The sequence below is a fragment of the Leptonotus elevatus genome, chromosome 2 (assembly GCF_054856555.1).
Source record: "Leptonotus elevatus isolate MCC_2025b chromosome 2, RoL_Lele_1.0, whole genome shotgun sequence".
NCBI lineage: Eukaryota > Metazoa > Chordata > Actinopteri > Syngnathiformes > Syngnathidae > Leptonotus > Leptonotus elevatus.
Window position 1 is genome coordinate 361,712 of NC_141240.1, and position 72,089 is coordinate 433,800.

The window sequence follows — 72,089 nt, forward strand, 5'->3', positions numbered from 1 at the left end:
CTGAAGTGTACAATCGGGCTGAAAATGCATTTAAAGCAATAAAAAGTTCATTTTGGCTCTCACACCTTAACTAAATGTTGTAGATTCAAACTTTTTGCTGTCATTAGTGTATTTTAGCAAAATGAAGATGATTCAAGTATTAATTTCATTGTGCTTTTGCTCATTTTGAAGATTTTGACATTTTCACCTGAAGTGTACAATTAGGGGCTGAAAACGCGTTTAAAGCAATAAAAAGTTCATTTTGGCTCTCACACCTTAACTAAATGTTGTAGACTAAAACTTTTTGCTGTCATTAGTGTATTTTAGCAACTTGAAGATGATTCCAGCATTAATTTCATTGTGCTTTTGCTCATTTTGAAGATGTTGACAGTTTCACCTGAAGTGTACTATCGGGCTGAAAATGCATTTAAAGCAATACAAAGTTCATTTTGGCTCTCACACCTTAACTAAATGTTGTAGACTTAAACTTTTTGCTGTCATTAGTGTATTTTAGCAACTTGAAGATGATTCCAGCATTAATTTCATTGTGCTTTTGCTCATTTTGAAGATTTTGACATTTTCACCTGAAGTGTACAATCGGGCTGAAATTGCATTTAAAGCAATAAAAAGTTCATTTTGGCTCTCACACCTTAACTAAATGTTGTAGATTCAAACTTTTTGCTGTCATTAGTGTATTTTAGCAAAATGAAGATGATTCAAGCATTAATTTCATTGTGCTTTTGCTCATTTTGAAGATTTTGACATTTTCACCTGAAGTGTACAATTAGGGGCTGAAAACGCGTTTAAAGCAATAAAAAGTTCATTTTGGCTCTCACACCTTAACTAAATGTTGTAGACTCAAACTTTTTGCTGTCATTAGTGTATGTTAGCAAAATGAAGATGATTCAAGCATTAATTTCATTGTGCTTTTGCTCATTTTGAAGATTTTGACATTTTCACCTGAAGTGTACAATCGGGCTGAAAATGCATTTAAAGCAATAAAAAGTTCATTTTGGCTCTCACACCTTAACTAAATGTTGTAGATTCAAACTTTTTGCTGTCATTAGTGTATTTTAGCAAAATGAAGATGATTCAAGTATTAATTTCATTGTGCTTTTGCTCATTTTGAAGATTTTGACATTTTCACCTGAAGTGTACAATTAGGGGCTGAAAACGCGTTTAAAGCAATAAAAAGTTCATTTTGGCTCTCACACCTTAACTAAATGTTGTAGACTCAAACTTTTTGCTGTCATTAGTATATTTTAGCAAAATGAAGATGATTCAAGCATTAATTTTATTGTGCTTTTGCTCATTTTGAAGATTTTGACATTTTCACCTGAAGTGTACAATCGGGCTGAAAATGCATTTAAAGCCATAAAAAGTTCATTTTGGCTCTCACACCTTAACTAAATGTTGTAGACTCAAACTTTTTGCTGTCATTAGTGTATGTTAGCAAAATGAAGATGATTCAAGCATTAATTTCATTGTGCTTTTGCTCATTTTGAAGATTTTGACATTTTCACCTGAAGTGTACAATCAGGCTGAAAATGCATTTAAAGCCATAAAAAGTTCATTTTGGCTCTCACACCTTAACTAAATGTTGTAGACTCAAACTTTTTGCTGTCATTAGTGTATTTTAGCAAAATGAAGATGATTCAAGCATTAATTTCATTGTGCTTTTGCTCATTTTGAAGATTTTGACATTTTCACCTGAAGTGTACAATCAGGCTGAAAATGCATTTAAAGCCATAAAAAGTTCATTTTGGCTCTCACACCTTAACTAAATGTTGTAGACTCAAACTTTTTGCTGTCATTAGTGTATGTTATTAAAATGAAGATGATTCAAGCATTAATTTCATTGTGCTTTTGCTCATTTTGAAGATTTTGACATTTTCACCTGAAGTGTACAATCAGGCTGAAAATGCATTTAAAGCCATAAAAAGTTCATTTTGGCTCTCACACCTTAACTAAATGTTGTAGACTCAAACTTTTTGCTGTCATTAGTGTATTTTAGAAAAATGAAGATGATTCAAGCATTAATTTCATTGTGCTTTTGCTCATTTTGAAGATTTTGACATTTTCACCTGAAGTGTACAATCGGGCTGAAAATGCATTTAAAGCCATAAAAAGTTCATTTTGGCTCTCACACCTTAACTAAATGTTGTAGACTCAAACTTTTTGCTGTCATTAGTGTATGTTAGCAAAATGAAGATGATTCAAGCATTAATTTCATTGTGCTTTTGCTCATTTTGAAGATTTTGACATTTTCACCTGAAGTGTACAATTGGGCTGAAATTGCATTTAAAGCAATAAAAAGTTCATTTTGGCTCTCACACCTTAACTAAATGTTGTAGATTCAAACTTTTTGCTGTCATTAGTGTATTTTAGCAAAATGAAGATGATTCAAGCATTAATTTCATTGTGCTTTTGCTCATTTTGAAGATTTTGACATTTTCACCTGAAGTGTACAATCGGGCTGAAAATGCATTTAAAGCCATAAAAAGTTCATTTTGGCTCTCACACCTTAACTAAATGTTGTAGACTCAAACTTTTTGCTGTAATTAGTGTATGTTAGCAAAATGAAGATGATTCAAGCATTAATTTCATTGTGCTTTTGCTCATTTTGAAGATTTTGACATTTTCACCTGAAGTGTACAATCAGGCTGAAAATGCATTTAAAGCCATAAAAAGTTCGTTTTGGCTCTCACACCTTAACTAAATGTTGTAGACTCAAACTTTTTGCTGTCATTAGTGTATTTTAGCAAAATGAAGATGATTCAAGCATTAATTTCATTGTGCTTTTGCTCATTTTGAAGATTTTGACATTTTCACCTGAAGTGTACAATTAGGGGATGAAAACGCGTTTAAAGCAATAAAAAAATCATTTTGGCTCTCACACCTTAACTAAATGTTGTAGACTCAAACTTTTTGCTGTCATTAGTATATTTTAGGAAAATGAAGATGATTCAAGCATTAATTTTATTGTGCTTTTGCTCATTTTGAAGATTTTGACATTTTCACCTGAAGTGTACAATCGGGCTGAAAATGCATTTAAAGCAATAAAAAGTTCATTTTGGCTCTCACACCTTAACTAAATGTTGTAGACTCAAACTTTTTGCTGTCATTAGTGTATTTTAGCAAAATGAAGATGATTCAAGCATTAATTTCATTGTGCTTTTGCTCATTTTGAAGATTTTGACATTTTCACCTGAAGTGTACAATTAGGGGCTGAAAACGCGTTTAAAGCAATAAAAAGTTCATTTTGGCTCTCACACCTCAACTAAATGTTGTAGACTCAAACTTTGTGCTGTCATTAGTGTATTTTAGCAACTTGAAGATGATTCCAGCATTAATTTCATTGTGCTTTTGCTCATTTTGAAGATTTTGACAGTTTCGCCTGAAGTGTACAATCAGGTGCTGAAAACGCGTTTACAGCAATACAAAGTTCATTTTGGCTCTCACACCTTAACTAAATGTTGTAGACTCAAACTTTTTGCTGTCATTAGTGTATTTTAGCAACTTGAAGATGATTCCAGCATTAATTTAATTGTGCTTTTGCTCATTTTGAAGATTTTGACAGTTTCACCTGAAGTGTACTATCGGGCTGAAAATGCATTTAAAGCAATACAAAGTTTTATTTTGGCTCTCACACCTTAACTAAATGTTATAGACTCAAACTTGTTGCTGTCATTAGTGTATTTTAGCAACTTGAAGATGTTTCCAGCATTAATTTCATTGTGCTTTTGCTCATTTTGAAGAATTTGACAGTTTCACCTGAAGTGTACATTCGGGCTGAAAATGCATTTAAAGCAATACAACGTTCATTTTGGCTCTCACACCTTAACTAAATGTTGTAGACTCAAACTTTTTGCTGTCATTAGTGTATTTTAGCAACTTGAAGATGATTCCAGCCTTAATTTCATTGTGCTTTTGCTCATTTTGAAGATTTTGACAGTTTCACCTGAAGTGTACATTCGGGCTGAAAGTGCTTTTAAAGCAATACAAAGTTCATTTTGGCTCTCACACCTTAACTAAATGTTGTACACTCAAACTTTTTACTGTCATTAGTGTATTTTAGCAACTTGAAGATGATTCCAGCATTAATTTCATTGTGCTTTTGCTCATTTTGAAGATTTTGACAGTTTCACCTGAAGTGTACAATCAGGGGCTGAAAACGCGTTTACAGCAATACAAAGTTAATTTAGAATCTCACACCTTAACTAAATGTTGTAGACTCAAACTTGTTGCTGTCATTAGTGTATTTTAGCAACTTGAAGATGATTCCAGCATTAATTTCATTGTGCTTTTGCTCATTTTGAAGATTTTGACAGTTTCACCTGAATTGTACAATCAAGGGCTGAAAACGCGTTTAAAGCAATGAAAAGTTCATTTAGGCTCTCACACCTTAACTAAATGTTGTAGACTCAAACTTTTTGCTGTCATTAGTGTATTTTAGCAACTTGAAGATGATTCCAGCATTCATTTCATTGTGCTTTTGCTCATTTTGAAGATTTTGACAGTTTCACCTGAAGTGTACAATCGGGCTGAAATTGCATTTAAAGCAATAAAAAGTTCATTTTGGCTCTCACACCTTAACTAAATGTTGTAGATTCAAACTTTTTGCTGTCATTAGTGTATTTTAGCAAAATGAAGATGATTCAAGCATTAATTTCATTGTGCTTTTGCTCATTTTGAAGATTTTGACATTTTCACCTGAAGTGTACAATTAGGGGCTGAAAACGCGTTTAAAGCAATAAAAAGTTCATTTTGGCTCTCACACCTTAACTAAATGTTGTAGACTCAAACTTTTTGCTGTCATTAGTGTATGTTAGCAAAATGAAGATGATTCAAGCATTAATTTCATTGTGCTTTTGCTCATTTTGAAGATTTTGACATTTTCACCTGAAGTGTACAATCGGGCTGAAAATGCATTTAAAGCAATAAAAAGTTCATTTTGGCTCTCACACCTTAACTAAATGTTGTAGATTCAAACGTTTTGCTGTCATTAGTGTATTTTAGCAAAATGAAGATGATTCAAGTATTAATTTCATTGTGCTTTTGCTCATTTTGAAGATTTTGACATTTTCACCTGAAGTGTACAATTAGGGGCTGAAAACGCGTTTAAAGCAATAAAAAGTTCATTTTGGCTCTCACACCTTAACCAAATGTTGTAGACTCAAACTTTTTGCTGTCATTAGTATATTTTAGCAAAATGAAGATGATTCAAGCATTAATTTTATTGTGCTTTTGCTCATTTTGAAGATTTTGACATTTTCACCTGAAGTGTACAATCGGGCTGAAAATGCATTTAAAGCCATAAAAAGTTCATTTTGGCTCTCACACCTTAACTAAATGTTGTAGACTCAAACTTTTTGCTGTCATTAGTGTATGTTAGCAAAATGAAGATGATTCAAGCATTAATTTCATTGTGCTTTTGCTCATTTTGAAGATTTTGACATTTTCACCTGAAGTGTACAATCAGGCTGAAAATGCATTTAAAGCCATAAAAAGTTCATTTTGGCTCTCACACCTTAACTAAATGTTGTAGACTCAAACTTTTTGCTGTCATTAGTGTATTTTAGCAAAATGAAGATGATTCAAGCATTAATTTCATTGTGCTTTTGCTCATTTTGAAGATTTTGACATTTTCACCTGAAGTGTACAATCAGGCTGAAAATGCATTTAAAGCCATAAAAAGTTCATTTTGGCTCTCACACCTTAACTAAATGTTGTAGACTCAAACTTTTTGCTGTCATTAGTGTATGTTAGCAAAATGAAGATGATTCAAGCATTAATTTCATTGTGCTTTTGCTCATTTTGAAGATTTTGACATTTTCACCTGAAGTGTACAATCAGGCTGAAAATGCATTTAAAGCCATAAAAAGTTCATTTTGGCTCTCACACCTTAACTAAATGTTGTAGACTCAAACTTTTTGCTGTCATTAGTGTATTTTAGAAAAATGAAGATGATTCAAGCATTAATTTCATTGTGCTTTTGCTCATTTTGAAGATTTTGACATTTTCACCTGAAGTGTACAATCGGGCTGAAAATGCATTTAAAGCCATAAAAAGTTCATTTTGGCTCTCACACCTTAACTAAATGTTGTAGACTCAAACTTTTTGCTGTCATTAGTGTATGTTAGCAAAATGAAGATGATTCAAGCATTAATTTCATTGTGCTTTTGCTCATTTTGAAGATTTTGACATTTTCACCTGAAGTGTACAATTGGGCTGAAATTGCATTTAAAGCAATAAAAAGTTCATTTTGGCTCTCACACCTTAACTAAATGTTGTAGATTCAAACTTTTTGCTGTCATTAGTGTATTTTAGCAAAATGAAGATGATTCAAGCATTAATTTCATTGTGCTTTTGCTCATTTTGAAGATTTTGACATTTTCACCTGAAGTGTACAATCGGGCTGAAAATGCATTTAAAGCCATAAAAAGTTCATTTTGGCTCTCACACCTTAACTAAATGTTGTAGACTCAAACTTTTTGCTGTAATTAGTGTATGTTAGCAAAATGAAGATGATTCAAGCATTAATTTCATTGTGCTTTTGCTCATTTTGAAGATTTTGACATTTTCACCTGAAGTGTACAATCAGGCTGAAAATGCATTTAAAGCCATAAAAAGTTCGTTTTGGCTCTCACACCTTAACTAAATGTTGTAGACTCAAACTTTTTGCTGTCATTAGTGTATTTTAGCAAAATGAAGATGATTCAAGCATTAATTTCATTGTGCTTTTGCTCATTTTGAAGATTTTGACATTTTCACCTGAAGTGTACAATTAGGGGATGAAAACGCGTTTAAAGCAATAAAAAAATCATTTTGGCTCTCACACCTTAACTAAATGTTGTAGACTCAAACTTTTTGCTGTCATTAGTATATTTTAGGAAAATGAAGATGATTCAAGCATTAATTTTATTGTGCTTTTGCTCATTTTGAAGATTTTGACATTTTCACCTGAAGTGTACAATCGGGCTGAAAATGCATTTAAAGCAATAAAAAGTTCATTTTGGCTCTCACACCTTAACTAAATGTTGTAGACTCAAACTTTTTGCTGTCATTAGTGTATTTTAGCAAAATGAAGATGATTCAAGCATTAATTTCATTGTGCTTTTGCTCATTTTGAAGATTTTGACATTTTCACCTGAAGTGTACAATTAGGGGCTGAAAACGCGTTTAAAGCAATAAAAAGTTCATTTTGGCTCTCACACCTCAACTAAATGTTGTAGACTCAAACTTTGTGCTGTCATTAGTGTATTTTAGCAACTTGAAGATGATTCCAGCATTAATTTCATTGTGCTTTTGCTCATTTTGAAGATTTTGACAGTTTCGCCTGAAGTGTACAATCAGGTGCTGAAAACGCGTTTACAGCAATACAAAGTTCATTTTGGCTCTCACACCTTAACTAAATGTTGTAGACTCAAACTTTTTGCTGTCATTAGTGTATTTTAGCAACTTGAAGATGATTCCAGCATTAATTTAATTGTGCTTTTGCTCATTTTGAAGATTTTGACAGTTTCACCTGAAGTGTACTATCGGGCTGAAAATGCATTTAAAGCAATACAAAGTTTTATTTTGGCTTTCACACCTTAACTAAATGTTATAGACTCAAACTTGTTGCTGTCATTAGTGTATTTTAGCAACTTGAAGATGTTTCCAGCATTAATTTCATTGTGCTTTTGCTCATTTTGAAGAATTTGACAGTTTCACCTGAAGTGTACATTCGGGCTGAAAATGCATTTACAGCAATACAAAGTTCATTTTGGCTCTCACACCTTAACTAAATGTTGTAGACTAAAACTTATTGCTGTCATTAGTGTATTTTAGCAACTTGAAGATGATTCCAGCATTAATTTCATTGTGCTTTTGCTCATTTTGAAGATGTTGACAGTTTCACCTGAAGTGTACTATCGGGCTGAAAATGCATTTAAAGCAATACAAAGTTCATTTTGGCTCTCACACCTTAACTAAATGTTGTAGACTTAAACTTTTTGCTGTCATTAGTGTATTTTAGCAACTTGAAGATGATTCCAGCATTAATTTCATTGTGCTTTTGCTCATTTTGAAGATTTTGACATTTTCACCTGAAGTGTACAATCGGGCTGAAATTGCATTTAAAGCAATAAAAAGTTCATTTTGGCTCTCACACCTTAACTAAATGTTGTAGATTCAAACTTTTTGCTGTCATTAGTGTATTTTAGCAAAATGAAGATGATTCAAGCATTAATTTCATTGTGCTTTTGCTCATTTTGAAGATTTTGACATTTTCACCTGAAGTGTACAATTAGGGGCTGAAAACGCGTTTAAAGCAATAAAAAGTTCATTTTGGCTCTCACACCTTAACTAAATGTTGTAGACTCAAACTTTTTGCTGTCATTAGTGTATGTTAGCAAAATGAAGATGATTCAAGCATTAATTTCATTGTGCTTTTGCTCATTTTGAAGATTTTGACATTTTCACCTGAAGTGTACAATCGGGCTGAAAATGCATTTAAAGCAATAAAAAGTTCATTTTGGCTCTCACACCTTAACTAAATGTTGTAGATTCAAACTTTTTGCTGTCATTAGTGTATTTTAGCAAAATGAAGATGATTCAAGTATTAATTTCATTGTGCTTTTGCTCATTTTGAAGATTTTGACATTTTCACCTGAAGTGTACAATTAGGGGCTGAAAACGCGTTTAAAGCAATAAAAAGTTCATTTTGGCTCTCACACCTTAACTAAATGTTGTAGACTCAAACTTTTTGCTGTCATTAGTATATTTTAGCAAAATGAAGATGATTCAAGCATTAATTTTATTGTGCTTTTGCTCATTTTGAAGATTTTGACATTTTCACCTGAAGTGTACAATCGGGCTGAAAATGCATTTAAAGCCATAAAAAGTTCATTTTGGCTCTCACACCTTAACTAAATGTTGTAGACTCAAACTTTTTGCTGTCATTAGTGTATGTTAGCAAAATGAAGATGATTCAAGCATTAATTTCATTGTGCTTTTGCTCATTTTGAAGATTTTGACATTTTCACCTGAAGTGTACAATCAGGCTGAAAATGCATTTAAAGCCATAAAAAGTTCATTTTGGCTCTCACACCTTAACTAAATGTTGTAGACTCAAACTTTTTGCTGTCATTAGTGTATTTTAGCAAAATGAAGATGATTCAAGCATTAATTTCATTGTGCTTTTGCTCATTTTGAAGATTTTGACATTTTCACCTGAAGTGTACAATCAGGCTGAAAATGCATTTAAAGCCATAAAAAGTTCATTTTGGCTCTCACACCTTAACTAAATGTTGTAGACTCAAACTTTTTGCTGTCATTAGTGTATGTTATTAAAATGAAGATGATTCAAGCATTAATTTCATTGTGCTTTTGCTCATTTTGAAGATTTTGACATTTTCACCTGAAGTGTACAATCAGGCTGAAAATGCATTTAAAGCCATAAAAAGTTCATTTTGGCTCTCACACCTTAACTAAATGTTGTAGACTCAAACTTTTTGCTGTCATTAGTGTATTTTAGAAAAATGAAGATGATTCAAGCATTAATTTCATTGTGCTTTTGCTCATTTTGAAGATTTTGACATTTTCACCTGAAGTGTACAATCGGGCTGAAAATGCATTTAAAGCCATAAAAAGTTCATTTTGGCTCTCACACCTTAACTAAATGTTGTAGACTCAAACTTTTTGCTGTCATTAGTGTATGTTAGCAAAATGAAGATGATTCAAGCATTAATTTCATTGTGCTTTTGCTCATTTTGAAGATTTTGACATTTTCACCTGAAGTGTACAATTGGGCTGAAATTGCATTTAAAGCAATAAAAAGTTCATTTTGGCTCTCACACCTTAACTAAATGTTGTAGATTCAAACTTTTTGCTGTCATTAGTGTATTTTAGCAAAATGAAGATGATTCAAGCATTAATTTCATTGTGCTTTTGCTCATTTTGAAGATTTTGACATTTTCACCTGAAGTGTACAATCGGGCTGAAAATGCATTTAAAGCCATAAAAAGTTCATTTTGGCTCTCACACCTTAACTAAATGTTGTAGACTCAAACTTTTTGCTGTAATTAGTGTATGTTAGCAAAATGAAGATGATTCAAGCATTAATTTCATTGTGCTTTTGCTCATTTTGAAGATTTTGACATTTTCACCTGAAGTGTACAATCAGGCTGAAAATGCATTTAAAGCCATAAAAAGTTCGTTTTGGCTCTCACACCTTAACTAAATGTTGTAGACTCAAACTTTTTGCTGTCATTAGTGTATTTTAGCAAAATGAAGATGATTCAAGCATTAATTTCATTGTGCTTTTGCTCATTTTGAAGATTTTGACATTTTCACCTGAAGTGTACAATTAGGGGATGAAAACGCGTTTAAAGCAATAAAAAAATCATTTTGGCTCTCACACCTTAACTAAATGTTGTAGACTCAAACTTTTTGCTGTCATTAGTATATTTTAGGAAAATGAAGATGATTCAAGCATTAATTTTATTGTGCTTTTGCTCATTTTGAAGATTTTGACATTTTCACCTGAAGTGTACAATCGGGCTGAAAATGCATTTAAAGCAATAAAAAGTTCATTTTGGCTCTCACACCTTAACTAAATGTTGTAGACTCAAACTTTTTGCTGTCATTAGTGTATTTTAGCAAAATGAAGATGATTCAAGCATTAATTTCATTGTGCTTTTGCTCATTTTGAAGATTTTGACATTTTCACCTGAAGTGTACAATTAGGGGCTGAAAACGCGTTTAAAGCAATAAAAAGTTCATTTTGGCTCTCACACCTCAACTAAATGTTGTAGACTCAAACTTTGTGCTGTCATTAGTGTATTTTAGCAACTTGAAGATGATTCCAGCATTAATTTCATTGTGCTTTTGCTCATTTTGAAGATTTTGACAGTTTCGCCTGAAGTGTACAATCAGGTGCTGAAAACGCGTTTACAGCAATACAAAGTTCATTTTGGCTCTCACACCTTAACTAAATGTTGTAGACTCAAACTTTTTGCTGTCATTAGTGTATTTTAGCAACTTGAAGATGATTCCAGCATTAATTTAATTGTGCTTTTGCTCATTTTGAAGATTTTGACAGTTTCACCTGAAGTGTACTATCGGGCTGAAAATGCATTTAAAGCAATACAAAGTTTTATTTTGGCTCTCACACCTTAACTAAATGTTATAGACTCAAACTTGTTGCTGTCATTAGTGTATTTTAGCAACTTGAAGATGTTTCCAGCATTAATTTCATTGTGCTTTTGCTCATTTTGAAGAATTTGACAGTTTCACCTGAAGTGTACATTCGGGCTGAAAATGCATTTAAAGCAATACAACGTTCATTTTGGCTCTCACACCTTAACTAAATGTTGTAGACTCAAACTTTTTGCTGTCATTAGTGTATTTTAGCAACTTGAAGATGATTCCAGCCTTAATTTCATTGTGCTTTTGCTCATTTTGAAGATTTTGACAGTTTCACCTGAAGTGTACATTCGGGCTGAAAGTGCTTTTAAAGCAATACAAAGTTCATTTTGGCTCTCACACCTTAACTAAATGTTGTACACTCAAACTTTTTACTGTCATTAGTGTATTTTAGCAACTTGAAGATGATTCCAGCATTAATTTCATTGTGCTTTTGCTCATTTTGAAGATTTTGACAGTTTCACCTGAAGTGTACAATCAGGGGCTGAAAACGCGTTTACAGCAATACAAAGTTAATTTAGAATCTCACACCTTAACTAAATGTTGTAGACTCAAACTTGTTGCTGTCATTAGTGTATTTTAGCAACTTGAAGATGATTCCAGCATTAATTTCATTGTGCTTTTGCTCATTTTGAAGATTTTGACAGTTTCACCTGAATTGTACAATCAAGGGCTGAAAACGCGTTTAAAGCAATGAAAAGTTCATTTAGGCTCTCACACCTTAACTAAATGTTGTAGACTCAAACTTTTTGCTGTCATTAGTGTATTTTAGCAACTTGAAGATGATTCCAGCATTCATTTCATTGTGCTTTTGCTCATTTTGAAGATTTTGACAGTTTCACCTGAAGTGTACAATCGGGCTGAAATTGCATTTAAAGCAATAAAAAGTTCATTTTGGCTCTCACACCTTAACTAAATGTTGTAGATTCAAACTTTTTGCTGTCATTAGTGTATTTTAGCAAAATGAAGATGATTCAAGCATTAATTTCATTGTGCTTTTGCTCATTTTGAAGATTTTGACATTTTCACCTGAAGTGTACAATTAGGGGCTGAAAACGCGTTTAAAGCAATAAAAAGTTCATTTTGGCTCTCACACCTTAACTAAATGTTGTAGACTCAAACTTTTTGCTGTCATTAGTGTATGTTAGCAAAATGAAGATGATTCAAGCATTAATTTCATTGTGCTTTTGCTCATTTTGAAGATTTTGACATTTTCACCTGAAGTGTACAATCGGGCTGAAAATGCATTTAAAGCAATAAAAAGTTCATTTTGGCTCTCACACCTTAACTAAATGTTGTAGATTCAAACTTTTTGCTGTCATTAGTGTATTTTAGCAAAATGAAGATGATTCAAGTATTAATTTCATTGTGCTTTTGCTCATTTTGAAGATTTTGACATTTTCACCTGAAGTGTACAATTAGGGGCTGAAAACGCGTTTAAAGCAATAAAAAGTTCATTTTGGCTCTCACACCTTAACCAAATGTTGTAGACTCAAACTTTTTGCTGTCATTAGTATATTTTAGCAAAATGAAGATGATTCAAGCATTAATTTTATTGTGCTTTTGCTCATTTTGAAGATTTTGACATTTTCACCTGAAGTGTACAATCGGGCTGAAAATGCATTTAAAGCCATAAAAAGTTCATTTTGGCTCTCACACCTTAACTAAATGTTGTAGACTCAAACTTTTTGCTGTCATTAGTGTATGTTAGCAAAATGAAGATGATTCAAGCATTAATTTCATTGTGCTTTTGCTCATTTTGAAGATTTTGACATTTTCACCTGAAGTGTACAATCAGGCTGAAAATGCATTTAAAGCCATAAAAAGTTCATTTTGGCTCTCACACCTTAACTAAATGTTGTAGACTCAAACTTTTTGCTGTCATTAGTGTATTTTAGCAAAATGAAGATGATTCAAGCATTAATTTCATTGTGCTTTTGCTCATTTTGAAGATTTTGACATTTTCACCTGAAGTGTACAATCAGGCTGAAAATGCATTTAAAGCCATAAAAAGTTCATTTTGGCTCTCACACCTTAACTAAATGTTGTAGACTCAAACTTTTTGCTGTCATTAGTGTATGTTAGCAAAATGAAGATGATTCAAGCATTAATTTCATTGTGCTTTTGCTCATTTTGAAGATTTTGACATTTTCACCTGAAGTGTACAATCAGGCTGAAAATGCATTTAAAGCCATAAAAAGTTCATTTTGGCTCTCACACCTTAACTAAATGTTGTAGACTCAAACTTTTTGCTGTCATTAGTGTATTTTAGAAAAATGAAGATGATTCAAGCATTAATTTCATTGTGCTTTTGCTCATTTTGAAGATTTTGACATTTTCACCTGAAGTGTACAATCGGGCTGAAAATGCATTTAAAGCCATAAAAAGTTCATTTTGGCTCTCACACCTTAACTAAATGTTGTAGACTCAAACTTTTTGCTGTCATTAGTGTATGTTAGCAAAATGAAGATGATTCAAGCATTAATTTCATTGTGCTTTTGCTCATTTTGAAGATTTTGACATTTTCACCTGAAGTGTACAATCGGGCTGAAATTGCATTTAAAGCAATAAAAAGTTCATTTTGGCTCTCACACCTTAACTAAATGTTGTAGATTCAAACTTTTTGCTGTCATTAGTGTATTTTAGCAAAATGAAGATGATTCAAGCATTAATTTCATTGTGCTTTTGCTCATTTTGAAGATTTTGACATTTTCACCTGAAGTGTACAATCGGGCTGAAAATGCATTTAAAGCCATAAAAAGTTCATTTTGGCTCTCACACCTTAACTAAATGTTGTAGACTCAAACTTTTTGCTGTAATTAGTGTATGTTAGCAAAATGAAGATGATTCAAGCATTAATTTCATTGTGCTTTTGCTCATTTTGAAGATTTTGACATTTTCACCTGAAGTGTACAATCAGGCTGAAAATGCATTTAAAGCCATAAAAAGTTCGTTTTGGCTCTCACACCTTAACTAAATGTTGTAGACTCAAACTTTTTGCTGTCATTAGTGTATTTTAGCAAAATGAAGATGATTCAAGCATTAATTTCATTGTGCTTTTGCTCATTTTGAAGATTTTGACATTTTCACCTGAAGTGTACAATTAGGGGATGAAAACGCGTTTAAAGCAATAAAAAGTTCATTTTGGCTCTCACACCTTAACTAAATGTTGTAGACTCAAACTTTTTGCTGTCATTAGTATATTTTAGCAAAATGAAGATGATTCAAGCATTAATTTTATTGTGCTTTTGCTCATTTTGAAGATTTTGACATTTTCACCTGAAGTGTACAATCGGGCTGAAAATGCATTTAAAGCCATAAAAAGTTCATTTTGGCTCTCACACCTTAACTAAATGTTGTAGACTCAAACTTTTTGCTGTCATTAGTGTATTTTAGCAAAATGAAGATGATTCAAGCATTAATTTCATTGTGCTTTTGCTCATTTTGAAGATTTTGACATTTTCACCTGAAGTGTACAATTAGGGGCTGAAAACGCGTTTAAAGCAATAAAAAGTTCATTTTGGCTCTCACACCTCAACTAAATGTTGTAGACTCAAACTTTGTGCTGTCATTAGTGTATTTTAGCAACTTGAAGATGATTCCAGCATTAATTTCATTGTGCTTTTGCTCATTTTGAAGATTTTGACAGTTTCGCCTGAAGTGTACAATCAGGTGCTGAAAACGCGTTTACAGCAATACAAAGTTCATTTTGGCTCTCACACCTTAACTAAATGTTGTAGACTCAAACTTTTTGCTGTCATTAGTGTATTTTAGCAACTTGAAGATGTTTCCAGCATTAATTCCATTGTGCTTTTGCTCATTTTGAAGAATTTGACAGTTTCACCTGAAGTGTACATTCGGGCTGAAAATGCATTTAAAGCAATACAACGTTCATTTTGGCTCTCACACCTTAACTAAATGTTGTAGACTCAAACTTTTTGCTGTCATTAGTGTATTTTAGCAACTTGAAGATGATTCCAGCCTTAATTTCATTGTGCTTTTGCTCATTTTGAAGATTTTGACAGTTTCACCTGAAGTGTACATTCGGGCTGAAAGTGCTTTTAAAGCAATACAAAGTTCATTTTGGCTCTCACACCTTAACTAAATGTTGTAGACTCAAACTTTTTGCTGTCATTAGTGTATTTTAGCAACTTGAAGATGATTCCAGCATAAATTTCATTGTGCTTTTGCTCAATTTGAAGATTTTGACAGTTTCACCTGAAGTGTCCAATCGGGCTGAAAATGCATTTAAAGCAATACAAAGTTCATTTTGGCTCTCACACCTTAACTAAATGTTGTAGACTCAAACTTTTTGCTGTCATTAGTGTATTTTAGCAACTTGAAGATGATTCCAGCATTCATTTCATTGTGCTTTTGCTCATTTTGAAGATTTTGACAGTTTCACCTGAAGTGTACAATCAGGTGCTGAAAACGCGTTTACAGCAATACAAAGTTCATTTTGGCTCTCACACCTTAACTAAATGTTGTAGACTCAAACTTTTTGCTGTCATTAGTGTATTTTAGCAACTTGAAGATGATTCCAACATTAATTTCATTGTACTTTTGCTCATTTTTAAGATTTTGACAGTTTCACCTGAAGTGTACAATCGGGCTGAAAATGCATTTAAAGCAATACAAAGTTCATTTAGGCTCTCACACCTTAACTAAATGTTGTAGACTCAAACTCGTTGCTGTCATTAGTGTATTTTAGCAACTTGAAGATGATTCCAGCATTAATTTCATTGTGCTTTTGCTCATTTTGAAGATTTTGACAGTTTTACCTGAAGTGTACAATCGGGCTGAAAATGCATTTAAAGCAATACAAAGTTCATTTAGGCTCTCACACCTCAAAAAATGTTGTAGACTCAAACTTTTTGCTGTCATTAGTGTATTTTAGCAACTTGAAGATGATTCCAACATTAATTTCATTGTGCTTTTGCTCATTTTGAAGATTTTGACAGTTTCACCTGAAGTGTACAATCGGGCTGAAAATGAATTTTAAAGCAATACAAAGTTCATTTTGGCTCTCACACCTTAACTAAATGTTGTAGACTCAAACTTTTTGCTGTCATTAGTGTATTTTAGCAACTTGAAGATAATTCCAGCATTCATTTCATTGTGCTTTTGCTCATTTTGAAGATTTTGACAGTTTCACCTGAAGTGTACAATCAGGTGCTGAAAACGCGTTTACAGCAATACAAAGTTCATTTTGGCTCTCACACCTTAACTAAATGTTGTAGACTAAAACTTGTTGCTGTCATTAGTGTATTTTAGCAACTTGAAGATGATTCCAGCATTAATTTCATTGTGCTTTTGCTCATTTTGAAGATTTTAACAGTTTCACCTGAAGTGTACTATCGGGCTGAAAATGCATTTAAAGCAATACAAAGTTAATTTTGGCTCTCACACCTTAACTAAATGTTGTAGACTTAAACTTTTTACTGTCATTAGTGTATTTTAGCAACTTGAAGATGATTCCAGCATTAATTTCATTGTGCTTTTGCTCATTTTGAAGATTTTGACAGTTTCACCTGAAGTGTCCAATCGGGCTGAAAATGCATTTAAAGCAATACAAAGTTCATTTTGGCTCTCACACCTTAACTAAATGTTGTAGACTCAAACTTTTTGCTGTCATTAGTGTATTTTAGCAACTTGAAGATGATTCCAGCATTAATTTCATTGTGCTTTTGCTCATTTTGAAGATTTTGACAGTTTCACCTGAAGTGTACAATCAGGTGCTGAAAACGCGTTTACAGCAATACAAAGTTAATTTTGGCTCTCACACCTTAACTAAATGTTGTAGACTCAAACTTTTTGCTGTCATTAGTGTATTTTAGCAACTTGAAGATGATTCCAGCATTAATTTCATTGTGCTTTTGCTCAATTTGAAGATTTTGACAGTTTCACCTGAAGTGTACAATCGGTCTGAAAATGAATTTTAAAGCAATACAAAGTTCATTTTGGCTCTCACACCTTAACTAAATATTGTAGACTCAAACTTTTTGCTGTCATTAGTGTATTTTAGCAACTTGAAGATGATTCCAGCATTCATTTCATTGTGCTTTTGCTCATTTTGAAGATTTTGACAGTTTCACCTGAAGTGTACAATCAGGTGCTGAAAACGCGTTTACAGCAATACAAAGTTCATTTTGGCTCTCACACCTTAACTAAATGTTGTAGACTAAAACTTTTTGCTGTCATTAGTGTATTTTAGCAACTTGAAGATGATTCCAGCATTAATTTCATTGTGCTTTTGCTCATTTTGAAGATTTTGACAGTTTCACCTGAAGTGTACTATCGGGCTGAAAATGCATTTAAAGCAATACAAAGTTCATTTTGGCTCTCACACCTTAACTAAATGTTGTAGACTTAAACTTTTTACTGTCATTAGTGTATTTTAGCAACTTGAAGATGATTCCAGCATTAATTTCATTGTGCTTTTGCTCATTTTGAAGATTTTGACAGTTTCACCTGAAGTGTCCAATCGGGCTGAATATGCATTTAAAGCAATACAAAGTTCATTTTGGCTCTCACACCTTAAATAAATGTTGTAGACTCAAACTTTTTGCTGTCATTAGTGTATTTTAGCAACTTGAAGATGATTCCAGCATTAATTTCATTGTGCTTTTGCTCATTTTGAAGATTTTGACAGTTTCACCTGAAGTGTACAATCAGGTGCTGAAAACGCGTTTAAAACAATACAAAGTTCATTTTGGCTCTCACACCTTAACTAAATGTTGTAGACTCAAACTTTTTGCTGTCATTAGTGTATTTTAGCAACTTGAAGATGATTCCAGCATTAATTTCATTGTGCTTTTGCTCAATTTGAAGATTTTGACAGTTTCACCTGAAGTGTACAATCAAGGGCTGAAAACGCGTTTAAAGCAATAAAAAGTTAATTTAGGCTCTCACAACTTAACTAAATGTTGTAGACTAAAACTTGTTGCTGTCATTAGTGTATTTTAGCAACTTGAAGATGATTCCAGCATTAATTTCATTGTGCTTTTGCTCATTTTGAAGATTTTGACAGTTTCACCTGAAGTGTACTATCGGGCTGAAAATGCATTTAAAGCAATACAAAGTTAATTTTGGCTCTCACACCTTAACTAAATGTTGTAGACTTAAACTTTTTACTGTCATTAGTGTATTTTAGCAACTTGAAGATGATTCCAGCATTAATTTCATTGTGCTTTTGCTCATTTTGAAGATTTTGACAGTTTCACCTGAAGTGTCCAATCGGGCTGAAAATGCATTTAAAGCAATACAAAGTTCATTTTGGCTCTCACACCTTAACTAAATGTTGTAGACTCAAACTTTTTGCTGTCATTAGTGTATTTTAGCAACTTGAAGATGATTCCAGCATTAATTTCATTGTGCTTTTGCTCATTTTGAAGATTTTGACAGTTTCACCTGAAGTGTCCAATCGGGCTGAAAATGCATTTAAAGCAATACAAAGTTCATTTTGGCTCTCACACCTTAACTAAATGTTGTAGACTCAAACTTTTTGCTGTCATTAGTGTATTTTAGCAACTTGAAGATGATTCCAGCATTCATTTCATTGTGCTTTTGCTCATTTTGAAGATTTTGACAGTTTCACCTGAAGTGTACAATCAGGTGCTGAAAACGCGTTTACAGCAATACAAAGTTCATTTTGGCTCTCACACCTTAACTAAATGTTGTAGACTCAAACTTTTTGCTGTCATTAGTGTATTTTAGCAACTTGAAGATGATTCCAACATTAATTTCATTGTACTTTTGCTCATTTTTAAGATTTTGACAGTTTCACCTGAAGTGTACAATCGGGCTGAAAATGCATTTAAAGCAATACAAAGTTCATTTAGGCTCTCACACCTTAACTAAATGTTGTAGACTCAAACTCGTTGCTGTCATTAGTGTATTTTAGCAACTTGAAGATGATTCCAGCATTAATTTCATTGTGCTTTTGCTCATTTTGAAGATTTTGACAGTTTTACCTGAAGTGTACAATCGGGCTGAAAATGCATTTAAAGCAATACAAAGTTCATTTAGGCTCTCACACCTCAAAAAATGTTGTAGACTCAAACTTTTTGCTGTCATTAGTGTATTTTAGCAACTTGAAGATGATTCCAACATTAATTTCATTGTGCTTTTGCTCATTTTGAAGATTTTGACAGTTTCACCTGAAGTGTACAATCGGGCTGAAAATGAATTTTAAAGCAATACAAAGTTCATTTTGGCTCTCACACCTTAACTAAATGTTGTAGACTCAAACTTTTTGCTGTCATTAGTGTATTTTAGCAACTTGAAGATAATTCCAGCATTCATTTCATTGTGCTTTTGCTCATTTTGAAGATTTTGACAGTTTCACCTGAAGTGTACAATCAGGTGCTGAAAACGCGTTTACAGCAATACAAAGTTCATTTTGGCTCTCACACCTTAACTAAATGTTGTAGACTAAAACTTGTTGCTGTCATTAGTGTATTTTAGCAACTTGAAGATGATTCCAGCATTAATTTCATTGTGCTTTTGCTCATTTTGAAGATTTTAACAGTTTCACCTGAAGTGTACTATCGGGCTGAAAATGCATTTAAAGCAATACAAAGTTAATTTTGGCTCTCACACCTTAACTAAATGTTGTAGACTTAAACTTTTTACTGTCATTAGTGTATTTTAGCAACTTGAAGATGATTCCAGCATTAATTTCATTGTGCTTTTGCTCATTTTGAAGATTTTGACAGTTTCACCTGAAGTGTCCAATCGGGCTGAAAATGCATTTAAAGCAATACAAAGTTCATTTTGGCTCTCACACCTTAACTAAATGTTGTAGACTCAAACTTTTTGCTGTCATTAGTGTATTTTAGCAACTTGAAGATGATTCCAGCATTAATTTCATTGTGCTTTTGCTCATTTTGAAGATTTTGACAGTTTCACCTGAAGTGTACAATCAGGTGCTGAAAACGCGTTTACAGCAATACAAAGTTAATTTTGGCTCTCACACCTTAACTAAATGTTGTAGACTCAAACTTTTTGCTGTCATTAGTGTATTTTAGCAACTTGAAGATGATTCCAGCATTAATTTCATTGTGCTTTTGCTCAATTTGAAGATTTTGACAGTTTCACCTGAAGTGTACAATCGGTCTGAAAATGAATTTTAAAGCAATACAAAGTTCATTTTGGCTCTCACACCTTAACTAAATATTGTAGACTCAAACTTTTTGCTGTCATTAGTGTATTTTAGCAACTTGAAGATGATTCCAGCATTCATTTCATTGTGCTTTTGCTCATTTTGAAGATTTTGACAGTTTCACCTGAAGTGTACAATCAGGTGCTGAAAACGCGTTTACAGCAATACAAAGTTCATTTTGGCTCTCACACCTTAACTAAATGTTGTAGACTAAAACTTTTTGCTGTCATTAGTGTATTTTAGCAACTTGAAGATGATTCCAGCATTAATTTCATTGTGCTTTTGCTCATTTTGAAGATTTTGACAGTTTCACCTGAAGTGTACTATCGGGCTGAAAATGCATTTAAAGCAATACAAAGTTCATTTTGGCTCTCACACCTTAACTAAATGTTGTAGACTTAAACTTTTTACTGTCATTAGTGTATTTTAGCAACTTGAAGATGATTCCAGCATTAATTTCATTGTGCTTTTGCTCATTTTGAAGATTTTGACAGTTTCACCTGAAGTGTCCAATCGGGCTGAATATGCATTTAAAGCAATACAAAGTTCATTTTGGCTCTCACACCTTAAATAAATGTTGTAGACTCAAACTTTTTGCTGTCATTAGTGTATTTTAGCAACTTGAAGATGATTCCAGCATTAATTTCATTGTGCTTTTGCTCATTTTGAAGATTTTGACAGTTTCACCTGAAGTGTACAATCAGGTGCTGAAAACGCGTTTAAAACAATACAAAGTTCATTTTGGCTCTCACACCTTAACTAAATGTTGTAGACTCAAACTTTTTGCTGTCATTAGTGTATTTTAGCAACTTGAAGATGATTCCAGCATTAATTTCATTGTGCTTTTGCTCAATTTGAAGATTTTGACAGTTTCACCTGAAGTGTACAATCAAGGGCTGAAAACGCGTTTAAAGCAATAAAAAGTTAATTTAGGCTCTCACAACTTAACTAAATGTTGTAGACTAAAACTTGTTGCTGTCATTAGTGTATTTTAGCAACTTGAAGATGATTCCAGCATTAATTTCATTGTGCTTTTGCTCATTTTGAAGATTTTGACAGTTTCACCTGAAGTGTACTATCGGGCTGAAAATGCATTTAAAGCAATACAAAGTTAATTTTGGCTCTCACACCTTAACTAAATGTTGTAGACTTAAACTTTTTACTGTCATTAGTGTATTTTAGCAACTTGAAGATGATTCCAGCATTAATTTCATTGTGCTTTTGCTCATTTTGAAGATTTTGACAGTTTCACCTGAAGTGTCCAATCGGGCTGAAAATGCATTTAAAGCAATACAAAGTTCATTTTGGCTCTCACACCTTAACTAAATGTTGTAGACTCAAACTTTTTGCTGTCATTAGTGTATTTTAGCAACTTGAAGATGATTCCAGCATTAATTTCATTGTGCTTTTGCTCATTTTGAAGATTTTGACAGTTTCACCTGAAGTGTACAATCAGGTGCTGAAAACGCGTTTACAGCAATACAAAGTTCATTTTGGCTCTCACACCTTAACTAAATGTTGTAGACTCAAACTTTTTGCTGTCATTAGTGTATTTTAGCAACTTGAAGATGATTCCAGCATTAATTTCATTGTGCTTTTGCTCATTTTGAAGATTTTGACAGTTTCACCTGAAGTGTACAATCAGGTGCTGAAAACGCGTTTACAGCAATACAAAGTTCATTTTGGCTCTCACACCTTAACTAAATGTTGTAGACTCAAACTTTTTGCTGTCATTAGTGTATTTTAGCAACTTGAAGATGATTCCAGCATTAATTTCATTGTGCTTTTGCTCAATTTGAAGATTTTGACAGTTTCACCTGAAGTGTACAATCAAGGGCTGAAAACGCGTTTAAAGCAATAAAAAGTTAATTTAGGCTCTCACAACTTAACTAAATGTTGTAGACTCAAACTTTTTGCTGTCATTAGTGTATTTTAGCAACTTGAAGATGATTCCAACATTAATTTCATTGTGCTTTTGCTCATTTTTAAGATTTTGACAGTTTCACCTGAAGTGTACAATCGGGCTGAAAATGCATTTAAAGCAATACAAAGTTCATTTAGGCTCTCACACCTCAACTAAATGTTGTAGACTCAAACTTGTTGCTGTCATTAGTGTATTTTAGCAACTTGAAGATGATTCCAACATTAATTTCATTGTGCTTTTGCTCATTTTGAAGATTTTGACAGTTTCACCTGAAGTGTACAATCGGGCTGAAAATGCATTTAAAGCAATACAAAGTTCATTTTGGCTCTCACACCTTAACTAAATATTGTAGACTCAAACTTTTTGCTGTCATTAGTGTATTTTAGCAACTTGAAGATGATTCCAGCATTAATTTCATTGTGCTTTTGCTCATTTTGAAGATTTTGACAGTTTCGCCTGAAGTGTACAATCAGGTGCTGAAAACGCGTTTACAGCAATACAAAGTTCATTTTGGCTCTCACACTTTAACTAAATGTTGTAGACTCAAACTTTTTGCTGTCATTAGTGTATTTTAGCAACTTGAAGATAATTCCAGCATTCATTTCATTGTGCTTTTGCTCATTTTGAAGATTTTGACAGTTTCACCTGAAGTGTACAATCAGGTGCTGAAAACGCGTTTACAGCAATACAAAGTTCATTTTGGCTCTCACACCTTAACTAAATGTTGTAGACTAAAACTTGTTGCTGTCATTAGTGTATTTTAGCAACTTGAAGATGATTCCAGCATTAATTTCATTGTGCTTTTGCTCATTTTGAAGATTTTGACAGTTTCACCTGAAGTGTACTATCGGGCTGAAAATGCATTTAAAGCAATACAAAGTTAATTTTGGCTCTCACACCTTAACTAAATGTTGTAGACTTAAACTTTTTACTGTCATTAGTGTATTTTAGCAACTTGAAGATGATTCCAGCATTAATTTCATTGTGCTTTTGCTCATTTTGAAGATTTTGACAGTTTCACCTGAAGTGTCCAATCAGGTGCTGAAAACGCGTTTACAGCAATACAAAGTTCATTTTGGCTCTCACACCTTAACTAAATGTTGTAGACTCAAACTTTTTGCTGTCATTAGTGTATTTTAGCAACTTGAAGATGATTCCAGCATTAATTTCATTGTGCTTTTGCTCAATTTGAAGATTTTGACAGTTTCACCTGAAGTGTCCAATCGGGCTGAAAATGCATTTAAAGCAATACAAAGTTCATTTTGGCTCTCACACCTTAACTAAATGTTGTAGACTCAAACTTTTTGCTGTCATTAGTGTATTTTAGCAACTTGAAGATGATTCCAGCATTCATTTCATTGTGTTTTTGCTCATTTTGAAGATTTTGACAGTTTCACCTGAAGTGTACAATCAGGTGCTGAAAACGCGTTTACAGCAATACAAAGTTCATTTTGGCTCTCACACCTTAACTAAATGTTGTAGACTCAAACTTTTTGCTGTCATTAGTGTATTTTAGCAACTTGAAGATGATTCCAGCATTAATTTCATTGTGCTTTTGCTCAATTTGAAGATTTTGACAGTTTCACCTGAAGTGTACAATCAAGGGCTGAAAACGCGTTTAAAGCAATAAAAAGTTCATTTAGGCTCTCACAACTTAACTAAATGTTGTAGACTCAACCTTTTTGCTGTCATTAGTGTATTTTAGCAACTTGAAGATGATTCCAACATTAATTTCATTGTGCTTTTGCTCATTTTGAAGATTTTGACAGTTTCACCTGAAGTGTACAATCAGGTGCTGAAAACGCGTTTACAGCAATACAAAGTCCATTTTGGCTCTCACACCTTAACTAAATGTTGTAGACTCAAACTTTTTGCTGTCATTAGTGTATTTTAGCAACTTGAAGATGATTCAAGCATTAATTTCATTGTGCTTTTGCTCATTTTGAAGATTTTGACATTTTCACCTGAAGTGTACAATTAGGGGCTGAAAACGCGTTTAAAGCAATAAAAAGTTCATTTTGGCTCTCACACCTTAACTAAATGTTGTAGACTCAAACTTTTTGCTGTCATTAGTATATTTTAGCAAAATGAAGATGATTCAAGCATTAATTTTATTGTGCTTTTGCTCATTTTGAAGATTTTGACATTTTCACCTGAAGTGTACAATCGGGCTGAAAATGCATTTAAAGCCATAAAAAGTTCATTTTGGCTCTCACACCTTAACTAAATGTTGTAGACTCAAACTTTTTGCTGTCATTAGTGTATGTTAGCAAAATGAAGATGATTCAAGCATTAATTTCATTGTGCTTTTGCTCATTTTGAAGATTTTGACAGTTTCACCTGAAGTGTACAATCAGGTGCTGAAAACGCGTTTACAGCAATACAAAGTTCATTTTGGCTCTCACACCTTAACTAAATGTTGTAGACTAAAACTTGTTGCTGTCATTAGTGTATTTTAGCAACTTGAAGATGATTCCAGCATTAATTTCATTGTGCTTTTGCTCATTTTGAAGATTTTGACAGTTTCACCTGAAGTGAACTATCGGGCTGAAAATGCATTTAAAGCAATACAAAGTTAATTTTGACTCTCACACCTTAACTAAATGTTGTAGACTTAAACTTTTTACTGTCATTAGTGTATTTTAGCAACTTGAAGATGATTCCAGCATTAATTTCATTGTGCTTTTGCTCATTTTGAAGATTTTGACAGTTTCACCTGAAGTGTCCAATCGGGCTGAAAATGCATTTAAAGCAATACAAAGTTCATTTTGGCTCTCACACCTTAACTAAATGTTGTAGACTCAAACTTTTTGCTGTCATTAGTGTATGTTAGCAAAATGAAGATGATTCAAGCATTAATTTCATTGTGCTTTTGCTCATTTTGAAGATTTTGACAGTTTCACCTGAAGTGTACATTCGGGCTGAAAGGGGTTTTTAAGCAATACAAAGTTCATTTTGGCTCTCACACCTTAACTAAATGTTGTACACTCAAACTTTTTACTGTCATTAGTGTATTTTAGCAACTTGAAGATGATTCCAGCATTAATTTCATTGTGCTTTTGCTCATTTTGAAGATTTTGACAGTTTCACCTGAAGTGTACAATCAGGGGCTGAAAACGCGTTTACAGCAATACAAAGTTAATTTAGAATCTCACACCTTAACTAAATGTTGTAGACTCAAACTTGTTGCTGTCATTAGTGTATTTTAGCAACTTGAAGATGATTCCAGCATTAATTTCATTGTGCTTTTGCTCATTTTGAAGATTTTGACAGTTTCACCTGAATTGTACAATCAAGGGCTGAAAACGCGTTTAAAGCAATGAAAAGTTCATTTAGGCTCTCACACCTTAACTAAATGTTGTAGACTCAAACTTTTTGCTGTCATTAGTGTATTTTAGCAACTTGAAGATGATTCCAGCATTCATTTCATTGTGCTTTTGCTCATTTTGAAGATTTTGACAGTTTCACCTGAAGTGTACAATCGGGCTGAAAATGAATTTTAAAGCAATACAAAGTTAATTTTGGCTCTCACACCTTAACTAAATGTTGTAGACTCAAACTTTTTGCTGTCATTAGTGTATTTTAGCAACTTGAAGATGATTCCAGCATTAATTTCATTGTGCTTTTGCTCATTTTGAAGATTTTGACATTTTCACCTGAAGTGTACAATCAGGTGCTGAAAATGCGTTTACAGCAATACAAAGTTAATTTTGGCTCTCACACCTTAACTAAATGTTGTAGACTAAAACTTTTTGCTGTCATTAGTGTATTTTAGCAACCTGAAGATGATTCCAGCATTAATTTCATTGTGCTTTTGCTCATTTTGAAGATTTTGACAGTTTCACCTGAAGTGTACAATCGGGCTGAAAATGAATTTTAAAGCAATACAAAGATCATTTTGGCTCTCACACCTTAACTAAATATTGTAGACTCAAACTTTTTGCTGTCATTAGTGTATTTTAGCAACTTGAAGATGATTCCAGCATTCATTTCATTGTGCTTTTGCTCATTTTGAAGATTTTGACAGTTTCACCTGAAGTGTACAATCAGGTGCTGAAAACGCGTTTACAGCAATACAAAGTTCATTTTGGCTCTCACACCTTAACTAAATGTTGTAGACTAAAACTTTTTGCTGTCATTAGTGTATTTTAGCAACTTGAAGATGATTCCAGCATTAATTTCATTGTGCTTTTGCTCATTTTGAAGATGTTGACAGTTTCACCTGAAGTGTACTATCGGGCTGAAAATGCATTTAAAGCAATACAAAGTTCATTTTGGCTCTCACACCTTAACTAAATGTTGTAGACTTAAACTTTTTGCTGTCATTAGTGTATTTTAGCAACTTGAAGATGATTCCAGCATTAATTTCATTGTGCTTTTGCTCATTTTGAAGATTTTGACATTTTCACCTGAAGTGTACAATCGGGCTGAAATTGCATTTAAAGCAATAAAAAGTTCATTTTGGCTCTCACACCTTAACTAAATGTTGTAGATTCAAACTTTTTGCTGTCATTAGTGTATTTTAGCAAAATGAAGATGATTCAAGCATTAATTTCATTGTGCTTTTGCTCATTTTGAAGATTTTGACATTTTCACCTGAAGTGTACAATTAGGGGCTGAAAACGCGTTTAAAGCAATAAAAAGTTCATTTTGGCTCTCACACCTTAACTAAATGTTGTAGACTCAAACTTTTTGCTGTCATTAGTGTATTTTAGCAACTTGAAGATGTTTCCAGCATTAATTTCATTGTGCTTTTGCTCATTTTGAAGAATTTGACAGTTTCACCTGAAGTGTACATTCGGGCTGAAAATGCATTTAAAGCAATACAACGTTCATTTTGGCTCTCACACCTTAACTAAATGTTGTAGACTCAAACTTTTTGCTGTCATTAGTGTATTTTAGCAACTTGAAGATGATTCCAGCCTTAATTTCATTGTGCTTTTGCTCATTTTGAAGATTTTGACAGTTTCACCTGAAGTGTACATTCGGGCTGAAAGTGCTTTTAAAGCAATACAAAGTTCATTTTGGCTCTCACACCTTAACTAAATGTTGTACACTCAAACTTTTTACTGTCATTAGTGTATTTTAGCAACTTGAAGATGATTCCAGCATTAATTTCATTGTGCTTTTGCTCATTTTGAAGATTTTGACAGTTTCACCTGAAGTGTACAATCAGGGGCTGAAAACGCGTTTACAGCAATACAAAGTTAATTTAGAATCTCACACCTTAACTAAATGTTGTAGACTCAAACTTGTTGCTGTCATTAGTGTATTTTAGCAACTTGAAGATGATTCCAGCATTAATTTCATTGTGCTTTTGCTCATTTTGAAGATTTTGACAGTTTCACCTGAAGTGTCCAATCGGGCTGAAAATGCATTTAAAGCAATACAAAGTTCATTTTGGCTCTCACACCTTAACTAAATGTTGTAGACTCAAACTTTTTGCTGTCATTAGTGTATTTTAGCAACTTGAAGACGATTCCAGCATTAATTTCATTGTGCTTTTGCTCATTTTGAAGATTTTGACAGTTTCACCTGAATTGTACAATCAAGGGCTGAAAACGCGTTAAAAGCAATGAAAAGTTCATTTAGGCTCTCACACCTTAACTAAATGTTGTAGACTCAAACTTTTTGCTGTCATTAGTGTATTTTAGCAACTTGAAGATGATTCCAGCATTCATTTCATTGTGCTTTTGCTCATTTTGAAGATTTTGACAGTTTCACCTGAAGTGTACAATCGGGCTGAAAATGAATTTTAAAGCAATACAAAGTTAATTTTGGCTCTCACACCTTAACTAAATGTTGTAGACTCAAACTTTTTGCTGTCATTAGTGTATTTTAGCAACTTGAAGATGATTCCAGCATTAATTTCATTGTGCTTTTGCTCATTTTGAAGATTTTGACATTTTCACCTGAAGTGTACAATCAGGTGCTGAAAATGCGTTTACAGCAATACAAAGTTCATTTTGGCTCTCACACCTTAACTAAATGTTGTAGACTAAAACTTTTTGCTGTCATTAGTGTATTTTAGCAACCTGAAGATGATTCCAGCATTAATTTCATTGTGCTTTTGCTCATTTTGAAGATTTTGACACTTTCACCTGAAGTGTACAATCGGGCTGAAAATGAATTTTAAAGCAATACAAAGTTCATTTTGGCTCTCACACCTTAACTAAATATTGTAGACTCAAACTTTTTGCTGTCATTAGTGTATTTTAGCAACTTGAAGATGATTCCAGCATTCATTTCATTGTGCTTTTGCTCATTTTGAAGATTTTGACAGTTTCACCTGAAGTGTACAATCAGGTGCTGAAAACGCGTTTACAGCAATACAAAGTTCATTTTGGCTCTCACACCTTAACTAAATGTTGTAGACTAAAACTTTTTGCTGTCATTAGTGTATTTTAGCAACTTGAAGATGATTCCAGCATTAATTTCATTGTGCTTTTGCTCATTTTGAAGATGTTGACAGTTTCACCTGAAGTGTACTATCGGGCTGAAAATGCATTTAAAGCAATACAAAGTTCATTTTGGCTCTCACACCTTAACTAAATGTTGTAGACTTAAACTTTTTGCTGTCATTAGTGTATTTTAGCAACTTGAAGATGATTCCAGCATTAATTTCATTGTGCTTTTGCTCATTTTGAAGATTTTGACATTTTCACCTGAAGTGTACAATCGGGCTGAAATTGCATTTAAAGCAATAAAAAGTTCATTTTGGCTCTCACACCTTAACTAAATGTTGTAGACTCAAACTTTTTGCTGTCATTAGTATATTTTAGCAAAATGAAGATGATTCAAGCATTAATTTTATTGTGCTTTTGCTCATTTTGAAGATTTTGACATTTTCACCTGAAGTGTACAATCGGGCTGAAAATGCATTTAAAGCCATAAAAAGTTCATTTTGGCTCTCACACCTTAACTAAATGTTGTAGACTCAAACTTTTTGCTGTCATTAGTGTATTTTAGCAAAATGAAGATGATTCAAGCATTAATTTCATTGTGCTTTTGCTCATTTTGAAGATTTTGACATTTTCACCTGAAGTGTACAATCAGGCTGAAAATGCATTTAAAGCCATAAAAAGTTCATTTTGGCTCTCACACCTTAACTAAATGTTGTAGATTCAAACTTTTTGCTGTCATTAGTGTATTTTAGCAAAATGAAGATGATTCAAGCATTAATTTCATTGTGCTTTTGCTCATTTTGAAGATTTTGACATTTTCACCTGAAGTGTACAATTAGGGGCTGAAAACGCGTTTAAAGCAATAAAAAGTTCATTTTGGCTCTCACACCTTAACTAAATGTTGTAGACTCAACCTTTTTGCTGTCATTAGTATATTTTAGCAAAATGAAGATGATTCAAGCATTAATTTTATTGTGCTTTTGCTCATTTTGAAGATTTTGACATTTTCACCTGAAGTGTACAATCGGGCTGAAAATGCATTTAAAGCCATAAAAAGTTCATTTTGGCTCTCACACCTTAACTAAATGTTGTAGACTCAAACTTTTTGCTGTCATTAGTGTATGTTAGCAAAATGAAGATGATTCAAGCATTAATTTCATTGTGCTTTTGCTCATTTTGAAGATTTTGACATTTTCACCTGAAGTGTACAATCGGGCTGAAAATGCATTTAAAGCAATAAAAAGTTCATTTTGGCTCTCACACCTTAACTAAATGTTGTAGATTCAAACTTTTTGCTGTCATTAGTGTATTTTAGCAAAATGAAGATGATTCAAGTATTAATTTCATTGTGCTTTTGCTCATTTTGAAGATTTTGACATTTTCACCTGAAGTGTACAATCGGGCTGAAAATGCATTTAAAGCCATAAAAAGTTCATTTTGGCTCTCACACCTTAACTAAATGTTGTAGACTCAAACTTTTTGCTGTCATTAGTGTATGTTAGCAAAATGAAGATGATTCAAGCATTAATTCCATTGTGCTTTTGCTCATTTTGAAGATTTTGACATTTTCACCTGAAGTGTACAATCAGGCTGAAAATGCATTTAAAGCCATAAAAAGTTCATTTTGGCTCTCACACCTTAACTAAATGTTGTAGACTCAAACTTTTTGCTGTCATTAGTGTATGTTAGCAAAATGAAGATGATTCAAGCATTAATTTCATTGTGCTTTTGCTCATTTTGAAGATTTTGACATTTTCACCTGAAGTGTACAATCAGGCTGAAAATGCATTTAAAGCCATAAAAAGTTCATTTTGGCTCTCACACCTTAACTAAATGTTGTAGACTCAAACTTTTTGCTGTCATTAGTGTATTTTAGAAAAATGAAGATGATTCAAGCATTAATTTCATTGTGCTTTTGCTCATTTTGAAGATTTTGACATTTTCACCTGAAGTGTACAATCAGGCTGAAAATGCATTTAAAGCCATAAAAAGTTCATTTTGGCTCTCACACCTTAACTAAATGTTGTAGACTCAAACTTTTTGCTGTCATTAGTGTATGTTAGCAAAATGAAGATGATTCAAGCATTAATTTCATTGTGCTTTTGCTCATTTTGAAGATTTTGACATTTTCACCTGAAGTGTACAATCGGGCTGAAATTGCATTTAAAGCAATAAAAAGTTCATTTTGGCTCTCACACCTTAACTAAATGTTGTAGACTCAAACTTTTTGCTGTCATTAGTGTATGTTAGCAAAATGAAGATGATTCAAGCATTAATTTCATTGTGCTTTTGCTCATTTTGAAGATTTTGACATTTTCACCTGAAGTGTACAATCAGGCTGAAAATGCATTTAAAGCCATAAAAAGTTCGTTTTGGCTCTCACACCTTAACTAAATGTTGTAGACTCAAACTTTTTGCTGTCATTAGTGTATTTTAGCAAAATGAAGATGATTCAAGCATTAATTTCATTGTGCTTTTGCTCATTTTGAAGATTTTGACATTTTCACCTGAAGTGTACAATTAGGGGCTGAAAACGCGTTTAAAGCAATAAAAAGTTCATTTTGGCTCTCACACCTTAACTAAATGTTGTAGACTCAAACTTTTTGCTGTCATTAGTATATTTTAGCAAAATGAAGATGATTCAAGCATTAATTTTTTTGTGCTTTTGCTCATTTTGAAGATTTTGACATTTTCACCTGAAGTGTACAATCAGGCTGAAAATGCATTTAAAGCCATAAAAAGTTCATTTTGGCTCTCACACCTTAACTAAATGTTGTAGACTCAAACTTTTTGCTGTCATTAGTGTATTTTAGCAAAATGAAGATGATTCAAGCATTAATTTCATTGTGCTTTTGCTCATTTTGAAGATTTTTACATTTTCACCTGAAGTGTACAATTAGGGGCTGAAAACGCGTTTAAAGCAATAAAAAGTTCATTTTGGCTCTCACACCTCAACTAAATGTTGTAGACTCAAACTTTGTGCTGTCATTAGTGTATTTTAGCAACTTGAAGATGATTCCAGCATTAATTTCATTGTGCTTTTGCTCATTTTGAAGATTTTGACAGTTTCGCCTGAAGTGTACAATCAGGTGCTGAAAACGCGTTTACAAGAATACAAAGTTCATTTTGGCTCTCACACCTTAACTAAATGTTGTAGACTCAAACTTTTTGCTGTCATTAGTGTATTTTAGCAACTTGAAGATGATTCCAGCATTAATTTAATTGTGCTTTTGCTCATTTTGAAGATTTTGACAGTTTCACCTGAAGTGTACTATCGGGCTGAAAATGCATTTAAAGCAATACAAAGTTTTATTTTGGCTCTCACACCTTAACTAAATGTTTTAGACTCAAACTTGTTGCTGTCATTAGTGTATTTTAGCAACTTGAAGATGTTTCCAGCATTAATTTCATTGTGCTTTTGCTCATTTTGAAGAATTTGACAGTTTCACCTGAAGTGTACATTCGGGCTGAAAATGCATTTAAAGCAATACAACGTTCATTTTGGCTCTCACACCTTAACTAAATGTTGTAGACTCAAACTTTTTGCTGTCATTAGTGTATTTTAGCAACTTGAAGATGATTCCAGCCTTAATTTCATTGTGCTTTTGCTCATTTTGAAGATTTTGACAGTTTCACCTGAAGTGTACATTCGGGCTGAAAGGGGTTTTTAAGCAATACAAAGTTCATTTTGGCTCTCACACCTTAACTAAATGTTGTACACTCAAACTTTTTACTGTCATTAGTGTATTTTAGCAACTTGAAGATGATTCCAGCATTAATTTCATTGTGCTTTTGCTCATTTTGAAGATTTTGACAGTTTCACCTGAAGTGTACAATCAGGGGCTGAAAACGCGTTTACAGCAATACAAAGTTAATTTAGAATCTCACACCTTAACTAAATGTTGTAGACTCAAACTTATTGTTGTCATTAGTGTATTTTAGCAACTTGAAGATGATTCCAGCATTAATTTCATTGTGCTTTTGCTCATTTTGAAGATTTTGACATTTTCACCTGAAGTGTACAATCAGGTGCTGAAAATGCGTTTACAGCAATACAAAGTTAATTTTGGCTCTCACACCTTAACTAAATGTTGTAGACTAAAACTTTTTGCTGTCATTAGTGTATTTTAGCAACCTGAAGATGATTCCAGCATTAATTTCATTGTGCTTTTGCTCATTTTGAAGATTTTGACAGTTTCACCTGAAGTGTACAATCGGGCTGAAAATGAATTTTAAAGCAATACAAAGATCATTTTGGCTCTCACACCTTAACTAAATATTGTAGACTCAAACTTTTTGCTGTCATTAGTGTATTTTAGCAACTTGAAGATGATTCCAGCATTCATTTCATTGTGCTTTTGCTCATTTTGAAGATTTTGACAGTTTCACCTGAAGTGTACAATCAGGTGCTGAAAACGCGTTTACAGCAATACAAAGTTCATTTTGGCTCTCACACCTTAACTAAATGTTGTAGACTAAAACTTTTTGCTGTCATTAGTGTATTTTAGCAACTTGAAGATGATTCCAGCATTAATTTCATTGTGCTTTTGCTCATTTTGAAGATGTTGACAGTTTCACCTGAAGTGTACTATCGGGCTGAAAATGCATTTAAAGCAATACAAAGTTCATTTTGGCTCTCACACCTTAACTAAATGTTGTAGACTTAAACTTTTTGCTGTCATTAGTGTATTTTAGCAACTTGAAGATGATTCCAGCATTAATTTCATTGTGCTTTTGCTCATTTTGAAGATTTTGACATTTTCACCTGAAGTGTACAATCGGGCTGAAATTGCATTTAAAGCAATAAAAAGTTCATTTTGGCTCTCACACCTTAACTAAATGTTGTAGATTCAAACTTTTTGCTGTCATTAGTGTATTTTAGCAAAATGAAGATGATTCAAGCATTAATTTCATTGTGCTTTTGCTCATTTTGAAGATTTTGACATTTTCACCTGAAGTGTACAATCGGGCTGAAAATGCATTTAAAGCCATAAAAAGTTCATTTTGGCTCTCACACCTTAACTAAATGTTGTAGACTCAAACTTTTTGCTGTAATTAGTGTATGTTAGCAAAATGAAGATGATTCAAGCATTAATTTCATTGTGCTTTTGCTCATTTTGAAGATTTTGACATTTTCACCTGAAGTGTACAATCAGGCTGAAAATGCATTTAAAGCCATAAAAAGTTCGTTTTGGCTCTCACACCTTAACTAAATGTTGTAGACTCAAACTTTTTGCTGTCATTAGTGTATTTTAGCAAAATGAAGATGATTCAAGCATTAATTTCATTGTGCTTTTGCTCATTTTGAAGATTTTGACATTTTCACCTGAAGTGTACAATTAGGGGATGAAAACGCGTTTAAAGCAATAAAAAGTTCATTTTGGCTCTCACACCTTAACTAAATGTTGTAGACTCAAACTTTTTGCTGTCATTAGTATATTTTAGCAAAATGAAGATGATTCAAGCATTAATTTTATTGTGCTTTTGCTCATTTTGAAGATTTTGACATTTTCACCTGAAGTGTACAATCGGGCTGAAAATGCATTTAAAGCCATAAAAAGTTCATTTTGGCTCTCACACCTTAACTAAATGTTGTAGACTCAAACTTTTTGCTGTCATTAGTGTATTTTAGCAAAATGAAGATGATTCAAGCATTAATTTCATTGTGCTTTTGCTCATTTTGAAGATTTTGACATTTTCACCTGAAGTGTACAATTAGGGGCTGAAAACGCGTTTAAAGCAATAAAAAGTTCATTTTGGCTCTCACACCTCAACTAAATGTTGTAGACTCAAACTTTGTGCTGTCATTAGTGTATTTTAGCAACTTGAAGATGATTCCAGCATTAATTTCATTGTGCTTTTGCTCATTTTGAAGATTTTGACAGTTTCGCCTGAAGTGTACAATCAGGTGCTGAAAACGCGTTTACAGCAATACAAAGTTCATTTTGGCTCTCACACCTTAACTAAATGTTGTAGACTCAAACTTTTTGCTGTCATTAGTGTATTTTAGCAACTTGAAGATGATTCCAGCATTAATTTAATTGTGCTTTTGCTCATTTTGAAGATTTTGACAGTTTCACCTGAAGTGTACTATCGGGCTGAAAATGCATTTAAAGCAATACAAAGTTTTATTTTGGCTCTCACACCTTAACTAAATGTTATAGACTCAAACTTGTTGCTGTCATTAGTGTATTTTAGCAACTTGAAGATGTTTCCAGCATTAATTCCATTGTGCTTTTGCTCATTTTGAAGAATTTGACAGTTTCACCTGAAGTGTACATTCGGGCTGAAAATGCATTTAAAGCAATACAACGTTCATTTTGGCTCTCACACCTTAACTAAATGTTGTAGACTCAAACTTTTTGCTGTCATTAGTGTATTTTAGCAACTTGAAGATGATTCCAGCCTTAATTTCATTGTGCTTTTGCTCATTTTGAAGATTTTGACAGTTTCACCTGAAGTGTACATTCGGGCTGAAAGTGCTTTTAAAGCAATACAAAGTTCATTTTGGCTCTCACACCTTAACTAAATGTTGTACACTCAAACTTTTTACTGTCATTAGTGTATTTTAGCAACTTGAAGATGATTCCAGCATTAATTTCATTGTGCTTTTGCTCATTTTGAAGATTTTGACAGTTTCACCTGAAGTGTACAATCAGGTGCTGAAAACGCGTTTACAGCAATACAAAGTTCATTTTGGCTCTCACACCTTAACTAAATGTTGTAGACTCAAACTTTTTGCTGTCATTAGTGTATTTTAGCAACTTGAAGATGATTCCAGCATAAATTTCATTGTGCTTTTGCTCAATTTGAAGATTTTGACAGTTTCACCTGAAGTGTCCAATCGGGCTGAAAATGCATTTAAAGCAATACAAAGTTCATTTTGGCTCTCACACCTTAACTAAATGTTGTAGACTCAAACTTTTTGCTGTCATTAGTGTATTTTAGCAACTTGAAGATGATTCCAGCATTCATTTCATTGTGCTTTTGCTCATTTTGAAGATTTTGACAGTTTCACCTGAAGTGTACAATCAGGTGCTGAAAACGCGTTTACAGCAATACAAAGTTCATTTTGGCTCTCACACCTTAACTAAATGTTGTAGACTCAAACTTTTTGCTGTCATTAGTGTATTTTAGCAACTTGAAGATGATTCCAACATTAATTTCATTGTACTTTTGCTCATTTTTAAGATTTTGACAGTTTCACCTGAAGTGTACAATCGGGCTGAAAATGCATTTAAAGCAATACAAAGTTCATTTAGGCTCTCACACCTTAACTAAATGTTGTAGACTCAAACTCGTTGCTGTCATTAGTGTATTTTAGCAACTTGAAGATGATTCCAGCATTAATTTCATTGTGCTTTTGCTCATTTTGAAGATTTTGACAGTTTTACCTGAAGTGTACAATCGGGCTGAAAATGCATTTAAAGCAATACAAAGTTCATTTAGGCTCTCACACCTCAAAAAATGTTGTAGACTCAAACTTTTTGCTGTCATTAGTGTATTTTAGCAACTTGAAGATGATTCCAACATTAATTTCATTGTGCTTTTGCTCATTTTGAAGATTTTGACAGTTTCACCTGAAGTGTACAATCGGGCTGAAAATGAATTTTAAAGCAATACAAAGTTCATTTTGGCTCTCACACCTTAACTAAATGTTGTAGACTCAAACTTTTTGCTGTCATTAGTGTATTTTAGCAACTTGAAGATAATTCCAGCATTCATTTCATTGTGCTTTTGCTCATTTTGAAGATTTTGACAGTTTCACCTGAAGTGTACAATCAGGTGCTGAAAACGCGTTTACAGCAATACAAAGTTCATTTTGGCTCTCACACCTTAACTAAATGTTGTAGACTAAAACTTGTTGCTGTCATTAGTGTATTTTAGCAACTTGAAGATGATTCCAGCATTAATTTCATTGTGCTTTTGCTCATTTTGAAGATTTTGACATTTTCACCTGAAGTGTACTATCGGGCTGAAAATGCATTTAAAGCAATACAAAGTTAATTTTGGCTCTCACACCTTAACTAAATGTTGTAGACTTAAACTTTTTACTGTCATTAGTGTATTTTAGCAACTTGAAGATGATTCCAGCATTAATTTCATTGTGCTTTTGCTCATTTTGAAGATTTTGACAGTTTCACCTGAAGTGTCCAATCGGGCTGAAAATGCATTTAAAGCAATACAAAGTTCATTTTGGCTCTCACACCTTAACTAAATGTTGTAGACTCAAACTTTTTGCTGTCATTAGTGTATTTTAGCAACTTGAAGATGATTCCAGCATTAATTTCATTGTGCTTTTGCTCATTTTGAAGATTTTGACAGTTTCACCTGAAGTGTACAATCAGGTGCTGAAAACGCTTTTACAGCAATACAAAGTTCATTTTGGCTCTCACACCTTAACTAAATGTTGTAGACTCAAACTTTTTGCTGTCATTAGTGTATTTTAGCAACTTGAAGATGATTCCAGCATTAATTTCATTGTGCTTTTGCTCAATTTGAAGATTTTGACAGTTTCACCTGAAGTGTACAATCGGTCTGAAAATGAATTTTAAAGCAATACAAAGTTCATTTTGGCTCTCACACCTTAACTAAATATTGTAGACTCAAACTTTTTGCTGTCATTAGTGTATTTTAGCAACTTGAAGATGATTCCAGCATTCATTTCATTGTGCTTTTGCTCATTTTGAAGATTTTGACAGTTTCACCTGAAGTGTACAATCAGGTGCTGAAAACGCGTTTACAGCAATACAAAGTTCATTTTGGCTCTCACACCTTAACTAAATGTTGTAGACTAAAACTTTTTGCTGTCATTAGTGTATTTTAGCAACTTGAAGATGATTCCAGCATTAATTTCATTGTGCTTTTGCTCATTTTGAAGATTTTGACAGTTTCACCTGAAGTGTACTATCGGGCTGAAAATGCATTTAAAGCAATACAAAGTTCATTTTGGCTCTCACACCTTAACTAAATGTTGTAGACTTAAACTTTTTACTGTCATTAGTGTATTTTAGCAACTTGAAGATGATTCCAGCATTAATTTCATTGTGCTTTTGCTCATTTTGAAGATTTTGACAGTTTCACCTGAAGTGTCCAATCGGGCTGAATATGCATTTAAAGCAATACAAAGTTCATTTTGGCTCTCACACCTTAAATAAATGTTGTAGACTCAAACTTTTTGCTGTCATTAGTGTATTTTAGCAACTTGAAGATGATTCCAGCATTAATTTCATTGTGCTTTTGCTCATTTTGAAGATTTTGACAGTTTCACCTGAAGTGTACAATCAGGTGCTGAAAACGCGTTTAAAGCAATACAAAGTTCATTTTGGCTCTCACACCTTAACTAAATGTTGTAGACTCAAACTTTTTGCTGTCATTAGTGTATTTTAGCAACTTGAAGATGATTCCAGCATTAATTTCATTGTGCTTTTGCTCAATTTGAAGATTTTGACAGTTTCACCTGAAGTGTACAATCAAGGGCTGAAAACGCGTTTAAAGCAATAAAAAGTTAATTTAGGCTCTCACAACTTAACTAAATGTTGTAGACTAAAACTTGTTGCTGTCATTAGTGTATTTTAGCAACTTGAAGATGATTCCAGCATTAATTTCATTGTGCTTTTGCTCATTTTGAAGATTTTGACAGTTTCACCTGAAGTGTACTATCGGGCTGAAAATGCATTTAAAGCAATACAAAGTTAATTTTGGCTCTCACACCTTAACTAAATGTTGTAGACTTAAACTTTTTACTGTCATTAGTGTATTTTAGCAACTTGAAGATGATTACAGCATTAATTTCATTGTGCTTTTGCTCATTTTGAAGATTTTGACAGTTTCACCTGAAGTGTCCAATCGGGCTGAAAATGCATTTAAAGCAATACAAAGTTCATTTTGGCTCTCACACCTTAACTAAATGTTGTAGACTCAAACTTTTTGCTGTCATTAGTGTATTTTAGCAACTTGAAGATGATTCCAGCATTAATTTCATTGTGCTTTTGCTCATTTTGAAGATTTTGACAGTTTCACCTGAAGTGTACAATCAGGTGCTGAAAACGCGTTTACAGCAATACAAAGTTCATTTTGGCTCTCACACCTTAACTAAATGTTGTAGACTCAAACTTTTTGCTGTCATTAGTGTATTTTAGCAACTTGAAGATGATTCCAGCATTAATTTCATTGTGCTTTTGCTCATTTTGAAGATTTTGACAGTTTCACCTGAAGTGTACAATCAGGTGCTGAAAACGCGTTTACAGCAATACAAAGTTCATTTTGGCTCTCACACCTTAACTAAATGTTGTAGACTCAAACTTTTTGCTGTCATTAGTGTATTTTAGCAACTTGAAGATGATTCCAGCATTAATTTCATTGTGCTTTTGCTCAATTTGAAGATTTTGACAGTTTCACCTGAAGTGTACAATCAAGGGCTGAAAACGCGTTTAAAGCAATAAAAAGTTAATTTAGGCTCTCACAACTTAACTAAATGTTGTAGACTCAAACTTTTTGCTGTCATTAGTGTATTTTAGCAACTTGAAGATGATTCCAACATTAATTTCATTGTGCTTTTGCTCATTTTTAAGATTTTGACAGTTTCACCTGAAGTGTACAATCAGGGGCTGAAAACGCGTTTACAGCAATACAAAGTTAATTTAGAATCTCACACCTTAACTAAATGTTGTAGACTCAAACTTGTTGCTGTCATTAGTGTATTTTAGCAACTTGAAGATGATTCCAGCATTAATTTCATTGTGCTTTTGCTCATTTTGAAGATTTTGACAGTTTCACCTGAATTGTACAATCAAGGGCTGAAAACGCGTTTAAAGCAATAAAAAGTTCATTTTGGCTCTCACACCTTAACTAAATGTTGTAGACTCAAACTTTTTGCTGTCATTAGTGTATGTTAGCAAAATGAAGATGATTCAAGCATTAATTTCATTGTGCTTTTGCTCATTTTGAAGATTTTGACATTTTCACCTGAAGTGTACAATCGGGCTGAAAATGCATTTAAAGCAATAAAAAGTTCATTTTGGCTCTCACACCTTAACTAAATGTTGTAGATTCAAACTTTTTGCTGTCATTAGTGTATTTTAGCAAAATGAAGATGATTCAAGTATTAATTTCATTGTGCTTTTGCTCATTTTGAAGATTTTGACATTTTCACCTGAAGTGTACAATTAGGGGCTGAAAACGCGTTTAAAGCAATAAAAAGTTCATTTTGGCTCTCACACCTTAACTAAATGTTGTAGACTCAAACTTTTTGCTGTCATTAGTATATTTTAGCAAAATGAAGATGATTCAAGCATTAATTTTATTGTGCTTTTGCTCATTTTGAAGATTTTGACATTTTCACCTGAAGTGTACAATCGGGCTGAAAATGCATTTAAAGCCATAAAAAGTTCATTTTGGCTCTCACACCTTAACTAAATGTTGTAGACTCAAACTTTTTGCTGTCATTAGTGTATGTTAGCAAAATGAAGATGATTCAAGCATTAATTTCATTGTGCTTTTGCTCATTTTGAAGATTTTGACATTTTCACCTGAAGTGTACAATCAGGCTGAAAATGCATTTAAAGCCATAAAAAGTTCATTTTGGCTCTCACACCTTAACTAAATGTTGTAGACTCAAACTTTTTGCTGTCATTAGTGTATTTTAGCAAAATGAAGATGATTCAAGCATTAATTTCATTGTGCTTTTGCTCATTTTGAAGATTTTGACATTTTCACCTGAAGTGTACAATCAGGCTGAAAATGCATTTAAAGCCATAAAAAGTTCATTTTGGCTCTCACACCTTAACTAAATGTTGTAGACTCAAACTTTTTGCTGTCATTAGTGTATGTTAGCAAAATGAAGATGATTCAAGCATTAATTTCATTGTGCTTTTGCTCATTTTGAAGATTTTGACATTTTCACCTGAAGTGTACAATCAGGCTGAAAATGCATTTAAAGCCATAAAAAGTTCATTTTGGCTCTCACACCTTAACTAAATGTTGTAGACTCAAACTTTTTGCTGTCATTAGTGTATTTTAGAAAAATGAAGATGATTCAAGCATTAATTTCATTGTGCTTTTGCTCATTTTGAAGATTTTGACATTTTCACCTGAAGTGTACAATCGGGCTGAAAATGCATTTAAAGCCATAAAAAGTTCATTTTGGCTCTCACACCTTAACTAAATGTTGTAGACTCAAACTTTTTGCTGTCATTAGTGTATGTTAGCAAAATGAAGATGATTCAAGCATTAATTTCATTGTGCTTTTGCTCATTTTGAAGATTTTGACAGTTTCACCTGAAGTGTCCAATCGGGCTGAAAATGCATTTAAAGCAATACAAAGTTCATTTTGGCTCTCACACCTTAACTAAATGTTGTAGACTCAAACTTTTTGCTGTCATTAGTGTATTTTAGCAACTTGAAGATGATTCCAGCATTAATTTCATTGTGCTTTTGCTCATTTTGAAGATTTTGACAGTTTCACCTGAAGTGTACAATCAGGTGCTGAAAACGCGTTTACAGCAATACAAAGTTCATTTTGGCTCTCACACCTTAACTAAATGTTGTAGACTCAAACTTTTTGCTGTCATTAGTGTATTTTAGCAACTTGAAGATGATTCCAGCATTAATTTCATTGTGCTTTTGCTCATTTTGAAGATTTTGACAGTTTCACCTGAAGTGTACTATCGGGCTGAAAATGCATTTAAAGCAATACAAAGTTCATTTTGGCTCTCACACCTTAACTAAATGTTGTAGACTTAAACTTTTTACTGTCATTAGTGTATTTTAGCAACTTGAAGATGATTCCAGCATTAATTTCATTGTGCTTTTGCTCATTTTGAAGATTTTGACAGTTTCACCTGAAGTGTCCAATCGGGCTGAATATGCATTTAAAGCAATACAAAGTTCATTTTGGCTCTCACACCTTAAATAAATGTTGTAGACTCAAACTTTTTGCTGTCATTAGTGTATTTTAGCAACTTGAAGATGATTCCAGCATTAATTTCATTGTGCTTTTGCTCATTTTGAAGATTTTGACAGTTTCACCTGAAGTGTACAATCAGGTGCTGAAAACGCGTTTAAAGCAATACAAAGTTCATTTTGGCTCTCACACCTTAACTAAATGTTGTAGACTCAAACTTTTTGCTGTCATTAGTGTATTTTAGCAACTTGAAGATGATTCCAGCATTAATTTCATTGTGCTTTTGCTCAATTTGAAGATTTTGACAGTTTCACCTGAAGTGTACAATCAAGGGCTGAAAACGCGTTTAAAGCAATAAAAAGTTAATTTAGGCTCTCACAACTTAACTAAATGTTGTAGACTAAAACTTGTTGCTGTCATTAGTGTATTTTAGCAACTTGAAGATGATTCCAGCATTAATTTCATTGTGCTTTTGCTCATTTTGAAGATTTTGACAGTTTCACCTGAAGTGTACTATCGGGCTGAAAATGCATTTAAAGCAATACAAAGTTAATTTTGGCTCTCACACCTTAACTAAATGTTGTAGACTTAAACTTTTTACTGTCATTAGTGTATTTTAGCAACTTGAAGATGATTACAGCATTAATTTCATTGTGCTTTTGCTCATTTTGAAGATTTTGACAGTTTCACCTGAAGTGTCCAATCGGGCTGAAAATGCATTTAAAGCAATACAAAGTTCATTTTGGCTCTCACACCTTAACTAAATGTTGTAGACTCAAACTTTTTGCTGTCATTAGTGTATTTTAGCAACTTGAAGATGATTCCAGCATTAATTTCATTGTGCTTTTGCTCATTTTGAAGATTTTGACAGTTTCACCTGAAGTGTACAATCAGGTGCTGAAAACGCGTTTACAGCAATACAAAGTTCATTTTGGCTCTCACACCTTAACTAAATGTTGTAGACTCAAACTTTTTGCTGTCATTAGTGTATTTTAGCAACTTGAAGATGATTCCAGCATTAATTTCATTGTGCTTTTGCTCATTTTGAAGATTTTGACAGTTTCACCTGAAGTGTACAATCAGGTGCTGAAAACGTGTTTACAGCAATACAAAGTTCATTTTGGCTCTCACACCTTAACTAAATGTTGTAGACTCAAACTTTTTGCTGTCATTAGTGTATTTTAGCAACTTGAAGATGATTCCAGCATTAATTTCATTGTGCTTTTGCTCAATTTGAAGATTTTGACAGTTTCACCTGAAGTGTACAATCAAGGGCTGAAAACGCGTTTAAAGCAATAAAAAGTTAATTTAGGCTCTCACAACTTAACTAAATGTTGTAGACTCAAACTTTTTGCTGTCATTAGTGTATTTTAGCAACTTGAAGATGATTCCAACATTAATTTCATTGTGCTTTTGCTCATTTTGAAGATTTTGACAGTTTCACCTGAAGTGTACAATCAGGGGCTGAAAACGCGTTTACAGCAATACAAAGTTAATTTAGAATCTCACACCTTAACTAAATGTTGTAGACTCAAACTTGTTGCTGTCATTAGTGTATTTTAGCAACTTGAAGATGATTCCAGCATTAATTTCATTGTGCTTTTGCTCATTTTGAAGATTTTGACAGTTTCACCTGAATTGTACAATCAAGGGCTGAAAACGCGTTTAAAGCAATGAAAAGTTCATTTAGGCTCTCACACCTTAACTAAATGTTGTAGACTCAAACTTTTTGCTGTCATTAGTGTATTTTAGCAACTTGAAGATGATTCCAGCATTCATTTCATTGTGCTTTTGCTCATTTTGAAGATTTTGACAGTTTCACCTGAAGTGTACAATCGGGCTGAAATTGCATTTAAAGCAATAAAAAGTTCATTTTGGCTCTCACACCTTAACTAAATGTTGTAGATTCAAACTTTTTGCTGTCATTAGTGTATTTTAGCAAAATGAAGATGATTCAAGCATTAATTTCATTGTGCTTTTGCTCATTTTGAAGATTTTGACATTTTCACCTGAAGTGTACAATTAGGGGCTGAAAACGCGTTTAAAGCAATAAAAAGTTCATTTTGGCTCTCACACCTTAACTAAATGTTGTAGACTCAAACTTTTTGCTGTCATTAGTGTATGTTAGCAAAATGAAGATGATTCAAGCATTAATTTCATTGTGCTTTTGCTCATTTTGAAGATTTTGACATTTTCACCTGAAGTGTACAATCGGGCTGAAAATGCATTTAAAGCAATAAAAAGTTCATTTTGGCTCTCACACCTTAACTAAATGTTGTAGATTCAAACTTTTTGCTGTCATTAGTGTATTTTAGCAAAATGAAGATGATTCAAGTATTAATTTCATTGTGCTTTTGCTCATTTTGAAGATTTTGACATTTTCACCTGAAGTGTACAATTAGGGGCTGAAAACGCGTTTAAAGCAATAAAAAGTTCATTTTGGCTCTCACACCTTAACTAAATGTTGTAGACTCAAACTTTTTGCTGTCATTAGTATATTTTAGCAAAATGAAGATGATTCAAGCATTAATTTTATTGTGCTTTTGCTCATTTTGAAGATTTTGACATTTTCACCTAAAGTGTACAATCGGGCTGAAAATGCATTTAAAGCCATAAAAAGTTCATTTTGGCTCTCACACCTTAACTAAATGTTGTAGACTCAAACTTTTTGCTGTCATTAGTGTATGTTAGCAAAATGAAGATGATTCAAGCATTAATTTCATTGTGCTTTTGCTCATTTTGAAGATTTTGACATTTTCACCTGAAGTGTACAATCAGGCTGAAAATGCATTTAAAGCCATAAAAAGTTCATTTTGGCTCTCACACCTTAACTAAATGTTGTAGACTCAAACTTTTTGCTGTCATTAGTGTATTTTAGCAAAATGAAGATGATTCAAGCATTAATTTCATTGTGCTTTTGCTCATTTTGAAGATTTTGACATTTTCACCTGAAGTGTACAATCAGGCTGAAAATGCATTTAAAGCCATAAAAAGTTCATTTTGGCTCTCACACCTTAACTAAATGTTGTAGACTCAAACTTTTTGCTGTCATTAGTGTATGTTAGCAAAATGAAGATGATTCAAGCATTAATTTCATTGTGCTTTTGCTCATTTTGAAGATTTTGACATTTTCACCTGAAGTGTACAATCAGGCTGAAAATGCATTTAAAGCCATAAAAAGTTCATTTTGGCTCTCACACCTTAACTAAATGTTGTAGACTCAAACTTTTTGCTGTCATTAGTGTATTTTAGAAAAATGAAGATGATTCAAGCATTAATTTCATTGTGCTTTTGCTCATTTTGAAGATTTTGACATTTTCACCTGAAGTGTACAATCGGGCTGAAAATGCATTTAAAGCCATAAAAAGTTCATTTTGGCTCTCACACCTTAACTAAATGTTGTAGACTCAAACTTTTTGCTGTCATTAGTGTATGTTAGCAAAATGAAGATGATTCAAGCATTAATTTCATTGTGCTTTTGCTCATTTTGAAGATTTTGACATTTTCACCTGAAGTGTACAATCGGGCTGAAATTGCATTTAAAGCAATAAAAAGTTCATTTTGGCTCTCACACCTTAACTAAATGTTGTAGATTCAAACTTTTTGCTGTCATTAGTGTATTTTAGCAAAATGAAGATGATTCAAGCATTAATTTCATTGTGCTTTTGCTCATTTTGAAGATTTTGACATTTTCACCTGAAGTGTACAATCGGGCTGAAAATGCATTTAAAGCCATAAAAAGTTCATTTTGGCTCTCACACCTTAACTAAATGTTGTAGACTCAAACTTTTTGCTGTAATTAGTGTATGTTAGCAAAATGAAGATGATTCAAGCATTAATTTCATTGTGCTTTTGCTCATTTTGAAGATTTTGACATTTTCACCTGAAGTGTACAATCAGGCTGAAAATGCATTTAAAGCCATAAAAAGTTCGTTTTGGCTCTCACACCTTAACTAAATGTTGTAGACTCAAACTTTTTGCTGTCATTAGTGTATTTTAGCAAAATGAAGATGATTCAAGCATTAATTTCATTGTGCTTTTGCTCATTTTGAAGATTTTGACATTTTCACCTGAAGTGTACAATTAGGGGATGAAAACGCGTTTAAAGCAATAAAAAGTTCATTTTGGCTCTCACACCTTAACTAAATGTTGTAGACTCAAACTTTTTGCTGTCATTAGTATATTTTAGCAAAATGAAGATGATTCAAGCATTAATTTTATTGTGCTTTTGCTCATTTTGAAGATTTTGACATTTTCACCTGAAGTGTACAATCGGGCTGAAAATGCATTTAAAGCCATAAAAAGTTCATTTTGGCTCTCACACCTTAACTAAATGTTGTAGACTCAAACTTTTTGCTGTCATTAGTGTATTTTAGCAAAATGAAGATGATTCAAGCATTAATTTCATTGTGCTTTTGCTCATTTTGAAGATTTTGACATTTTCACCTGAAGTGTACAATTAGGGGCTGAAAACGCGTTTAAAGCAATAAAAAGTTCATTTTGGCTCTCACACCTCAACTAAATGTTGTAGACTCAAACTTTGTGCTGTCATTAGTGTATTTTAGCAACTTGAAGATGATTCCAGCATTAATTTCATTGTGCTTTTGCTCATTTTGAAGATTTTGACAGTTTCGCCTGAAGTGTACAATCAGGTGCTGAAAACGCGTTTACAGCAATACAAAGTTCATTTTGGCTCTCACACCTTAACTAAATGTTGTAGACTCAAACTTTTTGCTGTCATTAGTGTATTTTAGCAACTTGAAGATGATTCCAGCATTAATTTAATTGTGCTTTTGCTCATTTTGAAGATTTTGACAGTTTCACCTGAAGTGTACTATCGGGCTGAAAATGCATTTAAAGCAATACAAAGTTTTATTTTGGCTCTCACACCTTAACTAAATGTTATAGACTCAAACTTGTTGCTGTCATTAGTGTATTTTAGCAACTTGAAGATGTTTCCAGCATTAATTCCATTGTGCTTTTGCTCATTTTGAAGAATTTGACAGTTTCACCTGAAGTGTACATTCGGGCTGAAAATGCATTTAAAGCAATACAACGTTCATTTTGGCTCTCACACCTTAACTAAATGTTGTAGACTCAAACTTTTTGCTGTCATTAGTGTATTTTAGCAACTTGAAGATGATTCCAGCCTTAATTTCATTGTGCTTTTGCTCATTTTGAAGATTTTGACAGTTTCACCTGAAGTGTACATTCGGGCTGAAAGTGCTTTTAAAGCAATACAAAGTTCATTTTGGCTCTCACACCTTAACTAAATGTTGTACACTCAAACTTTTTACTGTCATTAGTGTATTTTAGCAACTTGAAGATGATTCCAGCATTAATTTCATTGTGCTTTTGCTCATTTTGAAGATTTTGACAGTTTTACCTGAAGTGTACAATCGGGCTGAAAATGCATTTAAAGCAATACAAAGTTCATTTAGGCTCTCACACCTCAAAAAATGTTGTAGACTCAAACTTTTTGCTGTCATTAGTGTATTTTAGCAACTTGAAGATGATTCCAACATTAATTTCATTGTGCTTTTGCTCATTTTGAAGATTTTGACAGTTTCACCTGAAGTGTACAATCGGGCTGAAAATGAATTTTAAAGCAATACAAAGTTCATTTTGGCTCTCACACCTTAACTAAATGTTGTAGACTCAAACTTTTTGCTGTCATTAGTGTATTTTAGCAACTTGAAGATAATTCCAGCATTCATTTCATTGTGCTTTTGCTCATTTTGAAGATTTTGACAGTTTCACCTGAAGTGTACAATCAGGTGCTGAAAACGCGTTTACAGCAATACAAAGTTCATTTTGGCTCTCACACCTTAACTAAATGTTGTAGACTAAAACTTGTTGCTGTCATTAGTGTATTTTAGCAACTTGAAGATGATTCCAGCATTAATTTCATTGTGCTTTTGCTCATTTTGAAGATTTTGACAGTTTCACCTGAAGTGTACTATCGGGCTGAAAATGCATTTAAAGCAATACAAAGTTAATTTTGGCTCTCACACCTTAACTAAATGTTGTAGACTTAAACTTTTTACTGTCATTAGTGTATTTTAGCAACTTGAAGATGATTCCAGCATTAATTTCATTGTGCTTTTGCTCATTTTGAAGATTTTGACAGTTTCACCTGAAGTGTCCAATCGGGCTGAAAATGCATTTAAAGCAATACAAAGTTCATTTTGGCTCTCACACCTTAACTAAATGTTGTAGACTCAAACTTTTTGCTGTCATTAGTGTATTTTAGCAACTTGAAGATGATTCCAGCATTAATTTCATTGTGCTTTTGCTCATTTTGAAGATTTTGACAGTTTCACCTGAAGTGTACAATCAGGTGCTGAAAACGCGTTTACAGCAATACAAAGTTCATTTTGGCTCTCACACCTTAACTAAATGTTGTAGACTCAAACTTTTTGCTGTCATTAGTGTATTTTAGCAACTTGAAGATGATTCCAGCATTAATTTCATTGTGCTTTTGCTCAATTTGAAGATTTTGACAGTTTCACCTGAAGTGTACAATCGGTCTGAAAATGAATTTTAAAGCAATACAAAGTTCATTTTGGCTCTCACACCTTAACTAAATATTGTAGACTCAAACTTTTTGCTGTCATTAGTGTATTTTAGCAACTTGAAGATGATTCCAGCATTCATTTCATTGTGCTTTTGCTCATTTTGAAGATTTTGACAGTTTCACCTGAAGTGTACAATCAGGTGCTGAAAACGCGTTTACAGCAATACAAAGTTCATTTTGGCTCTCACACCTTAACTAAATGTTGTAGACTAAAACTTTTTGCTGTCATTAGTGTATTTTAGCAACTTGAAGATGATTCCAGCATTAATTTCATTGTGCTTTTGCTCATTTTGAAGATTTTGACAGTTTCACCTGAAGTGTACTATCGGGCTGAAAATGCATTTAAAGCAATACAAAGTTCATTTTGGCTCTCACACCTTAACTAAATGTTGTAGACTTAAACTTTTTACTGTCATTAGTGTATTTTAGCAACTTGAAGATGATTCCAGCATTAATTTCATTGTGCTTTTGCTCATTTTGAAGATTTTGACAGTTTCACCTGAAGTGTCCAATCGGGCTGAATATGCATTTAAAGCAATACAAAGTTCATTTTGGCTCTCACACCTTAAATAAATGTTGTAGACTCAAACTTTTTGCTGTCATTAGTGTATTTTAGCAACTTGAAGATGATTCCAGCATTAATTTCATTGTGCTTTTGCTCATTTTGAAGATTTTGACAGTTTCACCTGAAGTGTACAATCAGGTGCTGAAAACGCGTTTAAAGCAATACAAAGTTCATTTTGGCTCTCACACCTTAACTAAATGTTGTAGACTCAAACTTTTTGCTGTCATTAGTGTATTTTAGCAACTTGAAGATGATTCCAGCATTAATTTCATTGTGCTTTTGCTCAATTTGAAGATTTTGACAGTTTCACCTGAAGTGTACAATCAAGGGCTGAAAACGCGTTTAAAGCAATAAAAAGTTAATTTAGGCTCTCACAACTTAACTAAATGTTGTAGACTAAAACTTGTTGCTGTCATTAGTGTATTTTAGCAACTTGAAGATGATTCCAGCATTAATTTCATTGTGCTTTTGCTCATTTTGAAGATTTTGACAGTTTCACCTGAAGTGTACTATCGGGCTGAAAATGCATTTAAAGCAATACAAAGTTAATTTTGGCTCTCACACCTTAACTAAATGTTGTAGACTTAAACTTTTTACTGTCATTAGTGTATTTTAGCAACTTGAAGATGATTACAGCATTAATTTCATTGTGCTTTTGCTCATTTTGAAGATTTTGACAGTTTCACCTGAAGTGTCCAATCGGGCTGAAAATGCATTTAAAGCAATACAAAGTTCATTTTGGCTCTCACACCTTAACTAAATGTTGTAGACTCAAACTTTTTGCTGTCATTAGTGTATTTTAGCAACTTGAAGATGATTCCAGCATTAATTTCATTGTGCTTTTGCTCATTTTGAAGATTTTGACAGTTTCACCTGAAGTGTACAATCAGGTGCTGAAAACGCGTTTACAGCAATACAAAGTTCATTTTGGCTCTCACACCTTAACTAAATGTTGTAGACTCAAACTTTTTGCTGTCATTAGTGTATTTTAGCAACTTGAAGATGATTCCAGCATTAATTTCATTGTGCTTTTGCTCATTTTGAAGATTTTGACAGTTTCACCTGAAGTGTACAATCAGGTGCTGAAAACGCGTTTACAGCAATACAAAGTTCATTTTGGCTCTCACACCTTAACTAAATGTTGTAGACTCAAACTTTTTGCTGTCATTAGTGTATTTTAGCAACTTGAAGATGATTCCAGCATTAATTTCATTGTGCTTTTGCTCAATTTGAAGATTTTGACAGTTTCACCTGAAGTGTACAATCAAGGGCTGAAAACGCGTTTAAAGCAATAAAAAGTTAATTTAGGCTCTCACAACTTAACTAAATGTTGTAGACTCAAACTTTTTGCTGTCATTAGTGTATTTTAGCAACTTGAAGATGATTCCAACATTAATTTCATTGTGCTTTTGCTCATTTTTAAGATTTTGACAGTTTCACCTGAAGTGTACAATCGGGCTGAAAATGCATTTAAAGCAATACAAAGTTCATTTAGGCTCTCACACCTCAACTAAATGTTGTAGACTCAAACTTGTTGCTGTCATTAGTGTATTTTAGCAACTTGAAGATGATTCCAACATTAATTTCATTGTGCTTTTGCTCATTTTGAAGATTTTGACAGTTTCACCTGAAGTGTACAATCGGGCTGAAAATGCATTTAAAGCAATACAAAGTTCATTTTGGCTCTCACACCTTAACTAAATATTGTAGACTCAAACTTTTTGCTGTCATTAGTGTATTTTAGCAACTTGAAGATGATTCCAGCATTAATTTCATTGTGCTTTTGCTCATTTTGAAGATTTTGACAGTTTCGCCTGAAGTGTACAATCAGGTGCTGAAAACGCGTTTACAGCAATACAAAGTTCATTTTGGCTCTCACACCTTAACTAAATGTTGTAGACTCAAACTTTTTGCTGTCATTAGTGTATTTTAGCAACTTGAAGATAATTCCAGCATTCATTTCATTGTGCTTTTGCTCATTTTGAAGATTTTGACAGTTTCACCTGAAGTGTACAATCAGGTGCTGAAAACGCGTTTACAGCAATACAAAGTTCATTTTGGCTCTCACACCTTAACTAAATGTTGTAGACTAAAACTTGTTGCTGTCATTAGTGTATTTTAGCAACTTGAAGATGATTCCAGCATTAATTTCATTGTGCTTTTGCTCATTTTGAAGATTTTGACAGTTTCACCTGAAGTGTACTATCGGGCTGAAAATGCATTTAAAGCAATACAAAGTTAATTTTGGCTCTCACACCTTAACTAAATGTTGTAGACTTAAACTTTTTACTGTCATTAGTGTATTTTAGCAACTTGAAGATGATCCCAGCATTAATTTCATTGTGCTTTTGCTCATTTTGAAGATTTTGACAGTTTCACCTGAAGTGTCCAATCAGGTGCTGAAAACGCGTTTACAGCAATACAAAGTTCATTTTGGCTCTCACACCTTAACTAAATGTTGTAGACTCAAACTTTTTGCTGTCATTAGTGTATTTTAGCAACTTGAAGATGATTCCAGCATTAATTTCATTGTGCTTTTGCTCAATTTGAAGATTTTGACAGTTTCACCTGAAGTGTCCAATCGGGCTGAAAATGCATTTAAAGCAATACAAAGTTCATTTTGGCTCTCACACCTTAACTAAATGTTGTAGACTAAAACTTTTTGCTGTCATTAGTGTATTTTAGCAACTTGAAGATGATTCCAGCATTAATTTCATTGTGCTTTTGCTCATTTTGAAGATTTTGACAGTTTCACCTGAAGTGTACAATCGGGCTGAAAATGCATTTAAACCAATACAAAGTTCATTTAGGCTCTCACACCTCAACTAAATGTTGTAGACTCAAACTTTTTGCTGTCATTAGTGTATTTTAGCAACTTGAAGATGATTCCAACATTAATTTCATTGTGCTTTTGCTCATTTTGAAGATTTTGACAGTTTCACCTGAAGTGTCCAATCGGGCTGAAAATGCATTTAAAGCAATACAAAGTTAATTTAGAATCTCACAACTTAACTAAATGTTGTAGACTCAAACTTTTTGCTGTCATTAGTGTATTTTAGCAACTTGAAGATGATTCCAGCATTAATTTCATTGTGCTTTTGCTCATTTTGAAGATTTTGACAGTTTCACCTGAAGTGTACAATCAGGTGCTGAAAACGCGTTTACAGCAATACAAAGTTCATTTTGGCTCTCACACCTTAACTAAATGTTGTAGACTCAAACTTTTTGCTGTCATTAGTGTATTTTAGCAACTTGAAGATGATTCCAGCATTAATTTCATTGTGCTTTTGCTCATTTTGAAGATTTTGACAGTTTCACCTGAAGTGTACAATCAGGTGCTGAAAACGCGTTTACAGCAATACAAAGTTCATTTTGGCTCTCACACCTTAACTAAATGTTGTAGACTCAAACTTTTTGCTGTCATTAGTGTATTTTAGCAACTTGAAGATGATTCCAGCATTAATTTCATTGTGCTTTTGCTCAATTTGAAGATTTTGACAGTTTCACCTGAAGTGTACAATCAAGGGCTGAAAACGCGTTTAAAGCAATAAAAAGTTAATTTAGGCTCTCACAACTTAACTAAATGTTGTAGACTCAAACTTTTTGCTGTCATTAGTGTATTTTAGCAACTTGAAGATGATTCCAACATTAATTTCATTGTGCTTTTGCTCATTTTTAAGATTTTGACAGTTTCACCTGAAGTGTACAATCGGGCTGAAAATGCATTTAAAGCAATACAAAGTTCATTTAGGCTCTCACACCTCAACTAAATGTTGTAGACTCAAACTTGTTGCTGTCATTAGTGTATTTTAGCAACTTGAAGATGATTCCAACATTAATTTCATTGTGCTTTTGCTCATTTTGAAGATTTTGACAGTTTCACCTGAAGTGTACAATCGGGCTGAAAATGCATTTAAAGCAATACAAAGTTCATTTTGGCTCTCACACCTTAACTAAATATTGTAGACTCAAACTTTTTGCTGTCATTAGTGTATTTTAGCAACTTGAAGATGATTCCAGCATTAATTTCATTGTGCTTTTGCTCATTTTGAAGATTTTGACAGTTTCGCCTGAAGTGTACAATCAGGTGCTGAAAACGCGTTTACAGCAATACAAAGTTCATTTTGGCTCTCACACCTTAACTAAATGTTGTAGACTCAAACTTTATGCTGTCATTAGTGTATTTTAGCAACTTGAAGATAATTCCAGCATTCATTTCATTGTGCTTTTGCTCATTTTGAAGATTTTGACAGTTTCACCTGAAGTGTACAATCAGGTGCTGAAAACGCGTTTACAGCAATACAAAGTTCATTTTGGCTCTCACACCTTAACTAAATGTTGTAGACTAAAACTTGTTGCTGTCATTAGTGTATTTTAGCAACTTGAAGATGATTCCAGCATTAATTTCATTGTGCTTTTGCTCATTTTGAAGATTTTGACAGTTTCACCTGAAGTGTACTATCGGGCTGAAAATGCATTTAAAGCAATACAAAGTTAATTTTGGCTCTCACACCTTAACTAAATGTTGTAGACTTAAACTTTTTACTGTCATTAGTGTATTTTAGCAACTTGAAGATGATCCCAGCATTAATTTCATTGTGCTTTTGCTCATTTTGAAGATTTTGACAGTTTCACCTGAAGTGTCCAATCAGGTGCTGAAAACGCGTTTACAGCAATACAAAGTTCATTTTGGCTCTCACACCTTAACTAAATGTTGTAGACTCAAACTTTTTGCTGTCATTAGTGTATTTTAGCAACTTGAAGATGATTCCAGCATTAATTTCATTGTGCTTTTGCTCAATTTGAAGATTTTGACAGTTTCACCTGAAGTGTCCAATCGGGCTGAAAATGCATTTAAAGCAATACAAAGTTCATTTTGGCTCTCACACCTTAACTAAATGTTGTAGACTCAAACTTTTTGCTGTCATTAGTGTATTTTAGCAACTTGAAGATGATTCCAGCATTCATTTCATTGTGTTTTTGCTCATTTTGAAGATTTTGACAGTTTCACCTGAAGTGTACAATCAGGTGCTGAAAACGCGTTTACAGCAATACAAAGTTCATTTTGGCTCTCACACCTTAACTAAATGTTGTAGACTCAAACTTTTTGCTGTCATTAGTGTATTTTAGCAACTTGAAGATGATTCCAGCATTAATTTCATTGTGCTTTTGCTCAATTTGAAGATTTTGACAGTTTCACCTGAAGTGTACAATCAAGGGCTGAAAACGCGTTTAAAGCAATAAAAAGTTCATTTAGGCTCTCACAACTTAACTAAATGTTGTAGACTCAACCTTTTTGCTGTCATTAGTGTATTTTAGCAACTTGAAGATGATTCCAACATTAATTTCATTGTACTTTTGCTCATTTTTAAGATTTTGACAGTTTCACCTGAAGTGTGCAATCGGGCTGAAAATGCATTTAAAGCAATACAAAGTTCATTTAGGCTCTCACACCTTAACTAAATGTTGTAGACTCAAACTCGTTGCTGTCATTAGTGTATTTTAGCAACTTGAAGATGATTCCAGCATTAATTTCATTGTGCTTTTACTCATTTTGAAGATTTTGACAGTTTTACCTGAAGTGTACAATTGGTCTGAAAATGCATTTAAAGCAATACAAAGTTCATTTAGGCTCTCACACCTCAACTAAATGTTGTAGACTCAAACTTTTTGCTGTCATTAGTGTATTTTAGCAACTTGAAGATGATTCCAACATTAATTTCATTGTGCTTTTGCTCATTTTGAAGATTTTGACAGTTTCACCTGAAGTGTCCAATCGGGCTGAAAATGCATTTTAAAGCAATAAAAAGTTCATTTAGGCTCTCACACCTTAACTAAATGTTGTAGACTCAAACTTTTTGCTGTCATTAGTGTATTTTAGCAACTTGAAGATAATTCCAGCATTCATTTCATTGTGCTTTTGCTCATTTTGAAGATTTTGACAGTTTCACCTGAAGTGTACAATCAGGTGCTGAAAACGCGTTTACAGCAATACAAAGTTCATTTTGGCTCTCACACCTTAACTAAATGTTGTAGACTAAAACTTGTTGCTGTCATTAGTGTATTTTAGCAACTTGAAGATGATTCCAGCATTAATTTCATTGTGCTTTTGCTCATTTTGAAGATTTTGACAGTTTCACCTGAAGTGAACTATCGGGCTGAAAATGCATTTAAAGCAATACAAAGTTAATTTTGGCTCTCACACCTTAACTAAATGTTGTAGACTTAAACTTTTTACTGTCATTAGTGTATTTTAGCAACTTGAAGATGATTCCAGCATTAATTTCATTGTGCTTTTGCTCATTTTGAAGATTTTGACAGTTTCACCTGAAGTGTCCAATCGGGCTGAAAATGCATTTAAAGCAATACAAAGTTCATTTTGGCTCTCACACCTTAACTAAATGTTGTAGACTCAAACTTTTTGCTGTCATTAGTGTATGTTAGCAAAATGAAGATGATTCAAGCATTAATTTCATTGTGCTTTTGCTCATTTTGAAGATTTTGACAGTTTCACCTGAAGTGTCCAATCGGGCTGAAAATGCATTTAAAGCAATACAAAGTTAATTTAGAATCTCACACCTTAACTAAATGTTGTAGACTCAAACTTGTTGCTGTCATTAGTGTATTTTAGCAACTTGAAGATGATCCCAGCATTAATTTCATTGTGCTTTTGCTCATTTTGAAGATTTTGACAGTTTCACCTGAAGTGTACAATCAGGTGCTGAAAACGCGTTTACAGCAATACAAAGTTCATTTTGGCTCTCACACCTTAACTAAATGTTGTAGACTCAAACTTTTTGCTGTCATTAGTGTATTTTAGCAACTTGAAGATGATTCCAGCATTAATTTCATTGTGCTTTTGCTCAATTTGAAGATTTTGACAGTTTCACCTGAAGTGTACAATCGGGCTGAAAATGAATTTTAAAGCAATACAAAGTTCATTTTGGCTCTCACACCTTAACTAAATATTGTAGACTCAAACTTTTTGCTGTCATTAGTGTATTTTAGCAACTTGAAGATGATTCCAGCATTCATTTCATTGTGCTTTTGCTCATTTTGAAGATTTTGACAGTTTCACCTGAAGTGTACAATCAGGTGCTGAAAACGCGTTTACAGCAATACAAAGTTAATTTTGGCTCTCACACCTTAACTAAATGTTGTAGACTAAAACTTTTTGCTGTCATTAGTGTATTTTAGCAACTTGAAGATGATTCCAGCATTAATTTCATTGTGCTTTTGCTCATTTTGAAGATTTTGACAGTTTCACCTGAAGTGTACAATCGGGCTGAAAATGCATTTAAACCAATACAAAGTTCATTTAGGCTCTCACACCTCAACTAAATGTTGTAGACTCAAACTTTTTGCTGTCATTAGTGTATTTTAGCAACTTGAAGATGATTCCAACATTAATTTCATTGTGCTTTTGCTCATTTTGAAGATTTTGACAGTTTCACCTGAAGTGTCCAATCGGGCTGAAAATGCATTTAAAGCAATACAAAGTTAATTTAGAATCTCACAACTTAACTAAATGTTGTAGACTCAAACTTTTTGCTGTCATTAGTGTATTTTAGCAACTTGAAGATGATTCCAGCATTAATTTCATTGTGCTTTTGCTCATTTTGAAGATTTTGACAGTTTCACCTGAAGTGTACAATCAGGTGCTGAAAACGCGTTTACAGCAATACAAAGTTCATTTTGGCTCTCACACCTTAACTAAATGTTGTAGACTCAAACTTTTTGCTGTCATTAGTGTATTTTAGCAACTTGAAGATGATTCCAGCATTAATTTCATTGTGCTTTTGCTCATTTTGAAGATTTTGACAGTTTCACCTGAAGTGTACAATCAGGTGCTGAAAACGCGTTTACAGCAATACAAAGTTCATTTTGGCTCTCACACCTTAACTAAATGTTGTAGACTCAAACTTTTTGCTGTCATTAGTGTATTTTAGCAACTTGAAGATGATTCCAGCATTAATTTCATTGTGCTTTTGCTCAATTTGAAGATTTTGACAGTTTCACCTGAAGTGTACAATCGGGCTGAAAATGAATTTTAAAGCAATACAAAGTTCATTTTGGCTCTCACACCTTAACTAAATATTGTAGACTCAAACTTTTTGCTGTCATTAGTGTATTTTAGCAACTTGAAGATGATTCCAACATTAATTTCATTGTGCTTTTGCTCATTTTTAAGATTTTGACAGTTTCACCTGAAGTGTACAATCGGGCTGAAAATGCATTTAAAGCAATACAAAGTTCATTTAGGCTCTCACACCTTAACTAAATGTTGTAGACTCAAACTTTTTGCTGTCATTAGTGTATTTTAGCAACTTGAAGATGATTCCAGCATTCATTTCATTGTGCTTTTGCTCATTTTGAAGATTTTGACAGTTTCACCTGAAGTGTACAATCAGGTGCTGAAAACGCGTTTACAGCAATACAAAGTTAATTTTGGCTCTCACACCTTAACTAAATGTTGTAGACTAAAACTTGTTGCTGTCATTAGTGTATTTTAGCAACTTGAAGATGATTCCAGCATTAATTTCATTGTGCTTTTGCTCATTTTGAAGATTTTGACAGTTTCACCTGAAGTGTACTATCGGGCTGAAAATGCATTTAAAGCAATACAAAGTTAATTTTGGCTCTCACACCTTAACTAAATGTTGTAGACTTAAACTTTTTACTGTCATTAGTGTATTTTAGCAACTTGAAGATGATTCCAGCATTAATTTCATTGTGCTTTTGCTCATTTTGAAGATTTTGACAGTTTCACCTGAAGTGTCCAATCGGGCTGAAAATGCATTTAAAGCAATACAAAGTTCATTTTGGCTCTCACACCTTAACTAAATGTTGTAGACTCAAACTTTTTGCTGTCATTAGTGTATTTTAGCAACTTGAAGATGATTCCAGCATTCATTTCATTGTGCTTTTGCTCATTTTGAAGATTTTGACAGTTTCACCTGAAGTGTACAATCAGGTGCTGAAAACGCGTTTACAGCAATACAAAGTTAATTTTGGCTCTCACACCTTAACTAAATGTTGTAGACTAAAACTTGTTGCTGTCATTAGTGTATTTTAGCAACTTGAAGATGATTCCAGCATTAATTTCATTGTGCTTTTGCTCATTTTGAAGATTTTGACAGTTTCACCTGAAGTGTACTATCGGGCTGAAAATGCATTTAAAGCAATACAAAGTTAATTTTGGCTCTCACACCTTAACTAAATGTTGTAGACTTAAACTTTTTACTGTCATTAGTGTATTTTAGCAACTTGAAGATGATTCCAGCATTAATTTCATTGTGCTTTTGCTCATTTTGAAGATTTTGACAGTTTCACCTGAAGTGTCCAATCGGGCTGAAAATGCATTTAAAGCAATACAAAGTTCATTTTGGCTCTCACACCTTAACTAAATGTTGTAGACTCAAACTTTTTGCTGTCATTAGTGTATTTTAGCAACTTGAAGATAATTCCAGCATTCATTTCATTGTGCTTTTGCTCATTTTGAAGATTTTGACAGTTTCACCTGAAGTGTACAATCAGGTGCTGAAAACGCGTTTACAGCAATACAAAGTTCATTTTGGCTCTCACACCTTAACTAAATGTTGTAGACTAAAACTTGTTGCTGTCATTAGTGTATTTTAGCAACTTGAAGATGATTCCAGCATTAATTTCATTGTGCTTTTGCTCATTTTGAAGATTTTGACAGTTTCACCTGAAGTGTACTATCGGGCTGAAAATGCATTTAAAGCAATACAAAGTTAATTTTGGCTCTCACACCTTAACTAAATGTTGTAGACTTAAACTTTTTACTGTCATTAGTGTATTTTAGCAACTTGAAGATGATTCCAGCATTAATTTCATTGTGCTTTTGCTCATTTTGAAGATTTTGACAGTTTCACCTGAAGTGTCCAATCGGGCTGAAAATGCATTTAAAGCAATACAAAGTTCATTTTGGCTCTCACACCTTAACTAAATGTTGTAGACTCAAACTTTTTGCTGTCATTAGTGTATTTTAGCAACTTGAAGATGATTCCAGCATTAATTTCATTGTGCTTTTGCTCATTTTGAAGATTTTGACAGTTTCACCTGAAGTGTACAATCAGGTGCTGAAAACGCGTTTACAGCAATACAAAGTTCATTTTGGCTCTCACACCTTAACTAAATGTTGTAGACTCAAACTTTTTGCTGTCATTAGTGTATTTTAGCAACTTGAAGATGATTCCAGCATTAATTTCATTGTGCTTTTGCTCAATTTGAAGATTTTGACAGTTTCACCTGAAGTGTACAATCGGGCTGAAAATGAATTTTAAAGCAATACAAAGTTCATTTTGGCTCTCACACCTTAACTAAATATTGTAGACTCAAACTTTTTGCTGTCATTAGTGTATTTTAGCAACTTGAAGATGATTCCAACATTAATTTCATTGTGCTTTTGCTCATTTTTAAGATTTTGACAGTTTCACCTGAAGTGTACAATCGGGCTGAAAATGCATTTAAAGCAATACAAAGTTCATTTAGGCTCTCACACCTTAACTAAATGTTGTAGACTCAAACTCGTTGCTGTCATTAGTGTATTTTAGCAACTTGAAGATGATTCCAGCATTAATTTCATTGTGCTTTTGCTCATTTTGAAGATTTTGACAGTTTCACCTGAAGTGTACAATCGGGCTGAAAATGAATTTTAAAGCAATACAAAGTTCATTTTGGCTCTCACACCTTAACTAAATATTGTAGACTCAAACTTTTTGCTGTCATTAGTGTATTTTAGCAACTTGAAGATGATTCCAACATTAATTTCATTGTGCTTTTGCTCATTTTTAAGATTTTGACAGTTTCACCTGAAGTGTACAATCGGGCTGAAAATGCATTTAAAGCAATACAAAGTTCATTTAGGCTCTCACACCTTAACTAAATGTTGTAGACTCAAACTCGTTGCTGTCATTAGTGTATTTTAGCAACTTGAAGATGATTCCAGCATTAATTTCATTGTACTTTTGCTCATTTTTAAGATTTTGACAGTTTCACCTGAAGTGTACAATCGGGCTCTAAATGCATTTAAAGCAATACAAAGTTCATTTTGGCTCTCACACCTTAACTAAATGTTGTAGACTCAAACTTTTTGCTGTCATTAGTGTATTTTAGCAACTTGAAGATGATTCCAGCATTAATTTCATTGTGCTTTTGCTCATTTTGAAGATTTTGACAGTTTCACCTGAAGTGTACAATCAGGTGCTGAAAACGCGTTTACAGCAATACAAAGTTCATTTTGGCTCTCACACCTTAACTAAATGTTGTAGACTCAAACTTTTTGCTGTCATTAGTGTATTTTAGCAACTTGAAGATGATTCCAGCATTAATTTCATTGTGCTTTTGCTCAATTTGAAGATTTTGACAGTTTCACCTGAAGTGTACAATCGGGCTGAAAATGAATTTTAAAGCAATACAAAGTTCATTTTGGCTCTCACACCTTAACTAAATATTGTAGACTCAAACTTTTTGCTGTCATTAGTGTATTTTAGCAACTTGAAGATGATTCCAACATTAATTTCATTGTGCTTTTGCTCATTTTTAAGATTTTGACAGTTTCACCTGAAGTGTACAATCGGGCTGAAAATGCATTTAAAGCAATACAAAGTTCATTTAGGCTCTCACACCTTAACTAAATGTTGTAGACTCAAACTCGTTGCTGTCATTAGTGTATTTTAGCAACTTGAAGATGATTCCAGCATTAATTTCATTGTGCTTTTGCTCATTTTGAAGATTTTGACAGTTTTACCTGAAGTGTACAATCGGGCTCTAAATGCATTTACAGCAATACAAAGTTCATTTTGGCTCTCACACCTTAACTAAATGTTGTAGACTCAAACTTTTTGCTGTCATTAGTGTATTTTAGCAACTTGAAGATGATTCCAGCATTCATTTCATTGTGCTTTTGCTCATTTTGAAGATTTTGACAGTTTCACCTGAAGTGTACAATCAGGTGCTGAAAACGCGTTTACAGCAATACAAAGTTAATTTTGGCTCTCACACCTTAACTAAATGTTGTAGACTAAAACTTGTTGCTGTCATTAGTGTATTTTAGCAACTTGAAGATGATTCCAGCATTAATTTCATTGTGCTTTTGCTCATTTTGAAGATTTTGACAGTTTCACCTGAAGTGTACTATCGGGCTGAAAATGCATTTAAAGCAATACAAAGTTAATTTTGGCTCTCACACCTTAACTAAATGTTGTAGACTTAAACTTTTTACTGTCATTAGTGTATTTTAGCAACTTGAAGATGATTCCAGCATTAATTTCATTGTGCTTTTGCTCATTTTGAAGATTTTGACAGTTTCACCTGAAGTGTCCAATCGGGCTGAAAATGCATTTAAAGCAATACAAAGTTCATTTTGGCTCTCACACCTTAACTAAATGTTGTAGACTCAAACTTTTTGCTGTCATTAGTGTATTTTAGCAACTTGAAGATGATTCCAGCATTAATTTCATTGTGCTTTTGCTCATTTTGAAGATTTTGACAGTTTCACCTGAAGTGTACAATCAGGTGCTGAAAACGCGTTTACAGCAATACAAAGTTCATTTTGGCTCTCACACCTTAACTAAATGTTGTAGACTCAAACTTTTTGCTGTCATTATTGTATTTCAGCAACTTGAAGATGATTCCAGCATTAATTTCATTGTGCTTTTGCTCAATTTGAAGATTTTGACAGTTTCACCTAAAGTGTACAATCAAGGGCTGAAAACGCGTTTAAAGCAATAAAAAGTTAATTTAGGCTCTCACAACTTAACTAAATGTTGTAGACTCAAACTTTTTGCTGTCATTAGTGTATTTTAGCAACTTGAAGATGATTCCAACATTAATTTCATTGTGCTTTTGCTCATTTTTAAGATTTTGACAGTTTCACCTGAAGTGTACAATCGGGCTGAAAATGCATTTAAAGCAATACAAAGTTCATTTAGGCTCTCACACCTCAACTAAATGTTGTAGACTCAAACTTGTTGCTGTCATTAGTGTATTTTAGCAACTTGAAGATGATTCCAACATTAATTTCATTGTGCTTTTGCTCATTTTGAAGATTTTGACAGTTTCACCTGAAGTGTACAATCGTGCTGAAAATGCATTTAAAGCAATACAAAGTTCATTTTGGCTCTCACACCTTAACTAAATATTGTAGACTCAAACTTTTTGCTGTCATTAGTGTATTTTAGCAACTTGAAGATGATTCCAGCATTAATTTCATTGTGCTTTTGCTCATTTTGAAGATTTTGACAGTTTCGCCTGAAGTGTACAATCAGGTGCTGAAAACGCGTTTACAGCAATACAAAGTTCATTTTGGCTCTCACACCTTAACTAAATGTTGTAGACTCAAACTTTTTGCTGTCATTAGTGTATTTTAGCAACTTGAAGATGATTCCAGCATTAATTTAATTGTGCTTTTGCTCATTTTGAAGATTTTGACAGTTTCACCTGAAGTGTACTATCGGGCTGAAAATGCATTTAAAGCAATACAAAGTTCATTTTGGCTCTCACACCTTAACTAAATGTTGTAGACTCAAACTTGTTGCTGTCATTAGTGTATTTTAGCAACTTGAAGATGTTTCCAGCATTAATTCCATTGTGCTTTTGCTCATTTTGAAGAATTTGACAGTTTCACCTGAAGTGTACATTCGGGCTGAAAATGCATTTAAAGCAATACAACGTTCATTTTGGCTCTCACACCTTAACTAAATGTTGTAGACTCAAACTTTTTGCTGAAATTAGTGTATTTTAGCAACTTGAAGATGATTCCAGCCTTAATTTCATTGTGCTTTTGCTCATTTTGAAGATTTTGACAGTTTCACCTGAAGTGTACATTCGGGCTGAAAGTGCTTTTAAAGCAATACAAAGTTCATTTTGGCTCTCACACCTTAACTAAATGTTGTACACTCAAACTTTTTACTGTCATTAGTGTATTTTAGCAACTTGAAGATGATTCCAGCATTAATTTCATTGTGCTTTTGCTCATTTTGAAGATTTTGACAGTTTCACCTGAAGTGTACAATCAGGTGCTGAAAACGCGTTTACAGCAATACAAAGTTTATTTTGGCTCTCACACCTTAACTAAATGTTGTAGACTCAAACTTTTTGCTGTCATTAGTGTATTTTAGCAACTTGAAGATGATTCCAGCATTAATTTCATTGTGCTTTTGCTCAATTTGAAGATTTTGACAGTTTCACCTGAAGTGTCCAATCGGGCTGAAAATGCATTTAAAGCAATACAAAGTTCATTTTGGCTCTCACACCTTAACTAAATGTTGTAGACTCAAACTTTTTGCTGTCATTAGTGTATTTTAGCAACTTGAAGATGATTCCAGCATTCATTTCATTGTGCTTTTGCTCATTTTGAAGATTTTGACAGTTTCACCTGAAGTGTACAATCAGGTGCTGAAAACGCGTTTACAGCAATACAAAGTTCATTTTGGCTCTCACACCTTAACTAAATGTTGTAGACTCAAACTTTTTGCTGTCATTAGTGTATTTTAGCAACTTGAAGATGATTCCAACATTAATTTCATTGTACTTTTGCTCATTTTTAAGATTTTGACAGTTTCACCTGAAGTGTACAATCGGGCTGAAAATGCATTTAAAGCAATACAAAGTTCATTTAGGCTCTCACACCTTAACTAAATTTTGTAGACTCAAACTCGTTGCTGTCATTAGTGTATTTTAGCAACTTGAAGATGATTCCAGCATTAATTTCATTGTGCTTTTGCTCATTTTGAAGTTTTTGACAGTTTTACCTGAAGTGTACAATCGGGCTGAAAATGCATTTAAAGCAATACAAAGTTCATTTAGGCTCTCACACCTCAAAAAATGTTGTAGACTCAAACTTTTTGCTGTCATTAGTGTATTTTAGCAACTTGAAGATGATTCCAACATTAATTTCATTGTGCTTTTGCTCATTTTGAAGATTTTGACAGTTTCACCTGAAGTGTACAATCGGGCTGAAAATGAATTTTAAAGCAATACAAAGTTCATTTTGGCTCTCACACCTTAACTAAATGTTGTAGACTCAAACTTTTTGCTGTCATTAGTGTATTTTAGCAACTTGAAGATAATTCCAGCATTCATTTCATTGTGCTTTTGCTCATTTTGAAGATTTTGACAGTTTCACCTGAAGTGTACAATCAGGTGCTGAAAACGCGTTTACAGCAATACAAAGTTCATTTTGGCTCTCACACCTTAACTAAATGTTGTAGACTAAAACTTGTTGCTGTCATTAGTGTATTTTAGCAACTTGAAGATGATTCCAGCATTAATTTCATTGTGCTTTTGCTCATTTTTAAGATTTTGACAGTTTCACCTGAAGTGTACTATCGGGCTGAAAATGCATTTAAAGCAATACAAAGTTAATTTTGGCTCTCACACCTTAACTAAATGTTGTAGACTTAAACTTTTTACTGTCATTAGTGTATTTTAGCAACTTGAAGATGATTCCAGCATTAATTTCATTGTGCTTTTGCTCATTTTGAAGATTTTGACAGTTTCACCTGAAGTGTCCAATCGGGCTGAAAATGCATTTAAAGCAATACAAAGTTCATTTTGGCTCTCACACCTTAACTAAATGTTGTAGACTCAAACTTTATGCTGTCATTAGTGTATTTTAGCAACTTGAAGATGATTCCAGCATTAATTTCATTGTGCTTTTGCTCATTTTGAAGATTTTGACAGTTTCACCTGAAGTGTACAATCAGGTGCTGAAAACGCGTTTACAGCAATACAAAGTTCATTTTGGCTCTCACACCTTAACTAAATGTTGTAGACTCAAACTTTTTGCTGTCATTAGTGTATTTTAGCAACTTGAAGATGATTCCAGCATTAATTTCATTGTGCTTTTGCTCAATTTGAAGATTTTGACAGTTTCACCTGAAGTGTACAATCGGTCTGAAAATGAATTTTAAAGCAATACAAAGTTCATTTTGGCTCTCACACCTTAACTAAATATTGTAGACTCAAACTTTTTGCTGTCATTAGTGTATTTTAGCAACTTGAAGATGATTCCAGCATTCATTTCATTGTGCTTTTGCTCATTTTGAAGATTTTGACAGTTTCACCTGAAGTGTACAATCAGGTGCTGAAAACGCGTTTACAGCAATACAAAGTTCATTTTGGCTCTCACACCTTAACTAAATGTTGTAGACTAAAACTTTTTGCTGTCATTAGTGTATTTTAGCAACTTGAAGATGATTCCAGCATTAATTTCATTGTGCTTTTGCTCATTTTGAAGATTTTGACAGTTTCACCTGAAGTGTACTATCGGGCTGAAAATGCATTTAAAGCAATACAAAGTTCATTTTGGCTCTCACACCTTAACTAAATGTTGTAGACTTAAACTTTTTGCTGTCATTAGTGTATTTTAGCAACTTGAAGATGATTCCAGCATTAATTTCATTGTGCTTTTGCTCATTTTGAAGATTTTGACAGTTTCACCTGAAGTGTCCGATCGGGCTGAATATGCATTTAAAGCAATACAAAGTTCATTTTGGCTCTCACACCTTAAATAAATGTTGTAGACTCAAACTTTTTGCTGTCATTAGTGTATTTTAGCAACTTGAAGATGATTCCAGCATTAATTTCATTGTGCTTTTGCTCATTTTGAAGATTTTGACAGTTTCACCTGAAGTGTACAATCAGGTGCTGAAAACGCGTTTAAAGCAATACAAAGTTCATTTTGGCTCTCACACCTTAACTAAATGTTGTAGACTCAAACTTTTTGCTGTCATTAGTGTATTTTAGCAACTTGAAGATGATTCCAGCATTAATTTCATTGTGCTTTTGCTCAATTTGAAGATTTTGACAGTTTCACCTGAAGTGTACAATCAAGGGCTGAAAACGCGTTTAAAGCAATAAAAAGTTAATTTAGGCTCTCACAACTTAACTAAATGTTGTAGACTCAAACTTTTTGCTGTCATTAGTGTATTTTAGCAACTTGAAGATGATTCCAACATTAATTTCATTGTGCTTTTGCTCATTTTTAAGATTTTGACAGTTTCACCTGAAGTGTACAATCGGGCTGAAAATGCATTTAAAGCAATACAAAGTTCATTTAGGCTCTCACACCTTAACTAAATGTTGTAGACTCAAACTCGTTGCTGTCATTAGTGTATTTTAGCAACTTGAAGATGATTCCAGCATTAATTTCATTGTGCTTTTGCTCATTTTGAAGATTTTGACAGTTTCACCTGAAGTGTACAATCAGGTGCTGAAAACGCGTTTACAGCAATACAAAGTCCATTTTGGCTCTCACACCTTAACTAAATGTTGTAGACTCAAACTTTTTGCTGTCATTAGTGTATTTTAGCAACTTGAAGATGATTCCAGCATTCATTTCATTGTGCTTTTGCTCATTTTGAAGATTTTGACAGTTTCACCTGAAGTGTACAATCAGGTGCTGAAAACGCGTTTACAGCAATACAAAGTTCATTTTGGCTCTCACACCTTAACTAAATGTTGTAGACTAAAACTTGTTGCTGTCATTAGTGTATTTTAGCAACTTGAAGATGATTCCAGCATTAATTTCATTGTGCTTTTGCTCATTTTGAAGATTTTGACAGTTTCACCTGAAGTGTACTATCGGGCTGAAAATGCATTTAAAGCAATACAAAGTTAATTTTGGCTCTCACACCTTAACTAAATGTTGTAGACTTAAACTTTTTACTGTCATTAGTGTATTTTAGCAACTTGAAGATGATTCCAGCATTAATTTCATTGTGCTTTTGCTCATTTTGAAGATTTTGACAGTTTCACCTGAAGTGTCCAATCGGGCTGAAAATGCATTTAAAGCAATACAAAGTTCATTTTGGCTCTCACACCTTAACTAAATGTTGTAGACTCAAACTTTTTGCTGTCATTAGTGTATTTTAGCAACTTGAAGATGATTCCAGCATTAATTTCATTGTGCTTTTGCTCATTTTGAAGATTTTGACAGTTTCACCTGAAGTGTACAATCAGGTGCTGAAAACGCGTTTACAGCAATACAAAGTTCATTTTGGCTCTCACACCTTAACTAAATGTTGTAGACTCAAACTTTTTGCTGTCATTAGTGTATTTTAGCAACTTGAAGATGATTCCAGCATTAATTTCATTGTGCTTTTGCTCATTTTGAAGATTTTGACAGTTTCACCTGAAGTGTACAATCAGGTGCTGAAAACGCGTTTACAGCAATACAAAGTTCATTTTGGCTCTCACACCTTAACTAAATGTTGTAGACTCAAACTTTTTGCTGTCATTAGTGTATTTTAGCAACTTGAAGATGATTCCAGCATTAATTTCATTGTGTTTTGCTCAATTTGAAGATTTTGACAGTTTCACCTGAAGTGTACAATCAAGGGCTGAAAACGCGTTTAAAGCAATAAAAAGTTAATTTAGGCTCTCACAACTTAACTAAATGTTGTAGACTCAAACTTTTTGCTGTCATTAGTGTATTTTAGCAACTTGAAGATGATTCCAACATTAATTTCATTGTGCTTTTGCTCATTTTTAAGATTTTGACAGTTTCACCTGAAGTGTACAATCGGGCTGAAAATGCATTTAAAGCAATACAAAGTTTATTTAGGCTCTCACACCTCAACTAAATGTTGTAGACTCAAACTTGTTGCTGTCATTAGTGTATTTTAGCAACTTGAAGATGATTCCAACATTAATTTCATTGTGCTTTTGCTCATTTTGAAGATTTTGACAGTTTCACCTGAAGTGTACAATCGGGCTGAAAATGCATTTAAAGCAATACAAAGTTCATTTTGGCTCTCACACCTTAACTAAATATTGTAGACTCAAACTTTTTGCTGTCATTAGTGTATTTTAGCAACTTGAAGATGATTCCAGCATTAATTTCATTGTGCTTTTGCTCATTTTGAAGATTTTGACAGTTTCGCCTGAAGTGTACAATCAGGTGCTGAAAACGCGTTTACAGCAATACAAAGTTCATTTTGGCTCTCACACCTTAACTAAATGTTGTAGACTCAAACTTTTTGCTGTCATTAGTGTATTTTAGCAACTTGAAGATAATTCCAGCATTCATTTCATTGTGCTTTTGCTCATTTTGAAGATTTTGACAGTTTCACCTGAAGTGTACAATCAGGTGCTGAAAACGCGTTTACAGCAATACAAAGTTCATTTTGGCTCTCACACCTTAACTAAATGTTGTAGACTAAAACTTGTTGCTGTCATTAGTGTATTTTAGCAACTTGAAGATGATTCCAGCATTAATTTCATTGTGCTTTTGCTCATTTTGAAGATTTTGACAGTTTCACCTGAAGTGTACTATCGGGCTGAAAATGCATTTAAAGCAATACAAAGTTAATTTTGGCTCTCACACCTTAACTAAATGTTGTAGACTTAAACTTTTTACTGTCATTAGTGTATTTTAGCAACTTGAAGATGATTCCAGCATTAATTTCATTGTGCTTTTGCTCATTTTGAAGATTTTGACAGTTTCACCTGAAGTGTCCAATCAGGTGCTGAAAACGCGTTTACAGCAATACAAAGTTCATTTTGGCTCTCACACCTTAACTAAATGTTGTAGACTCAAACTTTTTGCTGTCATTAGTGTATTTTAGCAACTTGAAGATGATTCCAGCATTAATTTCATTGTGCTTTTGCTCAATTTGAAGATTTTGACAGTTTCACCTGAAGTGTCCAATCGGGCTGAAAATGCATTTAAAGCAATACAAAGTTCATTTTGGCTCTCACACCTTAACTAAATGTTGTAGACTCAAACTTTTTGCTGTCATTAGTGTATTTTAGCAACTTGAAGATGATTCCAGCATTCATTTCATTGTGTTTTTGCTCATTTTGAAGATTTTGACAGTTTCACCTGAAGTGTACAATCAGGTGCTGAAAACGCGTTTACAGCAATACAAAGTTCATTTTGGCTCTCACACCTTAACTAAATGTTGTAGACTCAAACTTTTTGCTGTCATTAGTGTATTTTAGCAACTTGAAGATGATTCCAGCATTAATTTCATTGTGCTTTTGCTCAATTTGAAGATTTTGACAGTTTCACCTGAAGTGTACAATCAAGGGCTGAAAACGCGTTTAAAGCAATAAAAAGTTCATTTAGGCTCTCACAACTTAACTAAATGTTGTAGACTCAACCTTTTTGCTGTCATTAGTGTATTTTAGCAACTTGAAGATGATTCCAACATTAATTTCATTGTACTTTTGCTCATTTTTAAGATTTTGACAGTTTCACCTGAAGTGTACAATCGGGCTGAAAATGCATTTAAAGCAATACAAAGTTCATTTAGGCTCTCACACCTTAACTAAATGTTGTAGACTCAAACTCGTTGCTGTCATTAGTGTATTTTAGCAACTTGAAGATGTTTCCAGCATTAATTCCATTGTGCTTTTGCTCATTTTGAAGAATTTGACAGTTTCACCTGAAGTGTACATTCGGGCTGAAAATGCATTTAAAGCAATACAACGTTCATTTTGGCTCTCACACCTTAACTAAATGTTGTAGACTCAAACTTTTTGCTGTCATTAGTGTATTTTAGCAACTTGAAGATGATTCCAGCCTTAATTTCATTGTGCTTTTGCTCATTTTGAAGATTTTGACAGTTTCACCTGAAGTGTACATTCGGGCTGAAAGTGCTTTTAAAGCAATACAAAGTTCATTTTGGCTCTCACACCTTAACTAAATGTTGTACACTCAAACTTTTTACTGTCATTAGTGTATTTTAGCAACTTGAAGATGATTCCAGCATTAATTTCATTGTGCTTTTGCTCATTTTGAAGATTTTGACAGTTTCACCTGAAGTGTACAATCAGGTGCTGAAAACGCGTTTACAGCAATACAAAGTTCATTTTGGCTCTCACACCTTAACTAAATGTTGTAGACTCAAACTTTTTGCTGTCATTAGTGTATTTTAGCAACTTGAAGATGATTCCAGCATTAATTTCATTGTGCTTTTGCTCAATTTGAAGATTTTGACAGTTTCACCTGAAGTGTCCAATCGGGCTGAAAATGCATTTAAAGCAATACAAAGTTCATTTTGGCTCTCACACCTTAACTAAATGTTGTAGACTCAAACTTTTTGCTGTCATTAGTGTATTTTAGCAACTTGAAGATGATTCCAGCATTCATTTCATTGTGCTTTTGCTCATTTTGAAGATTTTGACAGTTTCACCTGAAGTGTACAATCAGGTGCTGAAAACGCGTTTACAGCAATACAAAGTTCATTTTGGCTCTCACACCTTAACTAAATGTTGTAGACTCAAACTTTTTGCTGTCATTAGTGTATTTTAGCAACTTGAAGATGATTCCAACATTAATTTCATTGTACTTTTGCTCATTTTTAAGATTTTGACAGTTTCACCTGAAGTGTACAATCGGGCTGAAAATGCATTTAAAGCAATACAAAGTTCATTTAGGCTCTCACACCTTAACTAAATGTTGTAGACTCAAACTCGTTGCTGTCATTAGTGTATTTTAGCAACTTGAAGATGATTCCAGCATTAATTTCATTGTGCTTTTGCTCATTTTGAAGATTTTGACAGTTTTACCTGAAGTGTACAATCGGGCTGAAAATGCATTTAAAGCAATACAAAGTTCATTTAGGCTCTCACACCTCAAAAAATGTTGTAGACTCAAACTTTTTGCTGTCATTAGTGTATTTTAGCAACTTGAAGATGATTCCAACATTAATTTCATTGTGCTTTTGCTCATTTTGAAGATTTTGACAGTTTCACCTGAAGTGTACAATCGGGCTGAAAATGAATTTTAAAGCAATACAAAGTTCATTTTGGCTCTCACACCTTAACTAAATGTTGTAGACTCAAACTTTTTGCTGTCATTAGTGTATTTTAGCAACTTGAAGATAATTCCAGCATTCATTTCATTGTGCTTTTGCTCATTTTGAAGATTTTGACAGTTTCACCTGAAGTGTACAATCAGGTGCTGAAAACGCGTTTACAGCAATACAAAGTTCATTTTGGCTCTCACACCTTAACTAAATGTTGTAGACTAAAACTTGTTGCTGTCATTAGTGTATTTTAGCAACTTGAAGATGATTCCAGCATTAATTTCATTGTGCTTTTGCTCATTTTTAAGATTTTGACAGTTTCACCTGAAGTGTACTATCGGGCTGAAAATGCATTTAAAGCAATACAAAGTTAATTTTGGCTCTCACACCTTAACTAAATGTTGTAGACTTAAACTTTTTACTGTCATTAGTGTATTTTAGCAACTTGAAGATGATTCCAGCATTAATTTCATTGTGCTTTTGCTCATTTTGAAGATTTTGACAGTTTCACCTGAAGTGTCCAATCGGGCTGAAAATGCATTTAAAGCAATACAAAGTTCATTTTGGCTCTCACACCTTAACTAAATGTTGTAGACTCAAACTTTTTGCTGTCATTAGTGTATTTTAGCAACTTGAAGATGATTCCAGCATTAATTTCATTGTGCTTTTGCTCATTTTGAAGATTTTGACAGTTTCACCTGAAGTGTACAATCAGGTGCTGAAAACGCGTTTACAGCAATACAAAGTTCATTTTGGCTCTCACACCTTAACTAAATGTTGTAGACTCAAACTTTTTGCTGTCATTAGTGTATTTTAGCAACTTGAAGATGATTCCAGCCTTAATTTCATTGTGCTTTTGCTCATTTTGAAGATTTTGACAGTTTCACCTGAAGTGTACATTCGGGCTGAAAGTGCTTTTAAAGCAATACAAAGTTCATTTTGGCTCTCACACCTTAACTAAATGTTGTACACTCAAACTTTTTACTGTCATTAGTGTATTTTAGCAACTTGAAGATGATTCCAGCATTAATTTCATTGTGCTTTTGCTCATTTTGAAGATTTTGACAGTTTCACCTGAAGTGTACAATCAGGTGCTGAAAACGCGTTTACAGCAATACAAAGTTCATTTTGGCTCTCACACCTTAACTAAATGTTGTAGACTCAAACTTTTTGCTGTCATTAGTGTATTTTAGCAACTTGAAGATGATTCCAGCATTAATTTCATTGTGCTTTTGCTCAATTTGAAGATTTTGACAGTTTCACCTGAAGTGTCCAATCGGGCTGAAAATGCATTTAAAGCAATACAAAGTTCATTTTGGCTCTCACACCTTAACTAAATGTTGTAGACTCAAACTTTTTGCTGTCATTAGTGTATTTTAGCAACTTGAAGATGATTCCAGCATTCATTTCATTGTGCTTTTGCTCATTTTGAAGATTTTGACAGTTTCACCTGAAGTGTACAATCAGGTGCTGAAAACGCGTTTACAGCAATACAAAGTTCATTTTGGCTCTCACACCTTAACTAAATGTTGTAGACTCAAACTTTTTGCTGTCATTAGTGTATTTTAGCAACTTGAAGATGATTCCAACATTAATTTCAT